At 42.7% G+C, this 72,089-nt stretch overlaps 2 protein-coding genes across 2 annotated transcripts in view; one reads left to right on the forward strand and one right to left on the reverse strand.

Moving 5' to 3' along the window:
• MNX1 (motor neuron and pancreas homeobox 1) overlaps nucleotides 1-4,416 on the forward strand; it is a 5,394-nt gene extending 978 nt beyond the window's left edge. The window contains exons 2-3 of the mRNA XM_038391972.2: nucleotides 3,068-3,228; nucleotides 3,946-4,416. Of these exons, the coding sequence (XP_038247900.1) occupies nucleotides 3,068-3,228; nucleotides 3,946-4,266 (482 nt within the window). The 3' untranslated portion in view covers nucleotides 4,267-4,416. The remainder of the gene's footprint in view (nucleotides 1-3,067; nucleotides 3,229-3,945) is intronic.
• Nucleotides 4,417-27,123: 22,707 nt separating this feature from the next.
• NOM1 (nucleolar protein with MIF4G domain 1) lies at nucleotides 27,124-54,700 on the reverse strand. Its single transcript, XM_038391800.1, has 11 exons — nucleotides 53,570-54,700; nucleotides 52,665-52,789; nucleotides 51,543-51,738; nucleotides 48,224-48,547; nucleotides 47,507-47,617; nucleotides 46,138-46,305; nucleotides 45,435-45,556; nucleotides 41,238-41,370; nucleotides 31,332-31,463; nucleotides 29,162-29,271; nucleotides 27,124-27,808 (listed from the first exon to the last, which is right to left on the reverse strand). Exons 1-11 carry the CDS (start codon nucleotides 54,683-54,685, stop codon nucleotides 27,631-27,633), a joined length of 2,715 nt encoding a protein of 904 aa, XP_038247728.1. The 5' UTR covers nucleotides 54,686-54,700; the 3' UTR covers nucleotides 27,124-27,630.
• Nucleotides 54,701-72,089: the final 17,389 nt, after the last annotated feature.

Here is a 72,089-nt window from a genome sequence, read left to right on the forward strand (position 1 = left end):
CTGGAATGTGTGGCAGCGCATTGTGGCCAGCACTTTAGCAGTAAATAATAGACTGATCTTTCCTGGGAAGTGAAATGTAAAAGTGACCAATCAGTCATTGCATTCCAAGTTCTAATTCAAACTGTATCGTGGGGGGAGTTGTGCTAAATAATGAATGAGAACCGAACACCGGTGTGTAGGAAAATCTATAAAAACTGACGGTAATTTTTTTGTTTGTTTATTTTTCTTCTGGATGGCAGAGCGATCCTGCTCATATTTGTTAACATTACGGTATAAAGAGTATGAGGTACAACTTTACAGGGCTCTGTCAATTTCACGCAGAATGATGCTTAGTCAGATCCTGTCATCCAGGCAAATTTCACAGACCTCTTCCTCAGGAAAGAGTTGATGGTAATCAGAGCACACTCCTCCCTTAGATGGTTCCAGTGAACATTCTTTGCGATAATTAAATGTTTATTTGGTGTCATTGAAATAAGGCAGCTAAATAAATGCAATCACCTATATTTGAGCATTTTTAAAAACCGCTTTAAATAACAGAAACACTGACCTGTCCTAACAGCAGCTGGGCAGCTAGGCCTCAATGGAGATGGAGACATTTCTTGCATCTTTGTATTAAGCAAAGATCATTTTCTTAGGTGTTAGCTCTCTGTGGGAATTACTGGCTTAACACTACGTTAGGTGTAGTTTTACTTAAATCATGCCAGGAAAGAATTATGGGTTTGGGGTTTTTTTCATACACTCCACACACATACAGATAAAAAAGTCCATTGTTTTCTCTTAAATAGGTTTGTTTAGACTAGGACATTCAACAAGAAAAATAATTAGAAAAGCTGTCCGAATTCTTGCCCTTTCAAACAAAACGCACTAGTGAATAAATAGCCAAGAGAAAAGATAATAGAGGCCTGGAAAATCACACAGCAGTGAGAAAATCTCATCTGTGTTACTGTTTGTATGCCGGACACTGTCTTTTTTATTCAGGTCATTTTAGCAGGTTTGCTCCAAATGGGGTAGTAAAGGCGGGCTCCTCCTCCCCTCTCTTTTACAGGCTTTTTAGTTTCTAAAGCAAACAACAACAACAACAACAAAGATGAGCGAATGGCCAAGAAATCACAAATCACATGTTACAATCGCATTCAAAATGATTGTGTTGCCTCTTAGAAGGAGCATACATATCATCTGCCGCTACGGAGACTGGATTCGCAAAAAGAAAAGGAGGACTTGTGGCACCTTAGAGACTAACAAATTTATTTGAGCATAAGCTTTCGTGAGCTACAGCTCACTTCATCGGATGCATAGCTCACGAAAGCTTATGCTCAAATAAATGTGTTAGTCTCTAAGGTACCACAAGTACTCCTTTTTCTTTTTGCGAATACAGACTAACATGGCTGCTACTCTGGAGACTGGATTGGTTGTTTAAGAAGGATTTCAGCTCGCATGCTTCCAAATTGATGTTCTCATTTATGTGTCCATTAAATATGACCGCAATATTTTAGGAGAACACTCTCACCATCAGTTCTCTTTACTTGCAACTTTCAACCGAGTAATTTTTGACGCAGCCCTGATCTTTGAATCCAGAAAGCGTGCGGAGATTATAACATCGAATTTTATAGTTCGAAAACATTGCTGAAAATAGATATTTCCTATATATAGTTACCTCTAGCGAATACTGAACAGTATTTCACATCATGTTTCATGTCACATTTGTCTCCTATTGTCTGCAAACATAATAGACTAGCCAGCTGAGATAATGAAATAAAATAAATACAAACAAATGGAACTGATTGGAAAGAAACCTTTTTCTCTAATCTGCCAGGGGGCGGGTGTGTGTGTGTGTGGGGGGGGTCATTGCTTTGGCCAAGCTTCCACTGCACATTTCCCCAAAGTCACTTTGGAGTCTGTTTTAATTAAAGTTCTAATGTATGGTCAAGCTGGGAATTCGGGAGACTTGTTTAACCAAAGCAGGGGGCGTTAAAGTGAAATGAAGCAAATTGCTGTTCCCCTGAGAGACTGATATCATTTCACCGTGGTCCGGGTTCCTTTTATTGTCTAGCACTTGTTAGGCTCTTGGGAAATCAAGAAGTCCCTCTTCGGCCATAAATTTCCTTGCAGTGAATCTATGTGAAATTATGTAAATAGAGACGTCCATCTCCTATTGCCATCAGGCGAGTCTTGAGGTGTCTAATTTAGGGAACGAGAATGTTTACTTTAAAGTGTCTTTAATGCTGCAATAGTAACAATGTGAGGAAGGGAGGGTTTTCTTAAACCAGGTGAGCGGTCCGAGGGGCCGATCCAGCAGCTCTTTCCAAACAGCGGCCCAAGGACTGCAATGCATCCGATGAAGTGAGCTGTAGCTCGCGAAAGCTTATGCTCAAATAAATTTGTTAGTCTCTAAGGTGCCACAAGTCCTCCTTTTCTTTTCACTATTATCAGATCACTCTACTCCACTGCAAAAAAAATTCCCCAGGATGTTACTCCGAGGTGCCAGTACATTTGCCTTCGTTGTGAGGGCGGGCCCGAAGGAGACTTGTCCCTGAGCACTGCCGGCTCAGGGCTGTGTGTGTGTGTGACAGATACCGGTCTGAAGCCAGGAGTGCAGAGATGCGGTACTAATTGGAAGTGGTCACCGTTTGGGTAGTTTTTCATTGTGGCATGTAGAAAGGTCACCCCTGGTTAGCTATCGGAAGAATGCATGCGGCGGGGAGCTTTTAATCACTTGTTCCTCTTCCTTTTTCTCCATTTTTTTAAATAGGAATTTCGCACTGATGTATTTTTTCTAACCTTCCCCCCCCCATGCTGCCTCCCCTCTTCTCTCCCTCGCAGGGGACCAGCAGTTCTCTTCCTTTCCCAATCCTTTCCCATTGGATCTAACTTGCCCCCCATGGGGGCAGGTGGACGCAGCCAGGGACACTAGAACGATCCTCTTTAATGCTGAAGGTAGCTGGGCCCCGGCAGTCTCAGCTCCGGCCCGTGAGAGCCGGCTGCCCTGGGGTGGGGAGTGGGGGTGGCGGGGCTCGGGCTGCTCCCCTCCGGCTGCCCGCGTTGTGCTGATGCGCCGTTTTGTCTCCAGCCCAGGCGCAGTCCAACCTGCTGGGGAAATGCCGGCGGCCCCGCACCGCCTTCACCAGCCAGCAGCTGCTGGAGCTGGAGCATCAGTTCAAACTGAACAAATACCTCTCCAGGCCCAAGCGCTTCGAGGTGGCCACGTCTCTCATGCTCACGGAGACCCAGGTGGGTGGCGGCTGCAGCGGCCCCTGCGGGCTCCGGGGAAGGGGCCCGGCGCTTAGAACCAGAGGCCCGGGGCTCAGGAACGCAGGCTCGCTCCGCGCAGCCCCAGCTCGCCCCGGGCCACCAGGGTGGGCTTCCCAGCTCCGTCCCGGCGGCAGCGGAGGGGGCTCGAGCCCCTGGGTTTAGACTGAGCAGCTCCGGGGCTACCCGCGGCCCAGGGGGTCAGCCCCGAGTTCGGCCTCCCGGGGCTCCCCCCCGCTCCCCCCCTTGGCCGCACAGCCTGCCCCCTCCCGCGCTCCCCCCGCTGCCCCCATGGCCCCTGGGCTCTGCCTGCCCCCTCCCGGGCTCCCCCCGCTGCCCCCATGGCCCCTGGGCTCTGCCTGGCAACCCTGGGCGCGAGGAGGCTGCGGGCCGCTCGGGGTGTTTCCAGCCAGGGTCAGCTGCACCGGGGGTTCGCAGCCCCGTCTTACCCAGGGGCGGTGGGATCCTTCTAACCAGCCCCCAGGCCAGGGGGGGTGGAGGGTGGCCGGGGGCAGCGGGAGCTGCAGGCAGGAGGGGTGGCGTCGGTACGGCAGAGGCGTTGGGCAGCAGGTCCGGGGGCAGAGACTTGTGTGTGGGGGGGGGGCTTACAGGGTGAGACTGGTGTGTGTGTGTGTGTGTGTGTGTGTGTGTGTGTCCCGGGGCCTGCGATCCCCCCTCAGCCCCTCTCTCGCCCCGCAGGTGAAAATCTGGTTCCAAAACCGGCGCATGAAGTGGAAGCGGAGTAAAAAGGCCAAGGAGCAGGCGGCGCAGGAGGCCGAGAAGCAGAAGAACGGGCTGGGCGGGGAGGACAAGGCGGACGAGGAGCTGCTGCTGCCGGCCCCGGAGAAGAGCAGCGGCCGCCGGCTGCGGGAACTCAGGGACAGCGACCCCGAGGAGGAGGAAGCCGGACACTGCTGCCCCTACAACTCCTCCGACTGCTCCGAGGGTGACGAGGAGGAGACACAACCCCGCAGCAGGCACGCCTCCCCGCTGCAGCCGCCCCCCGGCCAGCCCCAGTGAGCCGGCAGGCGGGCTCCCCTTCTCCCTGCTGCTGCTATCCGGTCCCAGACCTTTTAGCCCTACACCAGCCTGCCCACCCCCACCCCAGCCACTCCAGACAGAGCCCTCTGCTCACCCCACCCCAGCCACCTCCAGACAGACCCCTCTGCCCACCCCAGCCACCAGACAGACTCCTCTGCTCACCCCCACCCCAGCCACCTCCAGACAGACCCCTCTGCCCACCCCAGCCACCTCCAGACAGCCCCCTCTGCCCACCCCTGCCCCAGCCACCTCCAGACAAACTCACACCCCTCTGCCCACCCCGTCCCAACCACCCCACACACCTCTACCCACCCCATCCTTAAGCCCCTTCCCCAGACTGCTCACCTTTCCTCTCAACCCCTCCCCCCACTTTTCTCCACCATAGCCTACTCCCTCCCTAGTGACACACATCTGCCCACTGCCCCATGCCACCAACAGCAACACGTACTTCTCTGCCCCGACCCTACACATCTGCTTTTCCTCCATCTCTGCAGCCTTTGGTGTCAATGAAATGAGTCCCAAATGCAGCCATCTTCCTGCAATGGAGGAGGAACAGCTAATCTTATACCAGTACCTTTTATTTCTACATGGGAAGTATTCGGTCTTCAGCTGCGCACAAGCCCAGATCCATCATTGCTCTTTGGTGTCAGCATTTCAGCTGTCATGTAACAAACAAAAAGAGAAGCCAAGCAGGTAATATTAGAGGTGAGCAGCTTTTGGTAAAGTTTGGATTTTTTTTTTTGAGGTACATTGACAAAAGGATTCTTCTTCCTACACATGGTAGAGAAGATTTACAGTTCACCACAGTGTTAAGAGACATTTTAAAAACTTGAACCTTACCCATGGAAACCCTATTCTTTTGCTGAGTATTGGAAATGTTTTGTGCTTATTATATATCTGGAAACCTGTTTGCCATGAACGTTAAAACTGCTGGAAATCTCAAGACTGGACTGTCTTTATTTTTGTATATTGTATTTATAAAAAGGGGTACCTCTACTTATGCATGCTAAATTATTATTCAGCTTCTCCATCGGCCATGATGGTATGTAAAATAAACATTTTGTACTTGAGCCTTATGTACATTTTTTATTTTTTTTGTAAAGGAATAGGACTGGCTACCAGGGTCTGGAGTTTATAACGCGCCCGGAATCATATCATCTGTCACTTTATTATACACCTTAATATGTATATTTCATGGAAAAAACTGGAACAAAATGATGTCTCTGAATCCATACACTACCCGATAGGGGCTGGAGGAAGGACCCCAGATGTATAGTTAAATAAATCGACTAGAGGTTGTATAATTTCCCATGAAAGAGGCTTTTGCCAGATTTCAGAGTAGCAACCGTGTTAGTCTGTATTCGCAAAAAGAAAAGGAGTACTTGTGGCACCTTAGAGACTAACAAATTTATTTGTGCATAAGCTTTCGTGAGCTACAGCCGATGAAGTGAGCTGTAGCTCATGAAAGCTTATGCACAAATAAATTTGTTAGTCTCTAAAGTGCCACAAGTACTCCTTTTCTTTTTGCCAGATTGTTTTCCAAACTTAATTTAATTCGATCTAAATACTCTAACGTTTATTTCTGTATTCAGTGTTCTACTAAATCAACAGTTCTCACAACATGGAATGGTTTCCTCATACTTACACCTAACAATACACTTATGAGGACAACTTTTATTGAAAAAAAAAATCTATTTTCTTCCTCACTTTTGCTTGTTGGGCCAGATTCAGATCCCGGTGTAAATCTGGGATAACTCCATTAAAGTCTGGAGCGGGATACTGGATTTACCTGCAATCAGAAACTGCTCCAGTTTGTTTTTTTTATTAAGCAGAAAATAAGAGGAGAGGGATTCATGCAAGGCGACTGCTGCTGTGTTTTAAATAGAGTGGCTTTCTGATCTCTCCCTAGCTGCATTGTGAGTCCAACTCTTTCTGATTGCTTGTTGCTAAATACTCTTCCCTTTTGACTTTGATTCATCCCTTCCATGCAATTCAGCCGACTTGGCCTGGCCCTACGACCAGCTGGTAATGGCTCTCTCGGATTTGTGCAAATGTACAGCCGAGCAAACATTAGAAGAGAGTCAAACTGCGGAAACATTTCACAGGAGAGCTGCAGTGGCTGTGGATTAATAAACCTCTGCAATGTGGCTCATCAATCAGCAAGCTGCAGAAGCTGCGAGCATGTGCCCTACACATGGAGGAAGGAATCCTAAGGGCTGGGGACAGAGAGGACCGAGCAACCATCTGCATATGCGGGGTAGCTTTTCACCCAAGCGTGCTGAGCAGGAGACATGCACCCTCCGGAGCAAATCTGCAGCGCAGGATCCTTGCTACCCTAAACTGGGGGATTTATGCACCTACTGCTCAAGGCAGCTATTGCATATTTTAAAAACGGGCACACAGGCAGGGCTGACAAACGTGCTGAACGAAACCCGCTGTTTTCATGGTCGCGTTTAACATTTATTCCCTCTGCGACATGCATCATTTATGTGAATGGACGAAAGAGGCGAAATCTTCATTCCTTCAATGGAAACATATATTTATACTGGATAGTTAACTTTATTTTACACCCCTGCATTATAAGCACGGTTTCTATTGAGGAAATAAGGATGTTCAAATAGACTTTAAAATGATAAACATTGACTATAGGGTGAGATGGAGAACACCCGTCCTTCGATCAACATCTGACTATAATTTTGCTATGAAGCCATTTTGCTTTATCTTACCCTTCCCTTCCTTCACTATTTTAAATGCAAACATCTAACCCAAATCCTGGCTCCTATCTTATTTGCTCCATCCCATACCCAGCACATATAAATCAGCGCTGAATGACTCTCCTTCCTGGTATATTGCCACGTACAGTACAACACCAACGCGTGGGAATGATAGCGAAAAGTCGGAGATGCCGCCTTGCAGCGAGCAGGATGGAAGTACCAATTCCATTGTGAACTGCCCCCCGCTAAAAGGAAGCAATTGGGTTATTAGTGTTCAAGTGGGAAAAATTAAAACCCAACCGTCTGAAAGCCCCGGCGCAGGAAATTAGAAAGCGGTGCTAATTTACAGGCATTGTATTAATTCAAGGGCTAACAATGTGGAAAGTTGTTGTTAGCCCCGGCAAGTAAAGGGGAAAGGAATAAAATGATCGACCGAAACAGCCCTTTCAAGAGATTTCATTATGAAACTCATTCCCCACGAAATTGTCTTCAACTATTGAATAATGAAAAAGGTAGAACGTTATTTGCTATTTAAGCTTCCCACTTATAGCCCGCCTGTTAGAATAGTGCTGCGGTTGGGAGCCTGCCGGCAGCTTTCTGGTGGAGTCAGCATAACTGTCCTCATTCACACTCCTTAATAGCGGCGGAATTTATCTCTCTCATAAATTTAATGATCAATTCGTTCTTGTCACCGCAGCTCTTCCCCAAATCAATTATAGCAAATTTAAATATAATCACTGGCTCATCCAAACTAACTCGGGGCCACATCTAACAATTCATTCCCACTAATGAATTACTGTGCGTCTCTGCACTCTTTTTAGTCTGATACCATCCTCCACGGGCAGCTTAGAGACGCAAAAAAAACATTAGCACCTGAGCACGAGGGGTAGCGACGAGAGGATTACAGGAAGGTAACTAACTACTCTATGTATACCCTAGATTAGAGTCTACTTTTCCCATTAGGCCAAATCCTGCTCTCCGGCACCCTGCTTTACATCCGGAGTAACTCTGCCGAATTCAGTAGAGTAACTCCGAATTTTTACATTAGGGTACCGAAGAAGAGACTATGTCTAGGGGAGTTTTGTTTACCCAGGATCAGAGTAGAGTAAAAGTAGTTTTATGGATCCTGCTTGCTTTTCTCCCCATAGGACCCCGATGGTGGTCTCGTTTACACTGGTGTAACTCCATTGATTTTAATGTAGTTACTCCCGGTTTACACAGCTCAGAATCAAGCCCCGTGATTTCAGTAAGGCAAGGAGGATTGGCTCACCAGGTCTTTGTTCTTTCTGTTCAACCCCCTCCCCCACACCACACCTTTCCCCAAGAATGGGAAAGACAAAACAGGTCGTCTGAGCAGCATTCTTCCTATCATCTGGTGCCAGCAAACCCTGCTCAGGTGCACAGCCCCTCCATCCTGAGGTTGCAGAACTGCTCAGCAAACATGACATCTTGGCGATCTTGCTATTTTTTGCTTCTTATCCACAGACTCTCCCCATCGTAGAGTTTTTAACTGTACCTGAATATGTAAATTCGGTCAGAAAATTATTACTCTCAAGTATATCCCAGGTTGCTCGGAAGAATAATAGCCTATAAAATATGGAGTGTCCCCACTCCCGTACACCTTTTTAAAAGTGATTTTTTTTTTACAAACCTGTGTCAACCTTTCAAATGAAAACAACATGGCCCATATAAATTACTTCTATAGAGATTTGGCCATACAAGGCGTGTGAAATACAGTCCGAAGCATGGATGAGGTTGTTACTAATGATAATAAGAAAAACAGTTTTAGGTCACTGAGCTCTTCAGGTGTTGCTAAGTCGAAATATAATCTATAAAGCATATCGTTTATGTATTAGCTGGGCACTCCAGCACCCTCGCTGCATTGGAGGGATATTAAATAAGTATTACACTCTGCCATATACATAGCTCAATAAAATAGAAATCTGTTCACTGCACAACCTCCTTAAATACAAATATGGAAGTATTTTAATGGGTTCCAGAATATAGAATATGACTCCAGTTTGCACATGTATTTTATAGCATTCTCTTTGCTCCAGGGAGTGGAGATTTACAGAATTTATAGACACACTGGATTTAGGAATATATTTCTTAATTTTATATACTCACCATATCAATATTTGTGTGTGCGTATGTATATGTGTGTGTGTTTGTGTGTGTGTCTACACACACACACACAGTCCATAAAGCCGGTATATAGCCAATTCTGATTTTTTACACTCCAGGAAGTCTATGAGGGTAGTCCAGACATAAATTAGCAGTAGAATTTGTCTTTAGGTTTATAGATAAAAACCCAAACAAATACAAACTTTTCCAAAAGACCTATAACAGAATAATTCCAAAGAACGAACAACCGGTGAGATGTGAGTTTAGCATATGAAAGTTTCCATCCCCATGACGTTAATTTATAGTTAAATACGTGATAATTAAACAGGAAAATAAACCTGATTGAGGCAGAAATTTACTATTTGCCTAAGAGGTGTGTGTCCAAATGTGTTTCAAGAGTATAAAAAAATAGTCTAGCAGGCTACAGGCAGCTATTCATGGACTATGTATCAAAGTCCTACCGGTGTATTGTGTCTTTCTCAATAAAACTAATCTCTTTAGTCTCTAAGGTGCCACAAGTACTCCTTTTCTTTGTAAAGCTCCAGCGTCTCACAAGAATACCTTCAGTGTTCCAGACTACAAGGGCAAATATGGTTTTCAGATTCTGTTTTTATGGACGGATTAAAGTTTATTTTCCATAATAGGGCACCTAATAAAACCCATAAAGCTCTGTCAGACTTACAGCTGGTGGCCTCATTTAACACTTTCACTTCGTAAATCATTTTACAGCTTTCCAGGTGTTTCCAAAACTGGACGGGGGGTGGGGGTGGGAGTTAAACCTGCGGAAAATACGTATCTAAGGGTTTCCGTGGGTGGGTGAATTTGCACCGTCATTGGGAAGGGGTTCAGTGAACGTGTTGCTCCCAACAGGAGAGAAATGGCTTTTATGAAAGATTTCCCCGGCCTGGCTTCAGAGTAACCAGCCTTATCCCCACGTGCGGTGCGATGAGAGCCTCAGAGCGATTAACAGTGAATCCCTTAACAAACGCGCCGCGCTCCGCTCTCCCGGCCTCGAACGGTCCGGCTGGACCGAGCAGCCGCGCTGCAGGAGCCTCCGGTGCCTCGGGAAGCAGCGGCGGCCCCACATCAGGAAAGCGATCGGCGGCCTGGCCCGATGCTCCTCTCCGCGAGCCCGGGGTGCCCGCTGCGCTGCTCGCCTGCCGCGCTCCGGATCTGTGTGAGGCCTTGGCAGCGAATCCCCGGCCCCCCGGCGGGTGCACCCGGGGGAGCGCCGGCCCCGAGCGGCTCTCGCGGGCGGGGACTGTGCAGCGCCGGTTGCACTGGTAGGTGGGGACCCGGCGCTTGCCCCGAGGAGCGGGGTGAGTTCGTGATTGGGCGGCTGCGGCAGGCCGCGGCTGGCTGCTGCGCTTCCTTTGCCTCCCGGCCTGGCCCTGCCCTGGGTGTTATTTGGACACTGCAACTTAGCTGGAGTCTAGCCCCAGCCCCAGCCCCGGGCGGGCTCCCGCCCTGAGTCGCTACAGAGTGCGGGGAAGTTGGGCTCCAGGTCTGGCTTTGGCGGTGCAGGGCCAGCTGGGAACTTCTCACTTCCCCAAAGCCTGCGGTTTTCCACCGGGCCTTGTGATTCACGCCCACCTCTGGCTAGAGCTACAATCCCGCCGTGCACGCAGGGCCGGCGAGGTACAGACACAGGCGGCCTCTAGTCCTGCCCCTCTCTGGTTTTAATTTCATTTTTCGATCAGTCACCGTCTAAGACAGGATAGGCCACAGGACTCTTAAAATTTTCATTGCTGTACTTGAATAGGAACAAAGACCTTTCATGGACATTTTATTTTAAACAACACCGTTTAGGCATGGATGTCATTAACCAACAATTTCATACAAATTAAGTGCTACAACAAAACAGTGAAAATAGAATCCATATGTTCTAGGTAACCTTGCTAAAAGTCTTCCAAGTGGGAAATCATATATATAATCTATACCATCCTGCCATGAAACCTACATGAACAAAGTACTTTTATCAGTTAAAGGAATATGGATTATTTCTGAAGTTTCCATTTTTATACTCAGCCAAGACTGTAACAGTTTATTATTTATCTCTTGTTTTCACCTAGTTCTCAAAAAGACACTTTAAATGTATTTAATCTTTTTCTCTTATAACCCTTTCCCTTTAAGCTTAAGGGATTACAACATAGGCTCCATTCCTGCGTTTGGATTTGTGCAGGCCCTTGCACCCGAGTGGATTCCATTGAAGGACCACTTCCGTTAATTCAGTTGCAGGACTGGGGTCTTACTATGTGGAGGGGTTATGGATTAGATCATAGGTTCTCAATTTAGGGGTTGGTGTGACACTCAGTAGGTCACAGTCATGCTGCCCTTCCATATTGCTAAATGGGGGAGGGGAAAGGAAAGGGGGAGGGGAAGTAGATCCCTCATAGATGGGAATGGATTTCCAGCGAGTCCTGGTATGTTAAAGGTTAAGAGACACTTGACTGGGTGACCTAATAGGTCTTTACCAACTCTGATTTCTATGATTGCATGATGAGCCAACTCTGTGAAGATAATGCTTGCAGTGTCATCACCCAACATTCACAGTAGCTATTATGAAATTCAAGATGTTAAATGTTTTATTAAAACTCAAAGGAAAACCAAAGTAAAAATGGAAACAAATCCATTTTTAATTCCTCAGTTGTGCATAGCTGTTGCTGCACATATGGTATCTCTTTGGACCACTTTTTGAATTCCAACAGTATTGTGTCACAGGCACAAGAACTGTTGCAAAGGATAAAGTTTCAGCCTCAGTCACAATATTGTCCCTTTTAGGGTGGCTGGATTGTTCAGGTGCATGACAAGGGGATATCTTCACCTCTAGGTCATTGCCTTAGTTCCAGCCACAGTTGACAGTGCAGGAATGTAGCCATTTGTTAGTTATTCAGAGGCTTATGTGAAATGAGTATGGTGGTTTTAGTCTTGTTTGTTTATTTTTAAAGCAAGTAGCAATATAGCAGGTAAGTGCTATTTTATAACTGTTAATGAGTAATTACATAAGGTTGTCCACAGTCACTAAGCTTTTGCCAGGAATAGTCAAAACAGGAATCAAATAGGTTAAACCATATGAGAGCATCTCAGCGTATGTCTTTCTCTGAAGTTCATATGAATCTGGATGGATTAGATCTGGAAGATTATTAAGAGGAGCGCGTTCCAGATGCAGGACCCTCTGATGAGAATGCTCTACTGCTGCTTGTGGTGTGATTCAAAATAGGAGTTGCGGGTAAGACCCTCCAATCCAGTAGTTCTCAAACTTTTTTTTTCACGGACCACTTGAAAATTGCTGAGGGTCTCGGTGGACCACTTAATGCTCTTTCCAAATGTTGTTTGTACCATTAGCTAACTATTGTAAAGTGCTTTGAATAAAAGTGTTATATAAAAAACAAAGTAGTAATTAACTTTTTTGTTCTACAAATAAAAGCACACAACTCATATTTTAATATCAGTAATCTTGCCTCTCTAATGCAATGGATGTGCCCTCTTTCCCCCGTCGCAGCAGCCCCTGAGCTGGGGCTGGGAAGGAGGGGGGTCTCTCTCCCACCACAGCAGCCACAGAGCTGAGGCTGGGAAGGAGGGCCGTCTCTCCTCGATAGCTGCAGCTCTGGAGCTGGGGAAAGTCTCCTCTTTCTCTGACTGCCGCAGCCCTGCGATCCCAAATTCCCTCACCCCCTCTTCTCACCCCATTGCCCCCTCCCACCTACCCCCTATTCCCACTAATTAGGTGGGTGGCCCTTCATTCTCTTGTGTGCTGTCACCCAGGCGCACACCTTAGAGGAAACTATTCGCGGGCTCAGTGGAGCTCGTGGACCAAAGTGTGAGATCCTCTGCTGTAATCTAATCTTCCTACCCGGGTATGAAAACTGTAATGGGTCACAGGTGTCACTCTCGGACAGGGCTGATCCAAAGTCCATTGACCTCAGTGGGAATTGTGTCCGTGATGGGCCTGATATCACTACTCTCCCTCCTCTTCTGAAAGTGGAGAAAGCTCCCTTCTCTTCATGGCTTGGCTGAGCAGCCTTTTCCCCATCATCCTCCTGTTCCAAGGAACAGTGTAGGCTGGTGTAGGGAGAGCTTCCCCTCCTGTTTCCATCTCCTTTAACCCCTGAAACTCAATGTTCCAAACCAATCAGGAATTTATAGATGATCACATACATAAATATACCAGTGGTGGAGCCCAGGATTCCACTTGTGTTCTTTAAAAGGGTGGGGAAAGGTATTGTAAGTTGTCTGGGGTATCGTCCTGCACGACACTATTTTGAAAACAACTGCCATTTGGTGCAATCTGGCCCATTTCAAGGCAAAAAATATTGCTCTTCATAAGTGTGTGTATGAGTCCCAGGGATAGGTCATCTCTGGCAGGGATGACGTAGCCCTTTTAGGCCAGGGTGCCTATCAATGCAGTCCAACCATCTCTTCAGTTTGGTGGCAGAATTTCTACCTGACATTCCAGGAACAAGAATCCCCTGTAACACAGGATTGCTTTTAATCCTGGTTCTTCTACATGGTTACTATGAGAGTTTGAGCAAGTCATTTAACCTCTCTCTGTCTTGGTTTCCACTTCTTCACGGTGGAGATAATACTTGTTCACCTATGTCTAGTGCTTTGAGAGCCTCAGATGAAGGCAATATAAGTACAAAGTGGTGGTGTTAATACTATTTAGTAGATAGAGTTGAAATAGAACTGATAAATGTGTAGTGTAACAATGTAGATACATATTTTGGTAATTGAAAAATGCGTATTTTCACCTATATCTATTTTCGAAGTCCATATTTAGACAGTGCTTCATGTGGTGGAGGTTTGAAATGAAGGTCCATAACAGATCGTTCACACACTGATGCTTAGAGAGGAAGGAGGATTTTTGTGCTTAAGGTGCTGGACTAGGACGCAGGACCCGTGTTGAATTCCTGGCTTTCCCACACATTTCCTGTGTGATCTTGGGAAAGTTACTTAAACTCTCTGTTCCCCCATCTATAAAATAGTGATGATAATACTCCCTTTGTTTGTTTTATCTGTTTAGCCTGTCAGTTCTTTAGGGCAAGGACTGTCTCTTACTATTATTATCATTATTACAGTAGTGCCAAAGGCCCAGCCAAGAACAGGGCCCCTTTGTGCCTGGTGCTGTACAAACAGCATGGCAGACTGTCCCTGCTCCAAAGAGCTTACAATCTAAATAGTCAAGACAGACGCACACGGTGGGAGAATGGGTAGAACATAGAAGCAGAGAAAACCATGTGATGGCAGCAAACGGCATGTTAGTTCCATGATATTTTGGGAGGGGGGTAGAAGAGGAGTTTACTTAGAAGAGGATCAGCTAAAGAAAGCTGGAAGTGGGGAGCACAGATTGTGACAAAGCCATTTCTATATTATAGACCAGCAGTTTATATCATCAGCTTTAGAAAACAAAGCTGGTTAGCAATTGAATAATTGAAAAAGCACCTAAAAGTTATTTTCCCAATCTCCTAACTTTAGAATTGCTGAACTGACTTAAAATGCTGCAATTAACTTGTGGGCTAAGAATGTATAAATCAAGTTTCGGATTGGACTGAACTTTTGCAGCAGAGTGATGGGAAATTGTCTTGGAAAAGCTGATGGACTCTTCTCTAGCACAGGAATAATAGAGCCCCATAGTATGAAAGGAGTGAAAAGGGTTCTATCTAATTATTATAGGTGAACTGCAAAGCTAAATGTAAACCCAAGGAACATGTGCTGCAACCGAACATCCTTTACTAACAGGGCTGTGGGGGGAACGCAGCAAAGACATAACAAATCTTCTCAATATTAAAATCCTTTTCTTTCTCCATGAATTTCTTTGTTTTAGTAAAGGTGTCCGAATCAGGGGTTCAAGTGCAGGGGAATAGAGAGGAGTGCAGCGGTTCCCCCTTCTCTGCTAAAAGCAGAGGGAAATCTCCGCTTTCCCTGCCTGGCTTGGGGTAAGCAGCCTTCCTTCAGAGCTCCCCCTCCTCTTTGGCTAATGGAGGGAGACCTACCCTTCCTGTTTCAATTTAATTTCTTTAACCACTGCCCAGAATGCATCTTTCTGTCGCATCACTGATACTAGAAGTCACTTGCAATCCTTCAGCCGCTTTGGCATAAACTGAGAAATACCAGAGCATTCTGTGGAAGGGAGTGTTGATTTTGTTGTTTGGTTGTGAAAACATCAAATTTCCCACCCCCCAAAACCAAGCTAATGAGGCATCCAGCAATGAAATCTTGGACTTAGGTCCATTTTCAGAACTTACCTTTATTGTAACTCCTGATCTGTCTGTTTTCTATCAAGTCTGAGTAGGGTTATTGTAAACAGGCCACCACGTGGGGCTGGCCCCCTGCCACTTGCCCGAGTCCCCTACAGGGCTGGACCCAGCTGCTTGCCTGAGGCGCTCCGCCCCCCAGACCGTTACTGGTCACTTGAACCCTGCCACGGCCCCCCCCACTCGAGGCTGTCACTACTCATTGGTCGTTGAAACCCTGCCGGTCCCTCACTTGAGGTTGTCGCTGGTCGCTTGAACCATGCCAGACCCCCATGCACTGGAACCCTTCCTCCCACCTCCACCCCTTCAGCCCAGTCTCCCCTCTGCATGGGGCTGGCATCTCCGCTTGCTCCCTGCACATTGCTCCACACTGCACCCCACTTTTTTGACAAAAGTGGGCATTTGTCCCATTTGCTCTTGCCAACTTGATCCATTGCGATCAGTTTCATCTTTGGTGGGGGAAATAAAGTGAATTTAGAAAGACTTAATATGAAAGGATATAGATTTATAACGTGAAATGAGTAAATATAGGGAAAGAAATATTCCTGTAAACCCTTTGGGGGAGTAATTTTCTCTTGTGTGTGTTTATTCATCACCTAGCATAGTAGGAACCCAGTCGTAATATAAATATTTAATTATAATAATAAAGTGTAAGTAGGAAAAGGCTAAATTTCTTCCAGGACTAACTCATGTACATGATATTGTGTATGAATAATGACAGAACCTCAGTTACGAACATCTCGGGAATGGAGGTTGTTTGTAACTCTGAACAAAACATTATGGTTGTTCTTTCAAAAGTTTACAACTGAACATTGACTTAATACAGCTTTGAAACTTTACTTTGCAGAAGAAAAATGCTGCTTTTAACGATCATAATTTAAATGAAACAAGCACAGAAACAGTTTCCTTCGTCAAATCTTTTTTTTTAAATGTTCCCTTTATATTTTTAATAATTTACACTTAACACAGTACTGTCCTGTATTTGCCTCAGCCTGGCAAGGCTCCTCTCCAGTCTCTAGCCTCAGGAGTGAGCAGAAGGAGTTTCTCTTCTCTGGTGGCTGCAGTCCAGCTGAGCTCCAGGACCCTCCCTTTATACTTCCTGTCCTGCCTCTTAACTTCTAATGGGAGAAGCGAGCATGGCCTGGCTCCACCCACCTGGGTTCAGGGAATGATTCTTCCCCCTCTGGCTAATGGGAGGCCACTCCACCACTGCAGTGCCCTAACCCCTGGACTGTAGAAACATTCTCTTCCTTGCTCTCTTTCTCTGGACCAATGACTTAAGTATTATCCAAAGTGGAACAGCTTCAACAGGAGACACCAAGGGAGACTCGTGTTACGATATCCCATAGCTCAATGGTTAGAGCAGTCTCCTGAATGGTGGGAGACCCTTGTTTAAATCCTTTCTCACCTCCTCAGACAGAGGGGAATTGAACCTGAGTCTCCCACATCTCTGGGGAGTGCTAACAACTATGCTAAAAGTTATAAGGTGGGCTGTGGCACCACCATCTTCCCCTCACCCTGCCTGATTTTGACTTTGATCCCATCTGGTGGTCTCTGAGCACCCTACTCAATTGGGTCCCATAGGTTTTCCTCTGCCTATCTCACCTATCTTCCCCCAATTTGTGGATTGCTCTGGAGCTCAGGGGGAGATTGAGGCAGTAGTGCACAGGCTCTGAGGCAGAAACATGGAAGCCTGGGGAACTTTTATTACAAAAGTTTAGACACTAAGGGCTTGTCTACTCTGTACCGCAGTGTGGACTCCAGGGGTGTAAATTACAGCATGCCCCAAAGTGCTGCACTGTAACTCCCCCCTGTGGACACGGCAGGCACAAAGTAAAAGGTTCCTAGTTCACATTAATGTAGTTCTTTCTCTTCAACAGGACAACACTAATGTGAACTAGGAACCTTTTTAGTATGCGTATGCAGTATCCACATGGGGGTGGGTTATAGTGCAGCACTTTGGGGTAGACTGGTCTTAACACCCCTACAGAGTAAGCTGTGGAGTATTGTAGACATAGCCTAAGTGAGGTGAGACACTCCCAGGGTTGGAGGGCTGCCAAGTGGGGTTTTGGGAGTGGCTAACTCTAGGGTTTAAGCACCTAAGTATCTTTGTGGATCTGGGCCCAAGGTATCACTCAGTGTACATAAGGGTTTGCAAATCAGGCCTTTGCGCTCTTAAAAAGAGCGCTTTAACTTGCAGGCCTGGGGATAATTTTTGAAGGAAATATATAAGCAGGTAAATACACCATTTTTGTTGATGGCTCACAGGAAGTGAAATCCTGGCCCTACTGAAGGCAGCGGCAGAACTCCAGTGTTGCTGTAGCTCCTTCTTTCTTGCTGGTTTCAAACCTCAGATAAAACAATTGAACCAAATACATAAATAGCAGCTTTCAAGCCTGCTTGTCATGTTCAGCTTACTGAGTGAGTGGCAATGGCTTTGCAAGCTTTTCTGAGCAGGCCACCAGTCTGAATCTTTGGTGAACAGCTCCCAGGAGCTCCACTCAAAAGCTTTTATCATTGTAGGCAATGCTTGGAATTCATGATTGAGTAAAAAGCAATCTCCTGCTTCCTAACCTTTGCTGCCTGGCCCCTGCACTCAAACTACCCCAGACGGCATTTAAAACCAAAACCAACTGACCCATCACATCTCCCTACTCAGCTTCATAAAAACAAACCATTCAACTTGGGAAAGAGAGAAGCAAAACTAAAATAAAATAGGTGAACTGAACTACACACAAAAATTAATCCAAAAATGTTGTAAAATTCTGAAGCAGGAGGAAATATGATCTTGTGATTAAAGCACCGGACTAGGATGTGGGAAATCTGCGCGCTCTTCCTTGCGCTGTGACTTTGGGTAAATGTCTTAACTTCTTTGGCTCCATCTACATTAGCCAAATGCACTGTTCCATCCAGCTAAGCCTTCCTACCGCCATTGTCTCTGCAGTGGTTCAATATGTTCACGTCACAGCTCTGTATTTTTTTTTTTGTAGAATGGCTGTGATGTATTTTCATACACAGCACTTGTTCCAATTCTTGATGCAGCAGAACAACAAAGTACCTAGGCCACAGTTCCCCATACAGCCCTGTCCTCCAGAACAGATGCATTAAAATATGGCATAGCAATAGGTGAAGATAATCCAGCAGAAAAATGTTGGTTTTATTATGAGTTTATAACATCTATTTTTTTTTAATCTATAAAAATATTAGTGATGAAGTATCCAGAGGTGGGTGAGGGATGCAGACAGTCATTTTCAGAACCTTTTGGTAATGACAGTTGTACATAACTTTTTTGGGAAAAATCAATCATTAAAATTTTGTCTCATTTCATATTTTGAAAATGTTTTTAGGTGCAAAATGGGATGAAATTTTCATTAAAATTGTCATGGACAATGCTGTGCTCCCCTTCCCCTTTTTGCAGGAAATTCAAATTAGCAATATCTACATTTGCCTTGTCCCAATGGGCTGGGCCAGTGATTGGTTCCAGCTTGGCTAACTCTCCACACATGCATCCTGAAAAGCTCCTCTCTCACTTCAGGATGGCACAATGGTGAAGGAGGCAGGGAAACAGGAGGCTCCCTCCAGCCTGCTGTCCCTGAGCATAGTGCCCAGACTCTCATTATGATGGGTGCTGCCACAGCTGTAGGGGAAGGAGGCTGCTCAAGGCTGTTCTTAACTCTGTGTGTGTGTGTGTGTGTGTGTAATTTGATTAAATGTTTGACCTTTTTAATATTACTCATTTTCCTAAATGGACTGACAGCTTCCTTCACTGTGTATTTCACACATGGATAGATAGAATTCTCTTTGTAGACAAGGCCAGGTGGAATCTTGCCGTTGACAACAGGATCCAGGCCCTGGCTAAACTTCAGGGATCTTAATCTTTGTAAAAGCAGCAAAGAAGCCTGAACTCAGGTTCTGACATTTAGGTAAGAGGAAATAATTTTAAAATACCTGTTCATCAAAGGCATTTATTTGTGATTTTTAACACCTACCTTTTTGTTTGTCATGATTTAGAATCTTATACATTTTTAGTATTTACTATTTATTTACTTACTTAAGTTATACTGGTTGAAACAGATTTAAATAAAGTTAGGAGTTTGACAATCCAAGGACAAAGATCCTAATAAATATATTTAAAGTGCATAATAGGATTTGCTGTCAGCTACCCATTCTTAAACTCCTTGCCCTTGGGTGGTTGTTACATTTCTTTCTATAACTTAAATGAGCTTAAGAAAGCCCAGTAATACCAGACCCTGACTTGTGCATGAATCCATCAGTTGAAGGCTTCTGTAATTCACGTATTTTTAAAGTAAGAATGCAGACTGCAACAGGTTTTAGGTACAGAACAGCTGTTTTATAGGGGCAGCTGTGATTTGTATGCCTCTAGCCCTTGAGGTAAGCTAAGCTTTATTACAGAGAAAGAAAAAGTTCCTTCAGGAGATGAATCTCAAAAAGTGACACGTGATAGAAGTCCGATACCTCCATCTACAATTTCCTGATAGGTCAAAGCAACCCCCCCCCCCCCAAAAAAAACAAAAAAACCCAGAAAAATAGACCTAGATCAATCTAGACCCAGCCTTCGGAAAACCTACCATAAAGGTCAGATTATCTCATTAAAACAGAGGACTAGATTCTGGTCATCCCCAACATCAAAAGATCCCATATTGGTTCATATACACAAGGGATGTAGGTTTCAGAGTAGCAGCCGTGTTAGTCTGTATTCGCAAAAAGAAAAGGAGTACTTGTGGCACCTTCGAGACTAACAAATTTATTAGAGCATAAGCTTTCGTGAACTACAGCTCACTTCATCGGATGCATTTGGTGGAAAAATCAGAGGAGAGATTTATATACACACACACACACACACAGAGAACATGAAACAATGGGTTTATCATACACACTGTAAGGAGAGTGATCACTTAAGATAAGCCATCACCAGCAGCGGGGGGAAAGGAGGAAAACCTTTCATGGTGACAAGCAAGGTAGGCTAATTCCAGCAGTTAACAAGAATATCAGAGGAACAGTGGGGGGTGGGGTGGGAGGGAGAAATACCATGGGGAAATAGTTTTACTTTGTGTAATGACTCATCCATTCCCAGTCTCTATTCAAGCCTAAATTAATTGTATCCAGTTTGCAAATTAATTCCAATTCAGCAGTCTCTCGTTGGAGTCTGTTTTTGAAGCTTTTTTGTTGAAGTATAGCCACTCTTAGGTCTGTGATTGAGTGACCAGAGAGATTGAAGTGTTCTCCAACTGGTTTTTGAATGTTATAATTCTTGACGTCTGATTTGTGTCCATTCATTCTTTTACGTAGAGACTGTCCAGTTTGGCCAATGTACATGGCAGAGGGGCATTGCTGGCACATGATGGCATATATCACATTGGTAGATGCGCAGGTGAACGAGCCTCTGATAGTGTGGCTGATGTGATTAGGCCCTATGATGGTATCCCCTGAATAGATATGTGGACAGAGTTGGCAACGGGCTTTGTTGCAAGGATAGGTTCCTGGGTTAGTGGTTCTGTTGTGTGGTGTGTGGTTGCTGGTGAGTATTTGCTTCAGATTGGGGGGCTGTCTGTAAGCAAGGACTGGTCTGTCTCCCAAGATCTGTGAGAGTGATGGGTCGTCCTTCAGGATAGGTTGTAGATCCTTGATGATGCGTTGGAGAGGTTTTAGTTGGGGGCTGAAGGTGATGGCTAGTGGCGTTCTGTTGTTTTCTTTGTTGGGCCTGTCCTGTAGTAGGTGACTTCTGGTTACTCTTCTGGCTCTGTCAATCTGTTTCTTCACTTCAGCAGGTGGGTTTTGTAGTTGTAGGAATGCATGATAGAGATCTTGTAGGTGTTTGTCTCTGTCTGAGGGGTTGGAGCAAATGCGGTTATATCGTAGCGCTTGGCTGTAGACAATGGATTGAGTGGTATGATCTGGATGAAAGCTAGAGGCATGTAGGTAGGAATAACGGTCAGTAGGTTTCCGATATAGGGTGGTGTTTATGTGACCATCGCTTATTAGCACCGTAGTGTCCAGGAAGTGGATCTCTTGTGTGGACTGGTCCAGGCTGAGGTTGATGGTGGGATGGAAATTGTTGAAATCATGGTGGAATTCCTCAAGGGCTTCTTTTCCATGGGTCCAGATGACGAAGATGTCATCAATGTAGTGCAAGTAGAGTAGGGGCATTAGGGGACGAGAGCTGAGGAAGCGTTGTTCTAAGTCAGCCACAAAAATGTTGGCATACTGTGCAGCCTTGCGAGTACCCATCACAGTGCCACTGATTTGAAGGTATACATTGTTCCCAAATGTGAAATAGTTATGGGTCAGGACAAAGTCACAAAGTTCAGCCACCAGGTTAGCCGTGACAGTATCGGGGATACTGTTCCTGACGGCTTGTAGTCCATCTTTGTGTGGAATGTTGGTGTAGAGGGCTTCTACATTCCTAGTGGCTAGGATGGTGTTTTTAGGAAGATCACCAATGGACTGTAGCTTCCTCAGGAAGTCAGTGGTGTCTCGAAGATAGCTGGGAGTGCTGGTAACGAAGGGCCTGAGGAGGGAGTCTACATAGCCAGACAATCCTGCTGTCAGGGTGCCAATGCCTGAGATGATGGGGCGTCCAGGATTTCCAGGTTTATGGATCTTGGGTAGCAGATAGAATACCCCAGGTCGGGGTTCTAGGGGTGTGTCTGTGCAGATTTGTTCTTGTGCTTTTTCAGGGAGTTTCTTGAGCAAATGCTGTAGTTTCTTTTGGTAACTCTCAGTGGGATCAGAGGGTAATGGCTTGTATAAAGTGGTGTTGGAGAGCTGCCTAGTAGCCTCTTGTTCATACTCCGACCTATTCATGATGATGACAGCACCTCCTTTGTCAGCCTTTTTGATTATGATGTCAGAGTTGTTTCTGAGGCTGTGGATGGCACTGTGTTCTGCATGGCTGAGGTTATGGGGTAAGCGATGCTGCTTTTCCACAATTTCAGCTCGTGCACGTCGGCGGTAGTCAGCCACTAAGCTATACTGGATTGTGTGCAATAAAATGTTAGAACAACAGTTGTCAATTGTATATTTATTTAGCTTGAAAGCCCTGTCACAAAAGAAATGTATTTGGCCTACTTTTCCTCCCAGGCAGTAACCTTTAACATATGAAGTTCACTTGAAGAACAATACAAATCAAACCATGCCAGATGTGTTTAAAGTGGAGTATTGAGTTGCATACCTTTGCCAAAGGCAGATACAACAGCCAGGCTTGTGATTGTGATTTCAGAACAGAATTGATATCAGCTATCATCCCCCTTGCACATGACAATGGAAAAACTGAAAGTTGAAAAGCCTGCAGAAACTTGGGCCATTCAGGTATAGTGTTAAAACCTGCCAAAGGGATTTGCGGATAATTTATCAGTGCAACACTCCAGCCAAAACGGGAGAACAGACTTTACTGCCCTGTTAATTTTGATACAAAAACCAGGAAAGGGTTTAAAACCTCATTGTCTACTTAAAAAAAAGGGGGGGGGGAGAGGGCCCTGAAATTGTGATAATAGATCTGTGTGGACTATGCTACCTAGGTTGAAGGATTGAAATATTCTGCAATATATCTACCAATGAAACATCACACTTATGGTTTGACTCAATCTAAAGCAAATCACACAGTATTTTCCATTAGTTTTTCAGATGTAAAAGCCAGAATTACAATAGCTGTATGGTTTTCCAGTATATTGCATTTTCCATTACTCTGAAAATCATATTATATTCATGGAATAATAAAAACCCTAGCCCCTCAGAAAGGATTTTGGCCATTTTATGAAAAAGCAATTTTGTTTCATTCAAATGAGCAGGAAACATGTTTCAGTTTTTACTCTGACTAGAGATGAAGAAAAGCCAGCAGGTGTTAAATATTGTAATATTTAAAAATGAGTGAAACTGTATTCTGTGATACACAAAGTGGAAGGAAAGTCCTGAAGGACATACAACTTCCATAGCAGACTCCTGCTGGTGTCCAGTTTTGGAGAAAGCCACTTTCTTTCTGCAGTAATACCACAGACAATCCTGTTAGGAAGAAGAGGTGCCATAGCACAGTAAGCTTTACTGGGAAGAAAAAGGTGTTCAATTTATTGTTGTCCAATATTTTCCTTTTCAGAATTTCATTCTATACTTGGGACAGTACCACAACACAGAATTGGCAGCATGCAGCAGGTAAATTAATGTGTACATGCCTCAAGATGCAAATACAACATCCCCAAAGTTACTCACCCCCAGCAGGTCATAGCAGTCTTGCCTTTGGGATCATGCAAAACCATCGTTTAAACTGCACGCAACGCACTGAATGCATCCGATGAAGTGAGCTGTAGCTCATGAAAGCTTATGCTCAAATAAATTTGTTAGTCTCTGAGGTGTCACAAGTCCTCCTTTTCTTTTTGCGGATTCAGACTAACACTTGTGGCACCTTAGAGACTAACAAATTTATTTGAGCATAAGCTTTCGTGAGCTACAGCTCACTTCATCGGATGCATTCGGTGGAAAATACAGTGGGGAGATTTACACACACACACACACACACACACACACACACACACACACACACACACACACACACACACACACAAAAAGCAATAGGTTTTATCATACACACTGTAAGGAGAGTGATCACTTAAGATGAGCTATTACCAGTGGGAAGGAGGAAAACCTTTTGTGGTGATAATCAAGGTGGGCCATTTCCAGCAGTTAACAAGAACATCTGAGGAACCGTGGGGGGTGGGATGGGGAGGAGAAATAACATGGGGAAATAGTTTTACTTTATGTAATGACTCATCCACTTCCAGTCTCTATTCAAGTCAAGTCAATTGTATCCAGTTTGCAAATTAATTCCAATTCAGCAGTCTCTCGTTGGAGTCTGTTTTTGACGTTTTTTTGTTGAAGGATAGCCACTCTCAGGTCTGTAATCGAGTGACTGGAGAGACTGAAGTGTTCTCCGACTGGTTTTTGAATGTTCTAATTCTTGACGTCTGATTTGTGTCCATTTATTCTTTTATGTAGAGACTGTCCAGTTTGACCAATGTACATGGCAGAGGGGCATTGCTGGCACATGATGGCATATCATATTGGTAGATGCGCAGGTGAACGAGCCTCTGATAGTGTGGCTGATGTGATTAGGCCTTATGATATCCCCTGAATAGATATGTGGACAGAGTTGGCATCAGGCTTTGTTGCAAGGATAGGTTCCTGGGTTAGTGGTTCTGTTGTGTGGTTGCTGGTGAGTATTTGCTTCAGGTTGGGGGGCTGTCTGTAAGCAAGTACTGGCCTGTCTCCCAAGATCTGTGAGAGTGATGGGTCGTCCTTCAGGATAGGTTGTAGATCCTTGATGATGCGTTGGAGAGGTTTTAGTTGGGGGCTGAAGGTGATGGCTAGTGGCGTTCTGTTGTTTTCTTTGTTGGGCCTGTCCCTGTAGTAGGTGACTTCTGGGTAATCTTCTGGCTCTGTCAATCTGTTTCTTCACTTCAGCAGGTGGGTATTGTAGTTGTAAGAATGCTTGATAGAGATCTTGTAGGTGTTTGTCTCTGTCTGAGGGGTTGGAGCAAATGCGGTTATATCGTAGAGCTTGGCTGTAGACAATGGATGGAGTGGTGTGATCTGGATGAAAGCTAGAGGCATGTAGGTAGGAATAGCTGTCAGTAGGTTTCCGATATAGGGTGGTGGTTATGTGACCATCGCGTATTAGCACCATAGTGTCCAGGAAGTGGATCTCTTGTGTGGACTGGTCCAGGCTGAGGTTGATGGTGGGATGGAAATTTTTGAAATCATGGTGGAATTCCTCAAGGGCTTCTTTTCCATGGGTCCAGATGATGAAGATGTCATCAATGTAGTGCAAGTAGAGTAGGGGCATTAAGGGACGAGAGCTGAGGAAGCGTTGTTCTAAGTCAGCCATAAAAGTGCAACTTCCAACACCATCACCCTCTATGTACTTGAAATGGTTTGTTGGGGTATTTAGACAGTAGGCTCCTTAGGGGGAAGGACTGTGTCTTTATAGCACCAGGCACTATTGGTATTCAGAATAATTAATCAACAATATAAATGTCATAAGCATTCTTTGTTTACATCTGTAGGAAGATGGGTTAGGTTACCCCGCTGGGATTTATGGTGTATGAACTGGTATGGCATCTGGGGGCATGAACCTATGGTTTCAAGGAGAGTATTTCAAACATATGTTTAGATCACTAAGCCATCGATGCAGTCTAATGATATCAGAATAATCTTTGTGTTTTGGCACAAACAATGAAGAAATTTACTACAGGTGCCAAAAACAATCATGAAACTATGGTTTTATCCAATATAAGCGAGACAAGGTGGGTCAGGTAATATCTTTATTGGACCAGCTTCTGTTGGTGAAAGAGATGAGCTTTCGAGCTACACAGAACTCTTTTCAGTGTCACAGCTAACCACAGGATGGAACAGATTGTTTATCATAAATAATTAATACATATTGTGAGAGATCATTCCAGATGAAGTGGCCAGTTAACACCTTTGCAGTGAAAGGACAAAAAAAGAGTTGGGGGTTACAGATTGTTGTAATAAACCATAAATCCAGTGTCTTTATTAAGACCATGATTTTTAGTGTCTAGCAAATTTATAAATAAGCTCCTATGCTCATTTTTTGAAGGTGTTGTGCAGGTTTCCTTTGACAAGGACGGAGAGGTCAGATATAGAGTGATCGTTTTGTGAAAAGTGTTCAAGTGGTAGGTTGTTTTCCTTATTTTTCTGAGAATTAATTTGAGAGTATAGTGATTGTCTGGTTTCACCCACATACTTGTCATTGGAGCATTTGCTGCACTGGATAAGGTACATTACACGTTGTGATAGGCATGTGTAGGACCCATGGATATTGAAAGGTGTACTGGGAGGGTGATATTGATCATTGTAGCAATTGAGATATGTCTGTTGGTTTTGCATCTGTTATGGCAGGGTCTGACGACACTGAGTTGGTGGGTCCTGGTCTGTTCTACTTTGTATTTAGCTCTGAGTACCTTTCTCAGACCTGAAGAAGGGCTCTGTGCAGCTTGAAAGCTTTCCTGGAACAACGTAAGTTGGTCCATTAAAATATATTAGCTCACCACCTTGTCTCTCTAGTATCCTGGGACCAACATGGCTATAACGTTGCAAACAAACAACATATAATATAAACAACAGACTTCACCCAGTCCACAAGAGATGAGCTGTTATGCAAAGAAAATTATAGGGAACTTCAAACAGCTGGATGGATAGTAGAGTAGGTATTAACTGAAGTATTCTCTTTTGGAAGATAGTTTGAAAGCCATCAGTTAGCAGGCTACCACTTGTTCTCTATTACTAGTAAAATCTGAATTTAAAAGTTTCATTATCTCAAATAGTAAACAGCTGGCAAAATTTTAAACTAGAAGGCAGCAAAACAAGCACAATAAAATTGCACTGGGCTATTAGATTAAAGTATTAGCATAAATTATGCTGTGATATTTAAATCCAATATAACTGAGGAAGTTAGGCCTTCGGTTAGTCCACTCCACCAAGGTTTATAATGGAAACATCAAAAGATCTTTTTCTGATAGAGTTGCAGGTGAACAAGGCAGAGTTAATCAATACGTCTCTTACAACCCTAATCTTCTATGATTCAATTTTATTTAAAATTGGGGAGTAGTTACAAGACTTACTCCCCAATGACTGCACCATCTAGTGGCCTGTTTTACAACAGATAATACGGTTGTTATTAAAAAGCTTTCACATTAAACTCATAGACCATAATATAGCACAGAAACAAAATTAGATTTTATTTATTCTGTAAAAAAGTGAACGGATCTGAATATCAAACCCAATCTTACTCCATGATCTTGCAGGAATTAGGAAGGCTAGAATCTTGGGGTTGCTGAATACTACCACTTGCTGACTGATTAAATGGTATTAACTAAACTTTAAAGGAAACTCAGTTATCTTGCCTGATGATAACTGGCAACATGAGGTATACAGAGTGGAGGTGGATGGGGGACGACAATACTTTTTAAAGCAATGAACAACAATGTATAAGGATATATACTTTTTTCCTTCTTTAGTATTCTATGTTTCTATTTTCCCCCAAACTTGAAACCATTTTTTAGGAGCGTACAATCCTACATCACCTCAAAATATGGGGTTCTTTGCAGCATTACAATCCTGCTCAGCATCTCAAGTCTTTGGTCCGTGAAAAACATTGTCAAGATCAGCTCTGTGCTTTCAGGAAGTCCTTATTTTCCATGCAAGCTTATTTGAAAATAAAACTATAGTTTTAATCTGGATTCTCTGGCTTGCAAAGTCCTGCTTACTAGTTCAACTCTTTCTTTTAGTAAGATGGCTTCTTCAGCGCTTTTGTGTGCTTGTACATTCTTCAGGAAAAAGTGGGAAAGGAAAAGCTTCAAACCTTCACGCAACATTCCTAATTTTGGGTTGTCAGTTAACCTGAAAAAGACAGGCACACAAATCAGAAATAATTCCAGTTTCCTACTTTCCTACAATGTTATAAAGTCTCTTTTGCTATGCTGTCAGGTTTTGAGAAAAATCAAACTGAAAGTTTATCAGGAAAATCTCAACTTTTTAAAAATTTAATATTAACAAGTACAGGCCTACACTGGTTTGGCAAACAGTTGAACATACTTCACAAGCAATCTGTTTCTCAAAAGGTAGTTTGGAATTTTAAAGTATTTTTTAAGAGACTTGACTTAAAATATTAGTTAGGGCATAGTAAAAAATGTAAGCAACATGTGGCAAACCTCCCCCACATTTTAATGGGATAGAATAGAATTTGAAAGACAGTACATGGCAATACAGACTTTCCACTTTATGTGTAGTTCTACAAATGTAAACATTGTCTTTTATTACTTTAGTATTTTGGCAGATCTAATTCCACAGAATAAACAGTATTATCTCTTCCATTATTAAATATTTATATAGCACCATTTCCATGGCTCTTTAAAAACAAACTAAAAAAGCAAAGTTGCTTCCTGGAATAGCTTACAAACTAAGGCCCGGAGTGCAGTACAAATTCACAACATGTCAGGAGACCAAATTACCTGTGACCCTTATTCAGTATTGTTCCAATACGTAGAGTGGATGAGATCTTAAAAGCATTTCGACTGTAACCAAATTAATGTCCTAGACACTTATACCCAGCCGTCAATTGTAGGTATACAAGTGGAAGAATCAGGTCTAAATTTTAGCCGCTTCAGCGTGATTAAGACATTTCCTCTGATTACCTCTAAAAGGTGTTCGGTGAATAACCCTTGCCCCTTTAATATGAAGAACGGAGATTTCTAGATAAGATCTGCAATGCTAGAGAGTTAACTTTCCCCTGATAAATTCCATTATTTCCTTTCTACAACAGTGAAATGTTGTAGCAAGAACAACTCTGCTGTGTGACTGAATTCTAGTTCCACACATAGAGTAAAGATTTTGGGGTAGCTGGTATGTCAGCTTTGTGCATCAACAGTTTTATTGTTCTTGCTTGATAGTGATAGTTGATGTACTGATTATTTCAAAATTTGCATTAATGTTGTGTGTAAAATTCCATAATATACTTATACTGCAGTAGCACCTACAGACCACAATTAAAAACAGGGCAGCATTGTACCAGGTGCTGTACGAACATATAAGAAGAGATGGACCTTTCACAAAAAAGCTTACATTGTAAGAAGTGAGGTGTCAAGGGCTTGATGTAAGCAATGGATAATTAAAATAAATAAAATAAGCAAATCCCTTTTATGTGTCTAATCACTACTCACCAAATGTTCTCTGGGAAGATCAATGATCACTTACCTTCCAAAAATGCTGGTAAGTTCTTCCAAGTCTGTTTTTATTAATAGTATATGTAACACTTGCCGCAAGAAGTGGACTTTGGGTTTATCTAGTTCACTGAATTCAACTACCTAGTTAACAGGACCAGGGATGATAAAAAATAAATTATAAATGATAAAATCAAAAAAATATGCCTTGCATAATTTGACAGTTGAGAGATGAAAAGCTAAGACTAATCATGACCTCACATAGATATTGAACAAGAGTGGCAACACAACAGAATCTTGTGGAATATGGCATGAGAGTGCACTCTGATTGCATGGCAATCATCCAACACTGCCTTCTAAAACCTCGCAGGAAGGAATGAAGCCACTGAAAAACAACCTGGTCACCTCTACCTGATATACTAAGGCAACCAGATACCAAGGAGATAGGTACCTTCAAAGTATTTAAGGCAGAGTGGCCCCAAAGGTGAATCCAAAACACACTTAATGCACAGCTGTATTTTTAAACAATAGGTTTATTTATAGACATTACAACACTATCACTGCAATATCTGAGTGCCCCCCAAAGGCTGCTGGCAGATGCACTAAAAATCAGCATAGGCACCACATTTCTGTCCATATTAAGAATATTAATGCAGTGGTTATACCATACCCAGACTGAATGAATTAGGAACTTAGGGCTCGTCTACACAAAAGTTGGACTTTAACTATATTGGTACAGTTAAACTAAGGTACAATTCCCTTAGTGTGGATGCTGTTATACCAGTATAAAAGCTTCTTTTTTCAGTAGAGCTTGTTCCTGTAAGGGAAGTGGAATAAGGGCTTGTCTACACTGGCACTTTACAGTGCTGTAACTTGCTTGCTCAGAAGTGTGAAAAAACACTCCCTGAGCGCTGCAAGTTTCAGCACTGTAACGTGCCAGTATAGACAGTGCACCAGCTCTGGGAGTTGTGCTCCCAGCGCTGGTAGCTATTCCCCTCCTGGAGGTGTGTTTTTTTTTTTTTTTTTTAATAGCACTGGGAGAGCTCTCTCCCAGCGCGATGCCACGACTACACACATTGCTAATGAAGATGTGCCCTAAGTTATACTGGTTTAAGGCATCTTTATACCAGTAAAACTGCAACCATGTTAGGGGTTGTACTGGTATAGCTTTCAGAAAAATTATCACTCCCCTGCCCCCAGCTGACAATCACACCACTACAAAAGCTGTGTGTAGGCCAGGCTGATGAAACCAGTGGAACCTAGGTTCCACCCACAGCCTTCCTCAAAACAGGAAGGTTCAAGATAAGGAAGTAATTATCAAGGTCATGAGTATCAAGTGATGGTTTTTGGAACAAGGTCTTAACCACTGTTTAAATGGTTTGGCATCTTGCCCTCCCCAAAGGAAAGCAACAACAATCCTTATCAGTAATAGCCCCAAACTTCACTGTTGGCTTTCAGCAGCTATAAGGAGCATGTGTCTGTCTGGTAGCAACTCCATCAGCACATCCAATACACGAAAGAGGCTGAAATGCCACCAGTAAAGACAGGAATGGGGGGGGTGGGGGTGGGAGAGGGGAAAGAAGTGTATTTCTTTAAACTCAGATTCTCTTTTAAAAAAGGAACAATAAATAATTTACTGTTGTCTGTAATAGCCCAAATTCTGTTTATCTTCTGGATAGCCATCTTAAGTACTTCTGTGACTCCTGCTACCAGGGTATCTGAGCAGCTCACAATCTGTTTTAATTAACTTAACCTCACAACACTTCTGTGAGGCAGGGAAGTGCTTCTATCCACATTGTACAGATGGAAACTGTAGGATAGAGAGATTAAGTGACTTGTCCTGGGTTGCACAGCAAATCCGTAGCAGGGCAGGGAATTTAACCTGGGTGTTGCAAGTCCCAGACTAGCACCCTAACCACTGGGCCACAGTTCTTTGAAAAATAAATAAATAAAAAGTAAATTAATCTAATCTGTTTGGCCATTAAAACCACTTGTATGAAACTAAATCAGATCCCTACATTTGGGGCAGTTTTAGAAAATAGGCAAGTAAAGTTCACCTTAGCTAGGAAGTTTGGAATAATTTGTTTCAAAACTGAATAAGCAGCTCTAATACAGATTAGATAACAAGGAACACACACACATTTACCACAAAACTAAGAAATGAGGTGGAAGTGCACAAGTACTTTAATAGAGACTATGCTGACCTTGAAAACTGACAGGGAGAGTGATTTTGTCTTTAGCAAATGGGCCAACAGAGAAACCAGGTTGGAGAAAGTGGTGGTTGACAGGTTTCCCAAATCTCGGATTTTGTCCCATATACTGAACTGGAATGTCATCTAGGTGTCAAAACAAAAAACACAAAATAAAAATGGAAATCCAAGTCAAATAATTAATATGTTATATCACAACAGGCTCTCAAAGCTACCTTGGCACCCTTTCCATTCAGCTATTAAGTATAAAACACATTATTAAGCTTATTTAATAAGGTTGTTTGATCATTTGCAATGCATTGGAAGCCAAAATGAAGGAGACATTATTACCTTGTACAGTAACTGGAGTACTTTGAGATGTGTATCCTTCTGGGTCCTCTGCTGGGGGTGCGTACTTGCCTTCCATTGGAGATTTTCAGCAGCAGTGCCCTTTCAGTTTGCACATGCACCCTATGTATTCTCATGCTTCATACCAAGGATATAAAGGGCTGCATGGGCAAACTGCCCTCAATTCTTTCTGCTCCTCAAAGCCCCAAGAAGATCAGATGGAGGGTAGGTTGTGGAGCACTGACAGGGGCAAACATCTTTAAGAACTCCAGTTATTGTACAAGGAAGTAACCTCTCATTCTTCGAGTAGTGTCCCTACGGGTGCTCTATTACAGGTCACTCATTAGCAGTACCCCTAAAGGAGGTGGGGGCTTCAGAACTCAGTCTAAAGCTATGTGTAGGACTGCAAAGCCAAAGGGAGCACCTGCCCAGGAAGGCTTCGTGTCTGGAGAAAGTGTGAATCAAAGCCCATGTATTAGCCTTGCTTTTTTCCATTAACAGACATCCTTTAGCAGGGCCACAGACATAGTACGATCTCACGGAATGAGCAACAACCTTAGAAGGGTAGGGTACATTAGCCATATAACAGGAGAGTATGCAACTTAGAAAGCCTTTGAATAGTCCCTGGAACCCCTTTAATTCTGTCCACCATAAAACAACCAATCTCATGGAGGTCACAAAGGCCTAGTCTTGTCCTGATAATAAGCCAACACTCTCCTGATACCTAAGTAATGAAGGACAGCTTCCTGTTTTGACTGATTAGGCTTGGGGTAGAATACCAGGAGATAAATGATAGATTGATATGAAAATCTGAAGTAACCTTGGGTAAAAAAGGTGGATGTGGTTGAAGAGAAAAACTTTATCTTTGAAAGGGACAGTATAAGGACAGTCAGTCATTAAAGCTTCCAGTTCTGCAACCCTTCAGGCCGAGGTAATAGCCACTAGGAATGCGGGTTTCATGGAGAGGCTCATAAGTGAGCAAGTTAACAGTTAAAAGCGTTGCTTCTTCAAAGCTCTGAGAACTAAATTAAAAGTTCCAAACGGGAATAGGGTGTCTAACATTAGGGAAGAAGTTTTACAGACCCTTTTATATCTCAATGTTACAAGGGGAGCAAATACCTAGAAACCTTTTACTGGAGAATGGAATGTTGTGATGGCAGCTTGGTGAACTTTAATGGAACTGTGCTTTCTTCAAAGTAAGTAAGTATTCTAACACCTCGGAGATGAGAGAGTCTCTAGGAGACAAACAATGGTGAGTATGTTAGTGGTAAAACCTTTTCATTTCTGAAGATAAGTCTTTCTGGTAGAATCTTTTCTACCATTCAGCAGAACCTCCTGAACTGCTGTGGAGCAAGATTGTTCTAGCACTGAGAACCATTGGGTGCTAGGCCTTGAGCTTCAATGTAGTCAGATTGTGCTAAGGACATTCCCTGAGTCCTGTGTGAGAAGATCAGTGGGTGTCAGTGGAAGATCGATGGTCAGTCAAAAGGAAAGATTTGCCAGGTTGGTGCAATCAAGATGACTGTGGCTTTGTCCTGCTTGACTTTGTTTAGGATCTTGAGGATCAGGAAGTGTGGGGGAAAAGCGTATAGGAGATTCTTCGCCCAGGAGATGAGAAAAGCATCCCACCAGAGAAGTGGCAACCCAAGCCTCCCCTTGAACAGAAATGTGTGCATTTCCAATAATCTGTGGTGACGAAAAGATCTGTTTTTGGATATCCCCAGGTTAAGAATTGTTTGAGTACAGATTTGTCTAGTTCTCACTCATGATTTTGAGCGAAGCGTCTGCTGAAGCTGTTAGCTATGGTGTTTTGGAGACTGGGTAGGTAGACTGCCAAGATCAGGATATCGTGGGCTATGCACCAGTTCATGGCCTCTGCAGAGAGGGAAAGGGCTCTTGCTACCCCTTGCCAATTTATATAATACATACTGGTCCTATTTTCTGTCGTTAAGTGAAATGATTGTCCTTGAATCACAGATAGGAAGTACAGACAGACATGTCTGACAGACGGAACATTGATGTGTAAGGTGGACTCTTGGGCAGACCATCTGCCCTGGAAATTATGGTCCTGAAGATGAGCTCCCCATCTGAGGAGGGACATGTCAGAAACTAAAATGTGAGTAGATGGAGGGTGGTTGAAGGGGACCTCTGGGAATATGCTTTGTCTGGATTCTTTCACCATTCAAGGGAAACTAGAATATGACAGGGGATAAAGAGCAGTTTGTTCAGACTGTCCCTGTTGGATGTATAAACTGACCTGAACCAGGCTTGGAAGCAATGCAGGTGCAGCTGAGCATGAAGCATAAGAAGGTTACTCTCTGTCATGTGCCCGAGAAGTTGCAGGCATGATCTGGCAGTGACTTGAGGACTGATCTGAACTTGCCCAATCAGATGCGACAGTGCAAGGAACCTCTGGCCCATAACCTCTGGCTGTGGTAGCATCTAGAATGGCCCCTATAAACTTTATCCTTTTTGAAGGTAGGACAACAGGAGGGAGGACAACACGAATCTGAGCTGGAGACTGAGACTGACCACTGCTAACTAGACACTGGTGTAAGAATGTCCCTTGAGGAGCCAGTCATTGAGGTAAAAGAAAACAATTAACTTCCCCTGATGAAGTTATGCAACTTCCACAACTTTTGTGAACACCCTGGGAACAGTCGCTAGCTCAAAGGGAAAGACCCAATATTGGTAATGGTCCTGCCCCACCAAGAAGAATAGAAATTTCTTGTGAGAAGGGTGTACTGTGATATGAAAATACACATCCTGAAGGTTAAGGGTTGTAAAGTAGTAAATCTAGAGAAAGAACAGTGTCACTATCTTGAATTTCTGTACCTTGACAAAGGTATTCAGCATCCATAGATCTAGAAATGGTTTCCATCCACCATTCTTTTTGGGGAGCCAAAAAGTATTTGGAATAAAACCCTCTTGTGTTGAGTGGGAACTGGATCCACTGCTCCAAAACGGAAAAGGCACTGAACCTCTTACTTCAGAACAGATTCATCAGAGGTGTCCATGAAATGGAATGGGTGGGGGATGGAGTAAAACTGAATGAAGTACATCAAAATTATAATCTCCAAAGCCCATTTGTTGGAGATGATCTGCATCCATGAGGTGTGAAAATGGGAGAGACGATCACCAAAAAGTAGAAAACTGAGTGAGGTAAGATAGTGCAGCAGCAGTCTAGATCAGAGGAATGTTCATGACTCTCAACTGAGGAGTCAAAAGGAATGTTTGGCCATCATAAGCTGCTGATCAAAGTTGCTGTAGCAGTTTAAAATTTTCCCTTTTGAAATGTGGGTTTTTTTCTAGGTGGCTCTGGTGGTCTGTGGAAAATGGAGAATTGGGAAGGGCATAATCTCTGCACCATCTGAGATTGACTAAACCTCTTTTTATTTGCAGGCGTATATATGCCCAGCGAATGAAGGATCACTCTGGAGTCCTTTAAGCACGCAGCAAATCATCTGTAATGTCACCGAATAACTTTAGACCATCGAAAGCGGGGTCCTCTACTGTGTTCTGGACTTCATAGGGAAACCCTGAGGACTGAAGCCATGATGCCCTGTGTCACGGATCCACAGGATCTGTGCTATGTCCCAGCTTTTAAACAGAGGAACTCCTTCACTGTGCCAGATGCCTAAGAGGTCCCATTCTTTCTTACAGGTAGCCCACCCAGCCTCAATGCATCCAACAGTTAGCTTCTGGGATCCAGCACTCCTGCTTCACACTGTGAGCTCTACCCAGCAAGTCAACCTGAAATAAATTCCTAGGTCTGAGACTTTTATACTCTTCAGGGACCTCCCCACCTTAGCAAGTATTTGCAGTGACACCAGGGAGCCTTTTCAAAACAGAGTGGGATTTATTTGTCAGTTGAACACAGACGAAAAAGAAGAGCTTACATTAGCACAGAGCAGTGGTTCTCAACCCGTGGGCTGCATGTGGCCAAATTAGCACACAACTGCAGCTCAGTTGTATGCTTAAAAGTGCAGCTCTGGTCTGGCAGGGGGCGGGGCTGGCTGAGGGAGAGACAGCGTGTGACAGCCCTGCTGGAGTGCTTCTGCCAGCAAGGGGCTGGTGAGTACTGCAGGGGGGCAGGGTCTCCGGGAAGGTTTGGTAGGGGTGTGGGGGGCTCTGGGCAGTGAGAGGCATTGGGCAGCATAGGCACAGGAGTAGGGGTTTGCGCGGGTGCTACAGCACCCCCATGTTTTATGTGGGGCTCTGCTCCTGGCCCCAGGCCTGGGGTCCTAGCTGCCCGACCTGGTGGGGTCTGGCTGCTTGTGCCCGGCTCCACTCCTGGGCCTGCTCTGTGGAGGGGTCTCTGAGTGGGGGGTGCTGGGCATAGGGGACTGTGGGAGGTTTGGGGGGACAGGGTGCTGTGGTTCTCAACCTGTGGCCCACATAACACATTGTGGGCCGCATAACCGCAGAACCACTGGCATAGAGAAACAAAGATTAATACATATTTCATTCTGGCCAAGCCAGGGTTCCATCCAGCCAAGCTGCCATGGAATCATTTTCTGCCTCTAGTTCTCCATTTCTCTCCGTCAGTCGCAGGTGAGAGCTGCTGACTCACTACCATAAGCCAACTTTTATTTTAGTATCATGACACCTTTCAGTCCATTGAGCTGGGGCCTTTGCTCTGCTTCCCTGCTGAGAGGTGGGGGAAAAATCTCCTTCCTCTTGATTACTGGTTGCTAGATGTGAATGTCCTGGCCCCTGGGGTTCCCACTGTCTTTCAGAATTCTCCATTGATATGGGTCAGTTTTAGCCAGTCCTTTTAACAATCCATGGATTCCACCCAAGATAGAACACAGCACCTCATGTCTCTTGCTCTGCCCCAAGAGTAGATTTAACTGTTCTGCAACCACTGGGTAACAATGCAAAGTACAGAGGGAAACTGAGGCACATAATCATAAAAATATTACAAAAATGTCTCACTTTGTCACACCCTGCACATGACTACAGTTGTAGCAATGGAATGAGCTGCCCTATCAGCTGAATCCTGAGAAGTTTGCAGGGTTGTTCTAGCCAAGAGCAGCCCTTCTGCAATGATGGCTTGAAACGGTTCTTTGTGCTTGTGGTAGATGTTCAATAAAAGAGCCAAACTTCATATTATTAATGTGATTGTATTTTTTCAGAATCTCCTGACAGTTAGCAGTTGGGAACTGTAGGGTCACAGAGGAACAACTCTTGATCCCCAAAAGATCCAAGCGCTTGTGGTCCTTATCAGGGGGCATAGGCTTTGAATGATGTTGACTATGATGCTCATTTACTCTAGTCATGGACGCAGAATTTGGGGTGGGGTGGGAAAATAAAAAGCTCTGAGCCCCTACTTGGGATATAATACTTTTTATCTGGTCTTTTTGCTGGGAGGGAGGGCAGGAGTAGGAGTCTGCCAAATGGACTTGTCAGACTCTAATAGTCCTTCATTTATAGGAAGGGCAACTCGCGCTGATGACCGTGTGTGCACAATGACAAGCAATTGGTGCTGCGTCTCCTGCACTTTCTCTAATTGGATCTGAAGGGTGTCTGTCACCCTCTTAATCAGATCTTGAAACTTTGAAATCATCAATGTGAAACAGTGGGGCGATAACAGCTTCATCTGGAGAGAAAGAAGAAATATTAGACTGTGGCTTAGCCGCCTCATCAGCTCTCCTTTCCTGGTCCTTGAATGTATCCTCCTGCCTTAAAGATTGCTGTGGAGAAACAGAAGGCGCTGGAGAATGTCATCAAGGGATGATCTACATGAGTACTGAGCATTTCAGAAAATTCTTGCTGGTAAGCAGCCGAGGATCCCAACATGTCCACTGGGAGGATCATACAGGAATGGAGGGGGCATGCAGGGTTGATTATAACGGGTGGGATGTTTGGCAGGCTTTGATGGTAGAAGCCTGGAAATGTCCCTCAACAGTGCAGGTTCCAGATAGTCAACATAGGCAGATGGTCAACAGAGCGCTGCACATAAACCTGGGAGTCTGAAGAACTCTCCTCTTCATAGCCTGGTGGAGGGGCAGATGGTGATTGAGTTTCAGGAGCTCAAGCTTAACAAAGAGAAGGTTAAGGGATGACTTGATTGCAGTTTTTAAGTGTCTACATGGGGAACAAATAAAATGGGCTCTTCAATCAAACAGAGAAAGGTATAACATGATCCAACTGCTGGAAGCTGAAACTAGACAAATTCAGATTGGACATAAGGTGTAACTTTTTAACAGTGAGAGTAATTAATTATTGGAACAACTTAGCAAAGGTTGTGATGGATTCTCCATCAGTGACAATTTTTAAATCAAGATGAGCATTTCTTTTAGAAAAAAAATCCTTAGGAATTATTTTGAGGATATTCTCTGGCCTCTGTTATACAAGAGGTCAGACTAGATGATCAGAATGGTCCCTTCTGTCCTTGGAATCTATGAAGGAGTAACTGGCCATCTTTCAGAACATGTTGGTACTATCAAAACGTGGGATACCACAGATAATACTGGTTGTGGTACTGGGAGTCCAAAACTCAACAGAGGAGACTCAGGCTCCTTGGAAACAGGCAGATTCTTTGAGAACCTGAACTCTTGCAGTACCGTGTGAGGTCGTATGGAGACCTGGTGAGAACCAGTCGTAGAAGTGTAAAGTACTGAGAGTTTTACTTACTGGTCTGGTACTTGCTCTACTGATGATCTAGGAACCAGTGAGGCAGTGAAAGATGAAGAGTGCACTGTCTTCTTAGCAGAGTGCATAGTTTTGGTAGTCTCTTGCCCAAGTTTCAATGGTACCAATGCTTCGGTATCACGGACAATGGAAGCAAAGACTTAGGCATAGAGAATTCCTCAGTACTGAGACTTCTGCAGACACTTTCGCAGAGTGGAGGGTCTCCGGCATGGTAAACCTTTTTGAGTGATCTTTCTGAGGAGACCTTGCACTCATCTTGGAAGCAGGTTTTTCAGATTCATTTGCAGATCTGTCCCTAGAGGACCTGGGAGTGAGCAAGCCACAGAAGATGATGGGGCACTGTGGTCATTCAGAGGTGTGTGTGTGCGCACGCGCGCGTTTCCGAGCTCCGATCTGATGTAGGATGAACAGAGCACTCCATCATAAGGAGCTGGAGCTTTTTCTGTGTATTTCTTTGAGCAGCTCTTGAAGCTAGTGCAAATTTTTCACTTAGATGATACATGCATATCCCTGAGACAGCGGATACAGTACAAATGGCTGTCACTCACTGGGAGGGTTCCTGGAAAGTCAGGCAATGTTTTGAAGCCTGGGGATCTAGATATATCCCACAAAAAAAAAAAAAAAAAAAAAAAAAAAAAAAAAAAGAGAGGATTCCTAAGGAAGGACCTTGCTGAGGACGAGGGGGAGGCAAGCCCAAACCCAGCAAAAACAAAAAAGGAATATCCCCACTCAAAAAACCAGGAACAAAATAACGTAAAATAACTAAAGAATAATAAAATAAAGTTAGCAAAGGTCTAAAATTGACAAGGAAAGTCTAAGCTGCACTTAGGTAGGCACAACAAATTGCTCCATCTCGGGCTGAGGCAGCTGAAAAGGAATGGAGGGCGGTTCATCAGCACAGCCCTATATATCTTCAAGTATGGGGCATGAAGATCCATAGGGTACATGTGTAAATTGAATGGGCACTGCTACTGAAAAATCTTGGCTTATGCACACGTCAAGTGCAAGTAGGGACACTACTCAAAGCAGCAGCAAACTTATGTTAGAAGTTGCTCTGTAGCTTGAAGATGATACAGGTAGTGTTTAGCAATCACAGAATTAAAATATACATCTATATGTAAATCCAAAAGAAAAACATGCAAGTGGTTGAACCAGTTTACATAAGTCTATAGAAAATGAAGCACACTTAACATATGCATTTTATTATTTTTTTCATTGTTGTAAAAACACTATCAAACCTCTCATATATAACTCCTCCACACCACAAGCAACATGTTTTGGAAGACACCAAAATAGACATGCTAGCTGCAATAGATAATTTATCCTATTTACACAAATTCCATGGACAAATCCCTGCGTAAGCCCTTACTTACACGGGGCTCTGTGTGGATACAGGGGTCTACTCCCAGTTCCTCAGGATGGGGTCTTCACTGGATTTATATATATTAGAGATTAGGCCCATTTTAGGTTTTAAGATTTTAAGGCTCATTTTTTTCTGACTACCATGTCCACAAAGGCAATACAAACTGTCAATACATATTTTGTTAATCTAGTCATATTTGATGCATTAAAGTACATCTCTAACACTAAACTCTTGCAAAACTAGTACATTTTATTGGTTAAACGAACATTTTGGAACTTTATACATATAAAACAGGATATTTTTGTTGAAAAAGCAAACATGCACAAAAATATTCACCAGTGTTATTTTCTTCCTATGTTCTTTGTTAAAATACCAAAAGGCCCTACTCTGTGTAACAGATATTTATAGTAACAGTTTTGATTCCTGGTTTTTTTTTCCATTAAGAATAATAGCAGTCTTGTAACTGCAATAAAAAGAGAGAAGCACTTTTGAATGGTTCAGTTTTTACAATCCTACCACTGAAATGCAGCAGGGGTTTATTCTGGGTGCAAGGGATTTTTTTTTCAGGATATTTACACCTTTCTTTTCCATCATACAGTTTCCTTACTTTAGATCCTTCCCAAAGGCCCATTGTAACATACTGACCTATCCTCCTGTCAGGGGCGTAGACACAGGTGGGTCACAGCTCCCCTGATTAGCACCCAGTCCCCACTCAAATCTGATTTAAAAAAAAAAAAAGATGGAACTAGATTGCTAAGAGGTGCAGTCTTTTAGTAAAGCTGCTGCTGCCTCATATTGCTCCATTCGGCTCTGCTTCCTCATCAACACAGGCTCAGATTTCACACACCCCCCTCCCCCCCGGTACTGGTCCCCATTGGCTCTCAGTTCCAAAACTAACAGCCGATCAGGTTCTGGCCAGCCACTCACTCCCAGTGTGGAAGGCATACCTCTGGCAATGGGAAGGAAGTAACCAGAGCTGAGTGGTGTGGGATGGAGACTGAGCTTGTGTTGATGGGGAATGGAGCAAAGTCCAGGACTGGGAGCAGAAGGCCATATGTCAAGTCGCAATGCCACTTCTTGGCCCAACCACCTCTTGGTCACTCACTCATGGGATGGGTTCTGGTTACAGAGGAGGGGCTCCCAAGTGGCTCTGGTTACTGCCTCTGCATTGCCAGAGGTGCAACACGCCTTGACCCCAGACATGGAGGGATGGGGGAGCCATAGTCAAATATGCAATATAATAATATACAATATAAATGAATTGCTGTGATGTCAGACCTTTGTTCACTGCCCACCACCACAAGCTAGGGCCCACTCAAATTTCCACTCCTAGCTAAATCACTACCTTCTGGCTAGAAGTGGCTCAATAAGCTTCCTTAAATGATGAGCTAGTCACCAGATTTTATTTATTTATAATGGTTGTGTAGGCAGAGAGACTTTTTCTGTGGTATTATGTAATGGAATAAATCTGTACAAACCTCTAATAATAGAAATCCCAAAAGAATCTCAACTTTAACAGTACCACAATGAGGTAGGAACAGATCTTAGTTTACCTGAAATCTTCTATCGTATTCACAAAACTTGTTAGCCAAATATGCATAGAAGGGGTTATATGTCTTCTCCTGTAGGCAACAGTCAACGAGAACATGAACAATCTCTCTCTCTTGCTGATCTTTAAGTCCAAGCCTGTGATATCAATAACAGTAAAAAATAATTAACTGAGTTTAAACAAAATCTAACTACCTTAAAGTAAGAGCCATTGGCAATTTCTCTAAACTAAGAAGACCATTCTATTGCAACTGAAATGGAATCCTTAAAGGTTTAAATTGAAATAAGTTGTCAGCAGTATAGGCCAACCCAGTTTTGTCATGGAGAGAAACCCAACAATCCTGGGCAAGAGGAGAATGACAGACATTCTATCAGCTTCTATGGAACAAAATGAAGGTGACTTTCCATATGTGCAGTGGCACTGCAATCATGGATCGCCAATCTGTCCTCCCATCTTCGGGAGGAGTTGTATTACTGTGTCAAGAGCTGAGGCCTGGAGAACTGAGATGAACTGCACAGGGAAGAAGATAAGCAGTGAGCTAAAAGCCTTGGGATCCTCACTCAGATTAGCTAATATTCTTTACTATGATTTTGGGAGGAAATGGCTGCTTTTATATACATCCTTGCCAGGGTTAATGGGAACAGACAGGACCCGGAGCCCTTAAGTTCTAGGAAAAAGCTATGAATGAGAAAGAAAACATCTTTAAAACTTTTTTGGTTGATGATATGAACTTTTTTATCTCTTGGTCAACAAATTAAATATACTCCAGATAGTGAATTGAAAATAGTGATTAGATGGTGGCTGGGTTATCTAAGTGAAATGAGTTTGGTGGGTTCAGTCCAGTTCCTAATAGAAAATGTCTACTTTAAGAACACCAACAATAATTACAAAAACACAATCTGCACTTATTGGCACACTCATTGGCTGACTCAGCAGAAAGACCAATGACTGAATTGCCTTCTCACTCGTACAGCTGACCCAACTAAAAGAGGATTCAGATCCACTGGCAAATAACAGTACTGTGTGCTGCACCTGTTCTGCAAATAAATATGATTTAGTCCTGAGTGCTGTCAAACATTTGGCAGCACTAAAACCAATTTAAAAGAAAAATGCTTAGTGTTATAATATAGTGTCAGTCACAAAAATTATTTGCATCGCTTTGAAATTGGACTTTCATCTGGCATTCACGTGACTGAAATGTCCTGTCTGCCTAATTTTAGAATATAAGCTCCACCGGGTCTTCTGCACAGTGCACATCACAGTGCAACCAAATTTTAGTTAGTAAGGATCTAAGTAATCTTAGATGGTTGTGTACTTAAGAGATCTGCCACTATGGAGGATAAGATGAGAAATCAAAATGAATTTGACAAATTGGAGAACTGGTCTGAAATCAACAAGATGAAATTCAATAAAGACAAGTGCAAAATAGTTCACTAAGGAAGAAAATCAATTGCACAACTACAAAATGGGGAATAACTGGCTGGGTAGTAGAACTGCTGAAAAGGATCTAGGAGTAATAGCAATCGCAAAATGAATGAGAGTGAACAATATGATGCAGCTGCAAAAAAGGCCAATATCATTCTGGGGTGTATTAACACAACTGCAGTATGTAAGACATGAGAGGTAATTGTCCCGCTTTTCTCAGTACTGAAGAGGCCTCAGCTGGAGTACCGTATCCAGTTTTGGGGCCACACTTTTAGAAACAGTGGACAAATTGGAGAGCAACCAAAATGATAAGAACGTGACCTATGAGGAAAGGTTTAAAAAAACTGGGCATTTTATGTCTTAAGAAAAGAAGACAGAGAGGAGACCTGACAATAGTCTTCAAGTGTGTTAAAGGCTGTTATAAAGAAGACACTGACCATTAGCTCTCCATGTACACTTAGGACAATAAGTAGTGGGCTTTTAATCTGCAGCAAGGAAGATTTAGGTTAGACAGTAGGAAAAACTTTCTAATGATAAGGTAGTTAAGCATTGGAATGGGCTTCCAAGAAAGGCTGTGGAATCCCCATCACTGGAAGTTTTTAAGAAGAGGTCAAACAAACACCAGTCAGGGATGCTCTAGGTATGCTTGGATCTGCCTCAGCGCAGGGGGCTGAACTAGATGGCCTCTCAAAGTCCCTTTCACCCCTATATTTCTGTGATTCCACCATAGAAACCTAGAGTCCCGGGAAGATACTGCTGAAGTAGCTCACAGTTAGCAGCAGCAAAAATTTGAGATTAACTCCCAAAAGGCATTAGCAAATAGTCAACAAAATTTGAAAAAATTTGAAAATATCTTTCAAAATAAATTCAAACTTTTAAAAGACAAGGATGGTCTTTTTTGATATTCAGAACTATGAGACTAAAGTTGTGATTAACGCCGTGCACAACAACGTGATACCTTATCTAAGCGGTGTGCAGGCCAAGTTTAAAACAGCCTATATTCACTGCTGCTTCACCTAAATTCTGGCCAGAAAGTTTCTGAGTCATATTACAGTAAAAGCCATGTTATCTGGCATGTTGGGGAAATAGGGGTTGCCGGTTAGGCAAAAATTCCGGATAACTAAAAGGGCTCAGGGCTGGGGTGTGGGGCACAGGCTCCGGGAGGAAGTTTGGGTGAGGAAGGGGGCTCGGGGCAGGGGCACGGGAGAGGTTTCGGGGTGGCGGATCTGGGCAGTGCTCTCCTCGTGCGGCTTCCCGCAGGTGGTGACATGTCTCAGCTTCTCCTAGGTGGAGGCGCGGCCAGATGGGTCCACACGTTGACCCCACACTGCCCCAAGTGCTGGCTCTGCAGCTCCCATTGGCCGGGGACCGTGGCCAATTCAAGCTGTGGAGGCGGCGCCTGCAGGTGGAGGCAGCGCGCAGAGCTGCCTGGCCACGCCTTCACCTAGGAGCGTTAGGGACAGGTCGATGCTTGTGAGGAGCTCCCAAGGTGAACACTGTCCGGATCCAGCACCCCAAAATGCCAATTTCTAGAGTTTTCTGGTTTATAAAGTGCTAGAAAACATAGCTTTTACTGTACCTTGAGTATCACAATTCCTAAAAATGTTTTAATTTTCTATGTGACAGCATCAGCAAGCCTACTATGTCAAAGAGAGCTAGAACTTTTCCATCCTGCACAAATTGTAGTCTAGCTGATGGATCTGTCAGTGGCTCTATCAGCAAGCATAATAAGAAGCACAGCTTTCTGTATGGATTTCTCAGACACTTCCCTAAAAGACTGACCAACAAGGAAATTTAGATTTCTATAATTCTGGAAAACATGTTTATGATTATCATAATCCTTATTTTAGCATATTCTTCTATGCTACATTCTTTCTGATTACAAGGGCCTTCAGTTGGTATTAAACACATACCTCTGCAAAAAAACCAAAAAAAAACAAAAAACAAAAACAAAAAACCACTTAAACAGGCTAGTGTAATGTATTCTAGGTATTTTTCAAATAGTTTTTACATCATCCAAGTCTGTGTGTACATCACTTTGTACACAAGTGTTTAAATAGCCAGTACTAAGTCAAGGACTGATTTCCAAATAAAACTGCCAGACCTCTGCTGTGGTAACAGCTAAGTTTTTGCAACTGAAAAGGCTGTACCGAAGTACCAAAAAGACTCCATCTCAGTCTAAAAATAAAGTTGTATTTTACAGAAACAGCAAGTAATGGAATTATAGTTGACTTTACCAAAAAACCTATTTTGATTTGATTTGCAAATTAAACTGTGGCTTGCCATTCTGGCAAAGGTTACTCCCTTTGAATTATATTACAGTAGCAACAAAGCCCAGACCAATCTCTCCCTTACCAGTCACCACAGACCTCTGATCAGAGCTGTAACAGACACCACATTCAAAATGAGGTTCAGTTTTAATTTCTCCCTGACTGTACTGCTTTCTTCCATGGCATCATTCATATGGCTGACAACATCTTGGCCCATTCTCCCCCATCTGATTGGCAGCTCAGTTCTGCTGTACTGCTTGGCCCCTTCTCCACTCCTTACTCCTGAGTCAGATCAGTTTTCTTTGCTCCATTCTCACTTAGTCCCTCTGGGCACCCTCCCATCTGGCGAGACTAGCAGTTCTATGCTGCTCTGCCTGATGTCACTTCCCCTGCGCACAACTTCCCCTGCTCTCCCTGACTGGCAAGGAGGCAACCTGAAAAGTTTCCAGCCCAGATAGCACTTCTATTTGTCCCTGGGTTTCAACAGAATCCTGGTGTGTACTTACTTCAAAAGTTTTTCAAATGCATCCAAAAAGTCTTCACTACTCATCAAGACACAAAATATATTTCTCCTGATGTCCGTGTTCATTCGCTGCTTACGAGCAAGCTCCAATATCTTTGAATTCATCTGAAAAGAAACACGTTTAAAGAAACATTTACTAATGATAACATTTACTTGCTATAGGAAACCTATTTCAGTGAAACTTTTCTGGTATGATTATATACACACATACCTGGAACGAGTTGTGAAGCAACAGTCCAAAGATCTAGTGACCTTACCACTGGAGATGAACATAAGGAGTATGAGGACTTGGCCTCCAAGCAGTGAGATCAGATAACTGACCAGCAAAACTGGACTGGAAGTGATGAAATGAGTAGTCCTTCTCTAAGTGCCCATGCCCTTCTCACCATGTTTCTATGCACTTTTAAAAACAGTTCAACCATATGATTTCTAGGGGTACAGCTGGCCCTACCTATAAGGCTACAGACTGTGGAATCTATTTCCAATTTTAGTCCGCCTTTTCCATTTCACATGACAGTGCACCACAAAGTAGTTTACAAATCCACAAGGTGGAAGAGAGAATTTCAGGGCCAGGGCAAGCGCAAGTCCAAATACTAACCGCAGTATCACAAGGATATTTGTTCATGTTTCTCAAAGACAAAATTGCCTTGGCACTTTCAATGATTAATAGCAATTTTCATATTTACCTTTCCAACAGGCAATTTGTGCTGAGTCTTGCTGCTAGTGCTATCAATCATTGGTGCTCCGCTCCAAGATGACCCTACTATCCACCAACGGCCAACCTGGTCAGCATTGAGGAGAGATTCCAATGACACACGAAGTTGAGTCTCTCTTCCAGAGCCACTGTTGTGAACCTTTTATAAACAATAAAACGTTTTCAGTTCCAAAGAGACTTATTTTTCCTAACAAAGGGTTTAGATCACGGCATAATTTAACATGTTTCCCGACTATGCTCTCAGATGTTCCCCCCCCACAACCTCTATCTCCAAACAAGATCAGCCAAAATCAACATACTTCTCATTTATTTTGATTTACAACACAAGAGCGTGCCTAAATCCAGGAGACCGTGGCATTAAAAAAAAAAAAAAAAGAATTCCAACCAAAAAGACAAAGCCAGTGGGTTATCGCCATCCACCAACTCAACACCTTTGTTCAAATTCTAATCTAGAGTTGTAAATTAAAAATAAACTGCAATGTCCTATTTTCTAATGGACATTTTTGTTCACATAAAATCACCAAAAGTTTTGGTACAGTTAATACTTGATCAAGAAACGAGTGGAAGGGAAGAGATGTTACAAGTGCACTAGCAGAGCTGTGTAAAAGGTTCTACAGCACCTGCTTGCAACATGTCTGGCTCTAGCTTACTGTATTAAATTCCTGACATCTGTGTACTGTATTTACACAAATTTTAGAAAAAAAAGCCTAACAGTGAACCGGAAGAGTGGCTTAATGGTGTAAGCCTCAGGTCTAAGATACATGGACTCTCTAGAACCAAACTAAAATCCTGAGGAGAATAGCAGCTTCTCAATCTGCGAGGTACACATTTTACTGTGTGGGGTTTTTCAGGTGAGATCTTAAAAATGAATGGCCTGATTCTCAAAGGCTGAGCATTCACAAAGCCTGCTGAAGTCAACGGGAGTTGCAGGAACTCAACACCAGGGATGATATCTTGGTCTGCTCTACACAAACATCAAAAGATCCCACAAGACCATCTGTAAGCACAGGGATTTGTCTCAGTGTCCTTGGATAAAAAAATGTCGTTCTCTAAATGTTTTGCAGTGTGTTGGGCGCTGACTAACATCCAGAGATGGCTGCATTTCAGTGGTGTTCTCTGTATACAGTCCGTAAAGTCATTTGAAATTCTTGGGGACAGAAGGCACTTTTCACAATGTATTGTTCAACCTGCGCTGTTACACAAATTCCAAAGTAATATTAGCAGGTCATCTGGTCTACAGTATTTTACTAGTAGCTTAATAAAGGACCTTGCAATTACTTCCAAAAGTATGATTTAGGAGAAGTAACAGTACCCACTAATATACTAAAAAACATTTTTACCAGGGTTCTCTGCAGCTTGCGCAGCTTCTCAACTGGCTCAGGGTCATAACCTGGGATTTTCCGCATGTCATTGTTTTTTAGTGCCAACATCGTCTCTAGCATAAAGCGAATCTATGGATAAAAGAAACAGTATGGCAGACGTGCTGGAAAAAAATATTATTTAACAAGTGGAAAATGTATCTTGAATGTATTACTGCGCATACATAAGCATCTCACCTAGCAATACATTCTGGAATCTAGATAATGACATCACAAATAAAGAATACTAGCAAAAAACCAATATTCATTTTAATTCCCACTACATGTATTTATATTAAGTTTAGATTCAAATCTAATTTTGCTAAACAATACCACAGCTGTTGAATTATTTTAGACTTTTAAGCATACGAACTGTATTATTCCATGAAGTAGATGCATCATCATTTGCGTAACACACAGGGCAGACAGCTATTTCAGGGCATGCTGGTGTCTAGGCTCTGAGAACAAACTTAAGTGCTCATTCTTTTCCTATATGTTAAGTAAGCTAATGCAACAATAATTTAATTGGATGCTAACACTATCTTAAGATCTAATCAGACTATTGCGTGAAACAATTTTAGTAGATAAACTTAATACAAAAATTAAACAATTTGGCAAATTAACAGATTTAACCAATCCCTGATAAATTCTGTTCATGCTGGGAAGTTTGTGCCCAAACGTATTCAAATGCATACATACCCTAGACTGGTCCTGAAATTTCTTCCCCACAGCATTTGCTTTGTTCTGGGACTCGCTAATCAGATCCTTCAGGGCCAAAGCATCATCTTTTCTCAAGGAAAAGCCCACATTTTTCAGAAGAAGCAGAATCAGTTCAATGTCCTTTTCTGTAAAAGTGCTAACAAGCATCTTGAGAATATCAAAGATCAGCAGCGAATGCACTACGTGAAAGTTATACAGATGGCCAATCAAGGCAAACAGGTTATCACATTCTTTCCCTTCAGTGTCACTTTTATAGAATTCATCAAATTTCCTCACCACAGCTTCCAAAAAGTGAGCACCAACCTGACAACAGTTGAATGAAAAAAAAAAAAAGATTAGAAAGCAATTAAGCATTTTGCATATGTAGATCTCTGCCCCCTCAATTTTACCTGCAAAAAGCATAAGCAATGGAAAACAAACAAAAATTAGCTTATAGGAAAACTGTTGTTCCCATCAGCCAATATTGATATTCTATATGAACTCTAAGCTATCAGTTCCATACATATTTTTTAAGAAGCATATTATTTACCTGGTATCCATTTCACTTTACTTGAAATTATATATTTACACATATAATCCAGTTATCTTTTTATACCTTTATTTGGTAGTAAAAGCAGGCTTGATGAAATCAAGCTAACGACTTACTAGAAAAGATTTGTTTAAACAAAGGAAACTGGAAACATTTCTCAATGCAACATAGATTGGCAGCTGGGAGCATGGCAGACTAATGCTACTCATTATCACTAATAGTTCAGGCTAAGTTTTAGTCATGGGTATTTTTAGTAAAAGTCATGGACAGGTCACGGGCAGTTAACAAAAATCCACGGCCTCTGATCTGTCCATGACTTTTACCAAATACCCCTGACTAAAACTTGGGGAAGGTGAGGGGAGAAGAGAATCTGCCTGGGGGGCACTGCGGGTGCTGGGGGAGGGAGGCGGCATATGGCCCTGGAAACCCGCTAGTGCTGGGAGGCGCCGGCAGCAGTGCGTGGCTGAGGATCTCTGCTGGTGCTGGGGGGGGGGGGTTGGCGGGGCCAGCAGGCTCCCTACCTCGCTCTGCGCCTCCTCCCCCGCAGCAGCAGCAGAGTTTGGGTGTGGGAAAGGGGTTGGGGCCTGGGATGAGGTGAGGAGGGCTCTGGGTGGCGTTTAACTGGGGGGCTCCCTGGAAGCGGTGACATCCCCCTCGCTCAGCTGCTAGGCGGAGGCATGGACAGGCAGCTCTGCATGGTGCCTCCACCTGCAGGCACCGTCCCTAAAGCTCCCATTGGCCGTGTCCCAGCCAACCCCCTGCCCCCTCCCACACCCAAACTCTGCTGCTGCTGGGATGGGGAGGGGAGGGGAGGAAGAGGGGGCGCAGTGGCCCAAGATTGCCCCAGCACAGACTGCTGCAGAAGTCACGGAAAGTAACAGAATACATGACTTCCGTGATAAACTTGCAACCTTACTCAGTCATTTTCATACTAGAAACATGGAAACAACTTATGTGCCATACGAAAATAAACCACATATGGGTCAAGATTCACATTTTAGATTAAAAACATTATTGGCCAGGAAAAGCCTGATAACAAGAAAAGCACTTTTTTCCAGCTCCTGGTTGTGTACTTAGCACTATTGCTTGCCGACTTCCTACTGGAGATAAGAGTCAGTCAACTTGCCAAACAGATACAATATGGGAAAAATTACCAAGAAAATGACAGACCTCTTTATATTTATCTACAGAAAACTGAGCCTACAAAAAAGTGTGCCAAAAATATACATTTAGATCGTGGACTGATCACCTGTCAAATATTCATATTTTTAAAATTGAGTTACACAATTAAAAAAATTGTTGTTATAATGTTAATGTTGCAGTTAAAATCAGTCAGGAAATGTGTAAAAGTTAAGGTTCCCAACAATTACAAATACATATACAAAATTATGTATATGCTGCATAGCCATACAAACATTGCTACAAGACCTTAATTTTTGTATTTTCTGAATAATTTTTAACTGCAACCTTAATGTTACCTTATCGCAGTTTTGTGCATTTAATATCCTGTATCTTTTTCAAAGAACAAACTTGAGTGCTTAATAATGCATTTAAGTAGTCCCAATTAGCTTCTGAAGTCTACATCACAACTAAGTCAATGGTCTGTGTGAGAGTCTAGAAACTGGTTGACTACATTTAAAAGTTTTAAATTTATAAAAAGATGGGGGTTACTATTAAAACAGTGCCAAAATTTTCAAGTCAAACGTGGGGTAAAAACCAGCCTTTAAAGCAACAAAAGGAGTAAAAATAAATTTACTATAATGCAAAGGTTGCACGTAGAAAAGTTAACTTGGTTGTGCTCCTCTGATATTTAGTTTGGTTTTTAAAACAGCTAATACAGAAATATTTCTACCTCAACAAGGTCAACGCATTACAGACGCAAGAACTATTTGAATACATCTTTTATATGAGTTCTTTCAATTATGTTTCTGCATTACAGAATCAGAATAAAGCTTTATGGGAACAGCATCCTAAAACAGCTCATTGTCTCTTGTCAAAAGTTTCAGTGAAATTATCTAAACTCCTGCAATAACTTCCTTTTGACATTACCTGTTCCAACATGTCCTCCATATTAGTAGACAAAGCTTAAGTTTATTTTGACCTGATATTGTCAAGCCTGAAAATACAACCAACCCTCAAAAAGTTGCTTGATGTGTGTCAAATGCCCTGATCCTGCAAACACTTATAGCTGCAAGCCAACCCACTGACTTCAGTGGGACTACTCACATGCATGTGTAAGTGTATCTAGGATCGGGCTTTAGTGGAGTTCCTCAGATTCCGTTGGATTTTTTTTACTCTATAATGGTTTTAATGAATTCTGTAGTTGGATATATAGGACTCAAGAATGATGTTCTAAAGTAGCCATTGAACAGGACTGGATAATTGTAGTTAAAGATGGAAAAAATAGTAGCTTTAAGAAATTTTTCAACACTACAGATAGATGCAGGTAGGAATATAAGGCACTAATGGTCTCAATGACATAAGTTACACTTTATAAAGGTAACCAATAATTTACAGAAGAAATTACTCATTCAGATGCAGTAACAAGCATAAGTGCTTGTGGCTTGTGAGAGCCTGCCTACTAAACCATAAGTGCAACCACAAGTCAGCCCATATTGCCATATAGTGAGGTGTAATTTCAGGGATACCATATACTTACGTTCTAACAATTTCAGAAACCACACATTCAAAAAAGAACCTGGATAAAGCACCATAGAAAGTATTGTGCAACATGATTAGAAAATAAAACAAGCCCAGGCAAAAAGTTACCTCAATTCCCACAGTATGATGAAGAATGCTGACCAAAAGGACATGCTCCATCATCAATCTAACTGGCATTACCGCTGCAGTAACACAAGCATTCAGAAGAACATCTGTTAGAGTTTCATTCATGTCCTTTCTACTGTTAGTCATGTATAGCTCTTCCAACTGTCCACTTATGGAGGCCAAATTTGGTTCACTCAACCTATTGGAAAATAAAATTCAGTGTTTGCTTTAGATTTCCATTTCTATCTTTTATTCAACTAGTAGCTCAAAAAGAAAAAGGGACAAATATTTGAAACAGATTTTGGATCTTTCCTATTCATCAGAATAATTCAGATACCCAAATATTTAGTTCACATTTTCTCAGGAGATACTGTATATAAAAATGAAGTAGTAGTATTCACAAAAAGTTGATGATGCTAAGCAGTGATGCGCAAAAGACCGTAACATACCATATCTAAAATCCAAAAGTACTCATCCTCATGTTTGTAATTTATTCAGTGTAGTTATAATGAATTCTTATTCTGCATACCAATGGATCATAGCCTGTGTACCAGTCTGAGAACCACTAGCACAGACTAAAATTAATGTCAACTGAATGCTTTTATATAAAAGCCACAGATAAATATATGGTAATGCGCAATTATTTCTGTAAACCTATTCTTCAGTAGTGTAAGATACACACTTCTCCCGAGATTCAGGGCTCAGCAGTTTTAATAATATATTTTTTTTAATGCTCTTACTCCTTTCATGTGCAGATTGTACAAATTAAGAGCCTGATTCTACAATTATTTTTTTGAACCACACACAGTCCCACTGATGTCCATGGAATTATGTTTGGCCTACAACACTTAATAGTGTTTGTGGAATTCAACTTAAAGTTTTAAATTCACTTATCAATTAATACATATCTTCTTTAATAGATTTTTCAACTTCTATAAATGTACTTTCTCCAAAATAATTGAGAATAAAAAAAGATACTGTCAAAGATGGCATGCACAAAATTTGACTTTTATTTAAAAAAATCGGTTTGCAAGAAATAACTCATACCCACTCCCCTCTCTGGCTTGAGCAGTGGCTGCTGTAAACACAGCCTAACAATTAAACAACTTTCACATGTTATATTACCTGTTAATTAGTCCTTTCACGGTTTTCTTCAGTCTTCCCAGTTCTTCCCTCTTTTTGTCATCCGTTGTCTCATCAGCTCTTCTCACTGGAGGGGGAACATACATCGTAGCTCTATGGCAAAGACTCTTCTCAAAAGAGAAAAACAAGAAAATAGGGCAGTGTGTTACAAAAAAAATCTTATTTAAAAATAAATACATATTCATTTGAAAGTATCTTTTAATTAAATATAAGAAATGGGGTTATTAAGTATATCATAGGTTTATTTCTAATCACTATGAAGCTTTTTTAATTGTAATGCAACACCCATAGTACAAAATTATGCTAAAGGAGCTAACTTGAACAGCATCCAAAAAAGAAACATGCAACAGCTTATCACTTAGGATCAACTCAAATCAAGGTCCCAATTCTTCAAGTTATTCAAGTGCACAACACCCATAGAACTCAACGGGAATTATGCAAGCCTGCCAAAAAGCGTGCTTGGGCCCCAAATGTACCATCTGTGTTCACAAATGCACAATTCAATACTATATCTGATGCATCCTCCATCGGCGATGGGAGAAATGGTCTGATAGGTCTTTTCCATCGCTAGCTTCTGTAGTCCTACTGGTATGCTGAAACTTGTGATAGCAAAATCATAACAAGAACCTCCATGTACATTTCAAGGTTTTTCAATGCTCATGCTTCAGGGTACTGCCCTATCCCCATAGGGTCAGGAAATGTCACCCTGTAATACATAGCATAAAACTGTGCTCAGTTCATCAGTCTACTGAACATAGCACGTTTTGTTCAGGACAATTTCCAATCCCTTACAAAACTCAGATCCGAAGTGAAACTTCATGCGAAGGATGCAAAATTGTATTTGAAAGGCATGAAGCTATTTGATGCAAAACCTGCCTCCAACTTACCTGCTCTTCTTTGGAGGTCTTGGCTTTGCAGGGTTTATGGTCGCCACAATCCTCTGGGGACATGGGCAACTTTCTGCTTCCTTCCCGCTCATCCTCCCAGTTTCCTTCCATATCTGCCTCCTCTGAGGTTTCTAAAGTGTCCTCCATCCTCCCCTCCTTTTCTTCCTCCTCCCCATTTAGCTCCCCCTCCTGATCATCGTCTAGGGACTCCAGATCTAGATCCTCCTTATTAGCCTCATCCAGATCTAGGGGCCCCTCATCAGCCGCCGCCTCCTCCTCGCTGCTCTCCTCGTACAGGCCGCAGAGGGTGGCCTCGGGCTCCAGGGCCCCCAGCACGTAGCCCAGCCCATCCCGGACGAAGCTCTGCGGCACGGAGGAGGCTCCCGCCTTCCTGCGCTTGCTGAGCCCCAGGCGCCGCTCCAGCCGCCGGATCTCCTTCTCCTCCTCCTCGTTGGCCGCCAGCAAGGCCCGTTTCCGCGCAGAGGCCGCAGCGGCGGCGCCGGGTCCCTTCTGGGGCAGCCGCTTCGCTGCCTCGCGGGGGCGCTGGTGCCCCGGGGGCGGCGAGGCCGGGACCCCGGCGGGGAGGGGGCATTGCCCCACGCCCGGCGTCTGCTCGCCCCGGCCCGCCCCTGGCTCGCCCGGCTGCTGGGGGTGCAGGCGGCGGCGGCGGCTCCGCTTGAGCCTGCGCTTCTCCTTCCTCAGCTCGCGGCGGCTCCTCCTGCCCCGGCCCCCCGCGGGCTGGAGCCCGGGCTGAGGAGGGGAGAGGCCCCCGGCCGCCTGTACGAACTCCTGCACCGCCAGCCGCAGCTTCTGCAGCCTGCCCGGCTGCCGGCTCCCGCCGCGGCCCCCCCGGCCCCGCGCCGCCCGCGCCATGCTCCCCGCGGCCGGGCCTACGCTCACGCTCCGCGCCGCCCGGGCGCCGCCATCTCGGCGAGGCCGCCGCCACCCCCTTCCGGCACGCTGGGCCGCGGCCTGGGGGCAGCAGCAGCGCCACCTGCTGGGGCGGCCCGGGAGGGGGCAGCGGGGCGGGACTGTAGCGCGGGGCTCGTCGCCCTTAGCGCGGCTGGGGCAGGCCGCGCAGCGAGCCTCTAGCGGAGGAGGCCCGGTAGCCCCCATGTCCCTGCCCCGCCAGGCCGCCCAGCCCTGGATGTAAACAGGGCGGCGCTGCTGGAGCGGGGAGCTGCTGCCCGGGACCTCCTCGAGGCCGAGGGCTCCCACATGCCGGCCTTGGCAGCTCCCCGCTCCAGCAGCGCCGCCCTGTTTACACCCAGGGCTGAAGAAGCCTGAGGCCTCTGGCCTGGTACTAGGAGTCCAGTCCGCTTGTGGCAGCCCGCGTGAAAGGGCCCGCCAAGCCCCGCGCCGCACACAGGCGCTGCCCCTCGGGTCCTGCCTACAGCGCAGCGCCTCCCTCTGGTGGCACCGGGAGGCCGGGGACGTCCTTTCTCCAAGTGCCTGTTGTGTGTACCAGCAGGGAGAAGGGGTGGGGGGGGGGTCTAGGCCTGCCCCTAGCTAAACGCCCTCCCGCTGCTGAGCAGGAGGGACAGCACATGGAAAAAAGAGGGATGGGAGGGAAGGTCATAGGGTGAAAATCGAGACCAGAAGGAGACACTAAGCAGACCAGCCCCGACAGTGCCCCACGGCGTCTAACGAGTCAGTGGACGCTGCCTAGAGAAATGCCGTTTGCAGGGCCGGATTAACCTTTGTTGGCCTGGCGCCAAACATATTTGTGGGCCCCCATGGAGGCAATGGAGCATGGCACGGGGAGGTCCGTCCCCGGAGTGAGGGGCCAGCCAGGGGCAATGGGGCATAGCATGGTAGGGGCATCCCTGCTCCGTCCAATGCGAGGGCACTATTTACAACCCTGCAGTTGCCAGACACCACATAGCCTCCCCCACTCAACACCTGCCGACTACCTATGTTCAGCGCCCCCCCAGACCCACCCACAAATGCACAACGTCCTGCACAACTCCACCCCTGCCCACAGCCCCACCACAACTGCCCAGCACCCCCACAGAGCCCCCACTCCCTAGTGCCCCAACACACACAGATCCTCCCAGCCCCTTCACAGTGCAGCACCCCCTCTCCCCCCATACTCTCCACAGACCCACTCCCCCAAGCCCTGCTGGGAGGCGACTCTCTGCCGGGCTGAGCCAGCAGCACTGCCAGGGCTGGTCCCAGGGCCGGGAATCGCTCCGGCCCCTTGGGAATGGCGCAATCAGCCAAGCCAGGACCTGTCCTGGCCATGGCCCCTCAAGATGCACTTGCCTGGAGCGGCCTACCCAAGCCCCCCCCACTGTTTCCCCCTACTCACACCTGGCTGAGAATGGCCAGGCTTTTGCACCAGCCCCAGGCGGCTCAGCTCCGGGGAGACAGGTGAGGCCCCTCAGGTGGTGGGAAGCAGAGACTGCCCAGAGCCGGAGGTGCACTGGGGTCTGGCCAGGGGGCTGAGAGGAGGACTCACTCCCACAGACCCTGCCTTCTGTTTTACCCAGCTGTTCCTTCCTGAGCCTCTGTCCCCGAGCCTTCTGGCTGCTTTCTCCAGGCTTACGGGGCTCCAGCAAAGGGGATGGGAGAACTGACATTGGGGGAAGAGAGACAATATCTTTGCATTTGGTGCCAGCACACAGCTGCCCCAGTAGTTGGGTGGAATCACTGGAGGGAAAACCCTGCTGCTTTTTATTAGTTACTTTATTAAGTTAGAACTGATTCAGGCATGCAAGAAATCTTTTACAGAAATCTTGCATTTTCTGTTTTCAAGGTTATAAATAAAAAAAGTGGGAGAGGAATTTCAGGTTCCATCTAGACATTATCTATCCCCACATGTGGGGCCTGTTCCTCTAATTTGAGAGAGCCTGAGGATAAAAGGGGAGTTCACTGTCCATGCCCTTGGTGCCACTGCTGAGACTGCCAACAAGAAGACCAATTGCCAGCTTTGTATTATTTTTATCCTTTGCAAGTATCCTGAAAGTGGACTCTTTGTACCCGGGCTCTTGGCCCATCTCTATAAGGTCTTATCCAGGCGAGTGCTGAATGAATATTTGTATCCAGTTCTGGCTGATACTTTAATGTCTCATTAATTTCCAGAAGATGATTTTTGTCCCTTCTGTGCATTTTCCCGTTTTTAGTCATTACATCATAGGTCCTACGTGCCACTTGCTTCAGAACGCAGCGCTCTTGTTCCAAGATTGAAAGGCCTTTATGCATAATACATTTCTCCTTCAGTGGCACAAGATGTTCTGTTGATTTGTCAAGCATTTCCTTTGTTATATTTTAAACTATATTTTTATGCGCAAATTCATTCTTATTCCGCTCATGCATACAAAACTCCTATGCAATTTGCATCCTATTAGTGGTTTTGCTGGCAATAATCTGTATTCCAGAAGCCTGGGATGCTAGACTAATATAGCTGATTAAGGAATGAGTAAACATTTGATGCCTTTTCCAGCCATATCTTTAAAATTTGTACCCTCCTTCTGTCTTATCATGTGCTTTGGCATTCAGGGGACTAGTAATGACTCAAAATTGTGATCATACAGTCTGTCCTTCTGTATAACAGAGACCATAGAACTTTCCCAAAATAATTCCCAGGGCATATCTTTTAGAAACAAATCTAACCTTGATTTAAAAATTGTCAGTGATGGAGAATTCTCCACAACCCTTGGTAAAGTGTTCCAATGAATAGTTATTCTCACAGATTATGCCATCTCTCAAAAGAGTCTCAGAGAAAGCAAAACTACTCAGTATTTGAGTTTTTTCCTCATTTCATATTTCAATACAAAGTCTGGAAGGCATATTTTGACTGAATGATATGTTACATTCAGAAATTTAAATGAAAATGGGCATTTAGCTTTGGCAATGTATATATATAAAAATAAAAAATGGAATTATGTTTGTAAAACTAAAATAGCCACTTTGTCAGAATTAAAAAAATAAGCAAAATTTCAAACAAATTCAAACATCAACAACAATTAAGTTTAACATTGCACAAAACAAAGTAGTATTTTTTTCATGAACTAATTCACTGGTTTTGCACAACTCTGACAGCGTGCTTGAACTAATAAATTGATGCATCTATTTCAAATACTTTGCTAAAATGCTGTGGATCATTGTTTTATGACTATTGTTGATGAACTTCTATTGCTAGTGAATATAGATTTCACAGTGTATTAGATAATGGACAATATGGCAGTCCCTTGCAAATTGAACTACTAGTGATTAAAAATTCCCTGTGCTTAGTAGTTTCACTACCCTTTCTAACTTTTTTGCCATGCATAAGCACCCATCATATTTTCTAACCATCATGCTCAGATTAGCAACCAGAGCAGCATTATAAATTGTGGGAGAATTTTTGGGGGTGGACTTCATACGGATAGTGACACAAGCAACAGACAGCAAGTAGCAGAGACATGATGACATGATTCATTGGAAAGGACTTCAAACAGATGTGTTGTTCTTGTGTATTTCTGCTTGCTATCGAGGGCTTCTTCATCAGTAAACTTTCTCTGAAACTTTTTCTGGATTTTGTTTTTTTAGATTGATCTCTAGAAAAGGAGAGTTTTCCTTCTACATTGGCTTCTGCTACTCTCTCCTGACTACCAAACCAGATGGCATGGTGATAGTACCACGTAATTACCTAAGATAGGTAGATGTTGGCTCTTTCTTTAGTTTGTCATTGTGAACCTGTTAATATTTCTAACCATAGGAAAAGGTTCAAGCAGCATTAGTGGAGGAAAAGGGCTGCTTCTTTTTAAATATGCATGAGTACCACTTTGTGTCAGAATAAGTACAGTATTTAGGTTGAAGGATTTGTGCCAGAATGAAATTATCTAAATAGCCAGAGCCTCTCATAGCAGCATATATTATCAATGGGATCCATAATAGCTGCCTCGCTTGCTGCCTGCATTCTCAAGAGGTTGCCTCTGTCCCTGTGTCATGCTCTCAGAGCATTCTGTCAGGTTTCAGAGTAGCAGCCGTGTTAGTCTGTATTCGCAAAAAGAAAAGGAGTACTTGTGGCACCTTAGAGACTAACAAATTTATTTGAGCATAAGCTTTCGTGAGCTACAGCTCACTTCATCGGATGCATTCTGAGTAAGAGCCCCTTTCTTTTGGAATACTCTCCCCAAATAAAGTGTCAAAACAGGCTCAATTTGTTGACCTATACATGCTATGAACACTTCTGTTTCAGTGGGCAGTGATGGGAAAGTGTGATGGGGTTTTTAAACTGGGTCACATGACTGGAGATTAACTGATGTATGGTAGGGTAGAAGGAAAGAGAAGTGTGGCTGCTTTGAATGGTTCTGTTTTGTAACTTTTATTCCTGACAACAGTTAGGCTGCTGGTGTGTTGAGACCACTGCCAATCAGGCTGACTCCTTGCACTCCCCCATCTGTGTGCATCCATCTGTAGTCGCTTGTCTTATACTTAGATTGTAAGATCCTTGGGGTGGGGACCGTCTTTTTATTCTGTTTGTACAGTGCCTAGCACAATGGGACTCTGGTCCATGACTGGGGCACCTAGGTGCTACAGTAATATAACATATTTTAAATGTATGTCAGGGTTGCCCGGAACTTTGGATTTCAGAGGCTGGGTGCTCAGCACTTCCTGAAAAACAGGTCTCTCTAGTCAGATAAGTGAAAACTGAGGTACACAAAACTGATTGTCACTCTTGAAAATCTCAGGCCTGGCCTTATTCCCAGCCCTGCCACATGCTGCCTACGCAGCCTTGGAGAAGTGATCTAACTTTTCTATGCTGCAGTTTCCTCATGTGTAAAAAAGGGATAATGCACTTTACCTACCACATGAGGTACATTATGAATCTAAATTCATTAATCTTTATAAAACTGTTTTATTTCATTGGAAGGAAGGAGCTATAGAAATGCACTGTATTATTATGAATAGTTAGAAGACAGACAAAAATCGTAGATATGTTGGAGGAAGGTAGGAACCCACTTCCCAAATCCACTACAATTTCTATTTTATTATGCCCCAAACTATAAATAGATTATCTAATATGTGACATGGGGCAACTGGAAAAGCGTAGTCAGAATGACTTTCCTTTTATTAAGAGAAATTATGTAGGAATAGTAAGGTTGTACCTAAAAAACTAGCTTTTAAATTAGCTGATTTTTAAATATCACAGTTCAAAAACACACAACAGTAAATCAGGATAGCCTCATTAATCAGAATCTCACATTATGGGACTTTGCATTTCCTTTATGAAATTTATATAATTAATGTGTATGTGCCAAGAAATATAATTCCTCCCTCTGTGGGAGACTTAACTCTAAGCTGAAAGTTGACCTACCCCTGGGAACACTTATCATATTATTTTGTCACTTATAGTGTGGTTTTCATAAGAGCTCAAGTGGTAAATATTTAACATGGGACATTTCCTTTTACCTCTGTCCTCTCTCCATATTTGTAAAACGTATTTATTTTAACATAGGATATGTCATTCTCTGCCCCAATTTCACCCTCAGTGTCAGTCCTTATTTTCATTAAACTATAACTATGGCTGTAATTTTGACATGGCAGTTTTTAGTGGGGGAGGAAGCAAAACTCAAGAATAAACAGAAATGAATACATTAATTGAATAAATGAAAACCAGTCACAGTCACCTAATGAATATAACCCTTCTAATTGTTTTTAAAATGAAAATAAGAAAAGCACATATAAGGGTAAGTATCATGCTACCAGCATAGAAGTGACTATGCAAATAAGAATGGGGCTGGCTGTTAATGCTTATGTTTAAACCTGTGTTTCTTACGCCACTGTGAACTACATATTCCCAGAAAGTCTGAGCAGACTCAGACTGAGTGGAGTTATCATGCCTTTAATAAAAATGCTGTGCCCTTTCTCCTGTCAACTTGACTCAGAAACTTGATTAAACAGTACAGTATGTGGGTCTGATCCAAAGCCCACTGAAGTCAACAGGGAGCTTTCCCTTGAGAAAAGAAATGGAAGAAAAAGACATAAAGAAAAGAAATAATTTAAAATGTTAAAATTGGGTCTAAGAAGTGAATAAATAATAAATAAAATAAGGAGTGCTCCTTTATATGTCAGCTGTACAAAGATCAAAGAGGTATTTTAACATTCCCATGCCCATAATTAATGCTGAATTCTGCATGTGAGTTATTCCAGCTTTCAGGTGGAATAACTTTCATCAGTCAGGTGTAATATTCCTGCATACTTGAGAGGTCTGCATACATATGGACATTTATTTCTGTATGCTTTACACACATTTGTTTGTATAGTAGAAGGTGGCCACAAGTGATAAAGGTTATCTGTCCAGGGGTGAAGTATATAGATACAGAACTCATTTCCTTTCTTAGTCATCCACACAAATAGAACAATACCCAGAATTTGGTTCAGTGTTAGTTAAAGCTGCTGTGTTAATTCATCATGGTTTCCTCCTATCTCCACTGCAATTTTGATAGAAGTTTGGTCTAGTAGCCTGAGCACAGGACCAGGAACACTTGAATCCTAATCCTGACTCTATTATTGGCTTGCTGTGTGCAAGTCACTTAACCTCCTTGGTTCAATTTCCTCCTGTGTAAAATAGTTATAATAGCATTTACCTACCTCATAGCAATATTGCAAGGATTGATTAGACAATCTTTGCAAAGCACCGTGAAGATGAAAAGTGCTGTGCAAGAATTATTATTATTAGAGAGAGGTCTGAGATGAAAGGTTCAGATACTGAACCTGATTGTAACTTCTTCAGAGTTGGTAGTGGTGAAGTGGTGTTAGACTCTAAGAGTTTAGTACAAGCTCATCTCTATTATTATCAATTCAGAGAAGGAGAAAGTATAACTGCTTCAGTCAGGATGCAAAATTTCCCTACTCCAACCCTACATGTTGCATACCTGAGCTCAATTTCTCCCATCCTTCAGCAAGAATTGCAGGGAGAAAGTCACTCTCTTGAAGAGACAAATAACAACATAGTTGTCAGGTTTGATTTGCATATTTAAATATGTAAATAAACTTGCTTCTAATTTTTCTTTAGAAGTGTTGGCCTGAGTGCAAATGGAAATTATCCTAGTTCATGCTAAAAGTGAATTTTGATACAACATATCTGATTGGATGTCATGAGTATCTGACACCCTATATTTGTGTGGGATTCTGATGCCAGACAAAAAGACTGTGGCTAAATTTCAAAAGAATGTAAAACTAGGACTCAGCCTACTAGCTTCCAGACTTCAGGAAGAAATAGAAGTGATTAAGCAGAATGATTAGATTTCTTCAAAGCCAACATGAAACATTATTCTATGGACCAGTGTTTAAGATTGATGTGACCAGCACCCTTCGGATGCAGACTGGGAATGTAGCCATGGAACGATCCCAACCAACAGTAATGAGGAAACTGAGAAATTCAAGGTCACTTCTAAACCTAAATGCCTCATACAGCACATTGCAATGCCTGCTTAGATGCTAGACTGACCATAGGTTAATATATTAATGAGGGCCATGATTGTTCTTCTTATATTAAGTAATGTCTGTGAACAATTATGGTATGAGAATAATCTTGCCCTTATTTCCGATGTTGAATCCTGAGATTGATAATATATTATTATTCTGAAAATAGAACTCAAACACATTACAAGATTTTATTCTTCGGCAACCTGGGTGAATCAGTATTCATTTCAAAATTACTACATAGCACCTTGAAATATAATTGGGGGATAAAAAACTGTAATACATCATCATCTTAATTACAGTGAAAATGTACACTGGTGTTTTGTCACTAACCTGGTTAAATCCTGGCATCTTTGTGCCATCTATTACTTCATTTTAATAAAAGCTACGAGCCCCAAATCCTGAAGTTCTTACTACCTTTTTACGTAGTCAAAACTCCAGTTTTGCCAGCGTAAGGACTCGGTAATGATGGAGTAAAGACTTCAGCATTTGGCTCTATACTTGTATTAGTATGGTAGGTATAACTAGATATAACTCTTCAATACATATGTGTATTTTCCAACAAGTATCTTTATATGGAGACAAAAATACTAAGATGATGCCTCAGTTGGTCTATATCCCAGATGTACATATAAACATAATGTTTCAATTGTAATGACTTACTTTAGATAACCAATTCTCATGATTCGTTCAACCACCAGTCTAAATGTCTCACCTAGGCTGAGAGAAGTGGTTTCTTTTTGGAGGAGATGCCTAAATCCGTCCAAAACCTCTTTCTTATATATATAGATAGATTTTTTTTTGTCTTGGGTCCATCTTTTTACGTGTTTATATAATGCCTGGCAATATGGGGCCCAAATCCATGACTGGCATTCTAAGGTGCCATCACAATGCTAAGAATTGAATAAATAATAAATAAAATAAGGACTGCTTCTTTACATATCAGCCATACAAAGCTCAAAGAGTCCCCATAGCCTACTGTGTTATGTCTTGATATATATATATATACAAGCTATAACACAGTAGGTGGTGGGGACAGCCTAATAATAATTATACTTCAGCTCTCTCTTCTTTATAAAGCCCCAATCTTGATTCCACTGAAGTAAATTGAAGTTTTGCCATAGAATTCAATGGTAGCAGAACTGAGCCTAAATATGAAGAAAAAGAGCAATAATACATTAATATGAAAAAAATTACGTTTTTAAAATATAAAAATGTGTGCCAAATATGCACAATATCTGTCCCACTGAACTGTAAGTATATTTTAGTCCATAAAATAGGGACAGAGAAATTGCTTTGAAATTGTGGATTATATTTGCTCCTGATGCAAGAACACAACTTTCATCAGGATTGTGTGCACACAGATCAAAAGGAGAGTGCATCTTCTAGAGTGTTACACTATTCTATTTTAAATTGCATACACCAGACATTGGGAAAATATATGTTTTGCTGCTTTTGAGTTTACACAGCTTAAACCCTTCTAGTCAAGTGGTACCAAATCAGTGCTTCTGTTATAAAAATGATAGAATGAATTAGCACTCAAGTTTTCTGAAACTATCTTGAAAGAGATTGTTATACTGCCGTTATTCAAAAATAACTTGGATGTTGAGGGTTTAATTGCATGGTGTTTTTAATAGGATTACTTTACAACATCCAAATTACATTGTAATAAAAAATAATCTCAATTTTTCCAGATATTTTTCAAAATATTTCCTGATTAATTATTCAGTAAACGAGGTGGGTATCTTGAAGGAGAATTCTGATGCCTCCTTCATAGTTGTGGGATAGGTGAATGTTTAAGGAGCTCTAAAGGGCAAGAGATGGGATATAGAGCTCTGTAGGCGGGGAGGCCTGAAAGAGATACTCTGAACAAACAGAAGACGGGGATTACAAAGGTCTCCAGATAGGGATGCCTGTGAGGATGAGTCTACATGGCAAGCAGAAAACTGCAGCAGCAAGTCTCAGAGACCAGATTAGATTCAGGCTTCCGGGGTCTTGCTAGAGCTCTAAAAATAGCTATGTAGACATTCAGGCTTGGACTCTGAAGCTCAGGGAGCAGGTGGGCTTCAGAGCCTGAGCTCCTGCCCAAGCCACAGCATCTGCACAACTGGTTTTAGTGCTCTATGGTGAGCACCATGAGCCTGAGTCTGTAGACCTAGGCTCGGAGACTCGCTGTGGCTGGTTTCCGCTTGCTCTATAAATGTATCCAAGAGACCCTGACTAAGCCTGAGTCCTTACACAAGAAGGAGTTGTTCTGGAACTCAGAGAGGTTTTTGTTTAGGAGCTTCTAAATGTTGCCTGGGCTCTGAGGTAAGAGCCTGCAAACTGTTTAAGTACTTTTCCAGAAGGCACCGTTAAAGAGACACTGATGCAGAGTTTCAGAGTAGCAGCCGTGTTAGTCTGTATTTGCAAAAAAGAAAAGGAGTACTTGTGGCACCTAAGAGACTAACAAATTTATTTGAGCATAAGCTTTCGTGAGCTACAGCATAAGCTTTCGTGAGCTACATTGCATCCGATAAAGTGAGCTGTAGCTCACGAAAGCTTATGCTCAAATAAATTTGTTAGTCTCTAAGGTGCCACAAGTACTCCTTTTCTTTTTTACTGATGCAGAGTGTTTGGGTTCTCTTTGTAGGCTGTTAAAGTGAACATATTGCTACCTCACTGAGAGGATAACAAAGGCAGGGTGCTGCAGAGCCACCCCTGGCCATGATGGGGCACTCAGGAGGAGGCTGCTCTGCTACATGACCTGCTTAAAAGAGGTAATTTGTTACTAGTTGCTCCCACAAGCAGTTAAATAGAGTATCATGATTCAAAATGTGATCAGCCAATAGGAGTTTGTTCAGCTGAGGAATGTGGGGGTTTCTCTCTTCCAGCTTGTTCCTGCCACTTCAGTTAAACTTTGCATAATTAATCTTTCTCTTAATAATTATTACCTTTTTAATTCACTTTTGGACTCTTCATTAATTATTACTACAAATACACAACAATAGAAATATATGTTGGTTTAGTCCTGACTCCAATGTCAAATACAAATACTGTATATACAAAATATTAGCAGACGATATTTGTTAGGTTGATGTCAGAAGCATTCCTGCTATTGCAAGCACTAATTTTTGTTCTGTAATTCGAATAAGGAACTGTCTCTATTGCTAATCAGCTGGATTAAAGAAGTTCTGCCACCTGTGCTAATGGAGAAGATATACTATATACTAGATTTTGTTTGAATTTATTTAATTTATTTGATTTTATTGAGTATATTTGATACAGATCTTTTTGTGCTCAAGGTATTCCAAAATGTTTTACAATGAGTTAGAATCTATCTTGGATCTGGTTTTAGATTTTGATAAGATGCTAAGAAGCACATCCTTGCATTTTGAAAATTTACCAGGACTGTTAACAAAGGCTGACCTTTTATAATGGGCCATAATACAAAATTTGTTGCATTAATACACAAGTAGGAGGATATGACTGTGTCAACAAATCTTGTCAGCTTTAAAAAAACATTTTGTATGAAGATTTTCAGTTTAAATGGGTGATTACTCACAGAATGGTATGATCTAGAAACAAGAGACCATCTGTCTATCACTATGTCCTTCAAGGTACCAATAGTGAAAAAGGAAGCCATTGTATGTTTATTAGTAAACGTATTGTGGGGAGGAGGCCTAATGGGAACACAAACAAAGGATTACTCTATTATTTTGTTCATGTAGGAGCAGAGATGATTCACTGTGGCCGATATGAATGGAGTTCTTTAATATCCATATGGCTTAAATGTATATATATTAAGAATAATTCCTAATATGACCTAATATGGTTTTAAGGGCCTAACATTAAGTAGAATAAGCATTAGAACAATAACATACCTATGGGAAGATGGAAGCATTTTAAAGAAGTGGGGGAAGCCACAACCTTGTCCTCCATCAAAAGAATATGCCCTCTAATCATAACGGTGGTGTCCAGTTTTAGGTTTTCCAAATAGTCTCAGGAACCAGAAATTCCTTTTTCCATCTTTCTTTGCAGTGTTGTTGTAGCTGTGTTGGTCACAGGATATGAGAGACAAGGTGGGTGAGGTGATATCTTTTATAGGACCAACTTCTGTTGGTGAAAGAGAGAAACTTCTGAGCTCCAGAGAGCTCTTCTTCAGGTCAGGTCTTTACTGTCTGTGGTAGGTTTGCAGGCTGTCCCTCTTCCTAGCACAATACACTGTACCTCGGCAAGGAAGTTAAGGCCTCAAGGAAGGGTCAATCTTTAGTGAGCAGTGGCATGGCTTCTCCATAAGACAGAACAACCATCAAGTGTGCAAAATTGTGTTACAATAGAAATACTCTATTTTTATAATGTTTTCATTTTCCAGATAAACTACTTAGCATAACTGAAGGTGTTCTGTGGAGTTTCCCATTCAAATACTGATCCAATCAGGCATTGTTTATCTTATGACATTTGGTGGGATCACAAAATAAGGTCATCGTGGACTACATGATCACAATAGTCCCTTCTGGCCTTATAATCAATGAATAAGCATATATATTAGACGTGAGGGGTAAAGAGAAACCTATCGTGGCAATTAACAAATATATTAAAAGTGTAGTTTATATATGAATATTCCAAGGAGAACAGGAGTAACCAAAAATCCATAGAATTTATTTGGAGTGACCTTGAGCAACATTGAATACTCAAGATTAGGTACTGTCCATGAGCAAACCTATTCATTTCTGTTAATGAGACAGAAAAGAAAGATAAAGATTTAAAATATGCTGGGCATCATGTTTTATTAGTCACCCAATATAATTATTGACAGGGATCAAGGATATTAAGGTCCAAAAAACGACTACTTATTATCTTAACACTCTTGAGAGGTATTAAACACATTTGAATTTAATTAGAAAGGAACATCCATGATTTAAGAATAAATCTTGCCTCTATTAATTGTAATAATTAAGATGATTTATTTCCTTAAATATTTCTAGCATTTTGGATAAAAGTCCTTCATACAAAGTGCACTACTTATTGTCAAAGGCAAAATTACACAATGTGATTATGTAAACCCAGCTGAAAAAAAGTTTTAGGTTATTGCTAGATGGATTTGTGAAATGGCTTCTCTGAGATATTTAATAGTGTAATTGCCTCAGTCACAATGATTCAGATACTAAATTTAAAGGGAGAAAAATAAATTAGTTAATAACTAAAAAGGTTTTCTACTGTTTGGCAGTGCAATATGTATATTTTTATGCTCTCAAATTTTTCTTTTTACTGTCAGATTAACTCCTCAAAGATGTGAAACTGATGAGAAAAATCTTGGAGCAGTTCAGGATGATCACATATGAGTCAACAAATTATCTCCCTCTATTTCTTCACTGGACAATGAGGTTAGTAATGCTAGGGAAGTCAGGCTTTGGTAATATGGGCTGGATGTTTGCACTCTCATCATTCGTGATCCAGCTAATGCAGTGAACAAGCATACAGTTCCAGAATCAGCAGTGGAGTGGCAGAGTTGAAGACTTTTTGCAAGAAGAGGGATCTTCTAATACTTGCGTGGAAGATTCTGGATGGCTTACAAGTTAGGGGAAAAGAATATCGAGTTAAGACAAAAACAATCAAGATCACTGTTTCAGAGAAAGCACAAACATGATGATAGGTGAGGCTATGTATCTTTTACAGCACATTACACCTAAATTATGTAGCGGGGGCCCTGGGTATTTTACAAATGTACAGTTTTAGATGCTTCAATGAGGGGCCTGGGGGCCAGGTATATGGGAGCTAGGAGACAGGCATGTCCACCAGGGATGACTGTGCAGCACAGAGCCACATTCCAATATGAGAGACGTCCGTACAAATGGACAAAGTGCACAAGAGTAGGAGGGCTAATCTCTTTCCTTGGAGACTCACTGGAACAGCCAGGAGGGCATTAAACAATGTAAGGGGAGGGTGCTAAGAAAGCACATGTGGTTCAAACTCAACATATTGAAAACAAATTGAACCAATGTGACAGATTGTGAAGAAAAATTTTGATGCTAGGAGTCTGGATAAGAAGCAAGAAGAACTGGAAAATCTTATTACGAATAAATTTGAATAAGTGGCATTACTGAAACCTGGTGGGATGATTCACATGATTAGAATATTAAAGTCACTGCTATACTGTTCTGGAAGTATATGGTGAATAAAGGAGATTGGGGTGGCACTTTCATTAAATACCTCATTACCTGTTTTAAAGTTACTAATAGCTCAGAAGTGCAGGATCTTGAATGTCTATGGATCAGTGTACTAACTAGTAAAGCCAAGGAGGGGGTACTTACAGACCACTGAATCAAACCAGAGGACAGGATGGTTTACCTGTCAGTAATGTGTGGAAAGAAAAAACATGGAGGCCTTCAATAGGGGAGACATGCTGGTGATCTCATGCAGCTAGTACTACAACATCACTGAAGTTTATAAAAATTACAGATGTTAATTTCTTTCCATTCCTCGGATCATCCTAGTAGCCCTTCTCTGTACCTGCTCCAGTTTGAATTCATCCTTTTTAAACACGGGAGACCAGAACTGCACACAGTATTCTAGGTGAGGTCTCACCAGTGCCTTGTATAATGGTACTAAAACCTCCTTATCCCTACTGGAAACGCCTCTCTTGATGCATCCCAAAACCGCATTAGCTTTTTTCACAGCCATATCACATTGGCAGCTCATAGTCATCCTATGATCAATCAATACTCCAAGGTCCTTCTCCTCTTCCGTTACTTCTAATTGATGCATCCCCAACTTATAACTAAAATTCTTGTTATTAATCCCTAAATACATAACCTTACACTTCTCACTATTAAATTTCATCCTATTACTATTACTCCAGTTTACAAGGTCATCCAGATCCTCCTGTATAATATCCCGATCCTTCTCCGAATTGGCAATACCTCCCAGCTTTGTATCATCTGCAAACTTTATTAGCACACTCCCACTTTTTGTGCCAAGGTCAGTAATAAAAAGATTAAATAAGATTGGTCCCAAAACCGATCCCTGAGGAACTCCACTGGTAACCTCCCTCCAACCTGACAGTTCGTCTTTCAGTAGGACCCGTTGCAGTCTCCCCTTTAACCAATTCCTTATCCACCTTTTGATGTTCATATTGATCCCCATCTTCTCCAATTTAACTAATAATTCCCCATGTGGCACGGTATCAAATGCCTTACTGAAATCTAGGTAAATTAGATCCACTGCATTTCCTTTATCCAAAAAATCTGTTACCTTTTCAAAAAAGGAGATTAGGTTGGTTTGGCACGATCTACCTTTTGTAAAACCATGTTGTATTTTGTCCCATTTACCATTGACTTCAATGTCCTTAACTAATTTCTCCTTCAAAATTTTTTCCAGGACCTTGCATACTACAGATGTCAAACTAACTGGCCTGTAGTTACCCGGATCACTTTTTTTTCCTTTCTTAAAAATAGGAACTATATTAGCAATTCTCCAATCATTCGGTACTACTCCTGAGTTTACAGATTCATTAAAAATTCTTGCTAATGGGCTTGCAATTTCAGGTGCCAATTCCTTTAATATTCTTGGATGAAGATTATTTGGGCCCCCTGATTTAGTCCCATTAAGCTGTTTCAGTTTTGCTTCTACCTCAGATATGGTAATATCTACCTCTATATCCTCCTTCCCATTTGTCATGCTACCATTATCCCCAAGATCCTCTTTAGCCTTATTAAAGACTGAGGCAAAGTATTTGTTTAGATATTGGGACATGCCTAGATTATCTTTAACCTCCACTCCATCCTCAGTATTTAGCGGCCCCACTTCTTCTTTCTTAGTTTTCTTCTTATTTATATGGCTATAGAACCTTTTACTATTGGTTTTAATTCCCTTTGCAAGGTCCAACTCTACTCGACTTTTAGCCTGTCTCACTTTATCCCTACATGTTCTGACCTCAATTAGGTAGCTTTCCTTGCTGATCCCTCCCATCTTCCACTCCCTGTATGCTTTCTGCTTCTTCTTAATCACCTCTCTAAGATGCTTGCTCATCCAGCTTGGTCTACAACTCCTTCCTATGAATTTTTTCCCCTTTCTTGGGATACAGGCTTCTGATAGCTTCTGCAGTTTGATTTAAAGTAATCCCAGGCCTCCTCTACCTTTAGATCCATAAGTTCAGATTCCAAAGGAATTAAACCTTTATTAGCTGACATGATGCTGAACATGATTTGCCCTGTTCTATTTTGACAAAAAGGCTTAACATTTTGCTAATACAAAACTTTAAACACTAGGTAAATGTGCACCTTGTTCCTGTAGTGCATTCTCCTCTGGCTCCTGGCCTCTACTTGCTAGCTTTCACTCCCCCAGTTGCCTGGCCACCCACCCCCCTCAAGACCTGTGGCTAATGCATATGTAAGATAGATGAACTCTGAACTCTATAGGGTAGTTCTTCTTCTGTTTAGACACTGTGAGTATATTCTGTGTTCTGCCTCTTGAGAGGTGCAGCTCAGAAGGCACAGCCTGGTGTGCAGGGTGGTGCAAGGGTGTCTTTACGTCATGTTTGTGCCCTCTGGTTTTGGACTGTAGCTGCTCTAACTTACAGCTGCCTCACCTGGGCTGCTTATGGGCTGTTCAGCAGTCCAGATTTCCTGTAGCACTCAGCACTATGGGCGTATAACCTCCTTGCCCTACACCAGGGCTATTGAGGGTAGAGAGTACAGTGCTTGTCAGCTCTATGCTGATTCAGTGCAAGGGGAATTCTTCTCTGGCCTTTTGCAGCTTCTGTGTGACCTTTATGCACGGCCACAATAGTGTACAGGGGCCAGAGTGGGGAGCAGAACTGGCCCCTTGCAATTTTGCAGATAAAAACTTATACCTTCCTGTGCAAGCCTCCCTCATTGCTGCAGACCTCAGTAGCTTCTCCCTGGCTCTCCCTCTTCCAATTCAGGACTTCCTGGTTCCCCACTTACCTAAGATCTATGGATGATGCGAAGCTAAGGTAGGTGCTGGTCCTGTGATGCTCACTAAACTCACTAAACTCAGGGCAGGCACCTTCTCCTGGATGCCTCTCTAGACTCCAGTGGCTCCTAGCTACATGGAATCCATTCCCATTCTGGCAAAGAAGATAAAAAACAGAAGGGAGCATATCTGGTATTATATTGGTTTTATCATTCATGTGGCAACTTTGAAAAGAGAATTATGTGGTAAGTTGCATGCCCACATAATGGCATAGCACAGGTGAGAGAATCTGTGCACTGCTTCTTTAAAATCATAGCAGAAAGCCAAGGAGGAATGAGATGGGGAAGATTCAAGGCAAAAACTCTCCAGTGAAGAGGAGAGATACAGTAAATTTAGGGATCAAAGTTTTCTTTTTCAAATAAAGCTGTTTGTTTGGTTTTAGAGGAAAATGACTCTTTCTTTGAATCTTCACCATTGTTACATGATAAATGAATATGATGATACACTACCAGGCCTTTGAGACATTAATTCAAGGGTGTTTATGAGAACAGGATGACTGTAGATGCATAGCAGTCAGTTGTCCTGTGGTGGCTGGCAACCCTGCCAGATAGCTTCAAGTGCCTGCTGCTGCATTATGATCTCCCTTGGTCTGTGGGGTTGCCTCTGAGGGAAAAAGTGAAATCATGTATTTAGATCTTCGCACTCTAATGAAGAACAAAGGAAACATATGCTGCCTTACCTTTTCCAGAAAGGTATACAATTTATGGTTTAATGTAGCATTTTGCTGCACAGTTGTAGCTAGCAGATTACTACAACAGAGCAACTCAGGCTGAAAACATTTGGGATTACATGACTCACACATGTCAAAAAACTGAAAGGATGATGGGCAGTGATATGAATGAAATGCCATTTACAAATATTCTTGTTGAATCTAGACTGGAGATTGATTGATCTGTCTTTCTCAAGTTAAAATGCAATTACTATTATGGCTTCAGCCCACTAAATGAAACTTTGAAATGATCACCCTATAAATAATGTTAATGTGTGTAATAGTGTTGAATAACTGGATTATGATTTGATATAAATTTAAACTTTGCCATTTGTTTTTCATCTCCCAGAATTAGGGTTTGATTCTGTAAGATGCTGGGAATCACCTGTGAGCTGCTGAATAGCCTAATTCCCATTAACA

The sequence above is a fragment of the Dermochelys coriacea genome, chromosome 2, assembly GCF_009764565.3.
Source record: "Dermochelys coriacea isolate rDerCor1 chromosome 2, rDerCor1.pri.v4, whole genome shotgun sequence".
Taxonomy (NCBI): domain Eukaryota; kingdom Metazoa; phylum Chordata; order Testudines; family Dermochelyidae; genus Dermochelys; species Dermochelys coriacea.

What these genes read in the sequence shown, in the direction of transcription:
- NOM1 (XM_038391800.1), bottom strand. Translation starts at nt 54,685, where the DNA reads ATGGGGGCTACCGGGCCTCCTCCGCTAGAGGCTCGCTGCGCGGCCTGC. An exon ending in AGACCTCCAAAGAAGAGCAG is followed by an intron (nt 52,790 to 53,569) that starts GTAAGTTGGAGG and finishes TCTTTTGAGAAG; the next exon opens with AGTCTTTGCCATAGAGCTAC. An exon ending in CTTACCAGCATTTTTGGAAG is followed by an intron (nt 27,809 to 29,161) that starts GTAAGTGATCAT and finishes TGTCTTTTTCAG; the next exon opens with GTTAACTGACAACCCAAAAT.